This window comes from Elephas maximus, chromosome 7 (genome assembly GCF_024166365.1).
Source record: "Elephas maximus indicus isolate mEleMax1 chromosome 7, mEleMax1 primary haplotype, whole genome shotgun sequence".
Taxonomy (NCBI): Eukaryota; Metazoa; Chordata; class Mammalia; order Proboscidea; family Elephantidae; genus Elephas; species Elephas maximus.
The window spans coordinates 7,460,895-7,532,983 of NC_064825.1; the positions used below are offsets into that span (position 1 = coordinate 7,460,895).

Here is a 72,089-nt window from a genome sequence, read left to right on the forward strand (position 1 = left end):
ATTGTAAGGTTGGCTATGACATCACAAGTCCCGTGAATTTAATGTTCAATTTAGATGATATCTGAAAGTTGTTTGGCCTATTTTTAAACTCTTATAAGCATAAATATTTTCATTTTACAGGTGAAGTTTGACTAAAATCGAGAAGGCAAATGGAGAACCAGGGTTTTAAGTTTTTCCTTTATTGATGAACTATGGAACTTGAAGATACCTTATCGATCAAGCTGTACCTTCCCCTCCCCCCCATTTTAAAATGAAGAAATGCAATTCTAGAAACTGGTACTTTTACAAGGTAATTTTGGTCACTTTCATGTTTTTTTTTTTTTTACCATTTGATTCTCTGTTACAGGCTTCATAGGAAGGTAAAATATATCTTTGACACTTCTCCTTCGTTCTTTTCTTCATTCTCATTTCAAATGGTTGGAAGGCTACTTCTCCTGTTTTCTGTGATGCCTCACCCAGGTTTACTCCCCTCACCCAAGCCATCTATAGATAGAACACCATCCTTTTCTTCTACTGTTGGTAGCTCATTTACTTCTTCAAAATGAAATCCTGGAAAGACAATGCTGGAACAAGGGAATAAATGTCTATAATGGGAATTTTAGACATTATACACAAACAGTGGGTGAGCTGTTTTTTGTTTGTTTTTCAAATTTCCGAAGTCATTGTCTATTCTACTTAAATATGAGATTAGCATAGGCCAGCCTAGGCTGGGTCTTCTGCTAAATTCTAATGTCTTTTAAAAATATTTTATTGTGTTTTAGATGAAAATTTACAGCTCAAATTAGTTTCTCATTCAAAAATTTATATGCGAATTGTTTTGTGACATTGGTTGCAATCCCTGCAATGTGTCAGCACTCTCCCCCTTTCCCTTTCTACATGGGTTCCTTGCGTCCATTTGTCCGGTTTTCTTGTCCCTTCCTGCCTTCTAGCCTTTGCTTTTGGGTAGGTGTTGCCCATTTGGTCTTGTGTACTTGAACTAAGAAATACATGCTTCATGTGTGCTACTGTTTGCTTCATAGGCCTGCCTAATCTTTGGTTGAAAGGTGGTCTTCAAGAGTGGCTTCAGTTCTGAGTCAGCAGGATTCTAATGTCTTTTTAATGGATGTTACTACCTGAGTATTTTGTCCCTGGGTCAACAAGCAGTTAAGAGCTCAGCTACTAACTGAAAGTTTGGCAGTTTAAATCCACCCAGAGGCACCTCAGAAAAAAGGCCTGTTGAATTACTTCCGAAAGGTCATAGCCATTAAAAACCCTATGGAGCACAGTTGTACTCTGAAACACATGGGACTGCCATAAATTGGTCCACTGAATGGAAATTGGTCAGTTGGTTGGTTATTTAGTTGCCATAGAAATCTCAGTATACCTCCATCTAATTAATCATTGTTCTTTTTATACTGGCTCTTCTGCTGAACTCTTTAATTCTTCCAATGATAGCATTATTCTTTTGGTTACTAATACTTGAACCTTGGAGTAATATTTGAGTATCTCATTTCTCAGACTCTGCATCCAGTCACTTGCATACATATCTAATTTCCGTCTCTAGATTATAAATCTCTTGAAAGGAAAGTAGACTTTTTTTTTTTTTTATCACCTACAGCCTTTGTAGTGTTCAGTAAATAGTCACTGAATGAATGTTAGTTAGAACAGAAGACGTAGCTGTCATTAATGTATAGAAAATGATTTAAGTAAGGCGTTTAAATCATCATAAACAAGTAACCAAAGGAAGTCTTGCATGAAGTTTAGTTTCTATTTGATTGTTCTTTCCTGAAATCTAAGTACATTGTTATTCTACTGTTCTGTTCATAACTTGCAAGGCTTGCCTGGGCCTGTTGTAGGAAATACTGCTAGGAGAGGGTTCAAGCCTCCTCAGCTAATATGCTTCACCAACTCAGAGTGCAATAATATCAACAGTATGTCATCTGGGAAGATGAAGAATTGAAAGAATTATTAAACACCTAGCACCATGTTCATATGGGAAACAGAAACATTAATCCTTTTAAAAGGAAAAAGTGGTGGATGTGGTAATGCATGTGTTGCCTTTAGTTCAGAAGCAAATTTTACTTCAGCAGTATATAGGTCATTGTCCTGCTTTTCAGTTTTGTCACTTGTAACATATTAAAAAAAAGAAAAAGTTTTTGCAAAAGTCACTCCAGCAAGTGGCTAGAAAAGATAAGTCTAAATCATGCAAATTTGTCATAATAATCTTTGTGAGGCTCTAAGGCATTATTAAGAAATCAAAAGTGTAAAGTCAATTCAAAATCTCCTTGACATCCAGGAGATACCTATTGGAATGATATTGCCGCACATTAGAATCACTTGGAGAGCTTTAAAAAATCCTGATGCCCAGTTACACTCGATACCAAAAATTCAGAATGTCAAGGGGTAGGAGTCAGGTGCCAGTATTTTAAAAAATATTTCCAGGTACTTAAAAAATGCAGTAGTTTTGGGAATCCTTGGCATTGGGTAAGGGGAATAAGGATGATATTATGGACAACTGAAATAAATAAGATACTACAGAGGTGAGGATCATTAAGGCTCTATCCTCACCTTTATTTTTATATGTTTTGGGCATATAACCCATTAAACCCATTGCTGTTGAGTTGATTCCGACTCATAGCAACTGCATGTGTGTCAGAGTGGAACTGCTACGTAGGGTTTTCTTGGCTGTAATTTTCAAGGAAGCAGAATGCCAAGCCTTTCTTCAGCAATGCTCGTGGGTTGGTTTTGAACTGCCAACCTTTAGGTTAGCAGCTGAGCACAAACCATTTACACCACCCAGGAACCTTCTCTGGGCAGATAGTGGTCACTTAAATACTTACTGAATTGAATAGAACTAATCTTAATTAAATCATGTCACTTGTAGATATCAAGGTGCTCATCAAGATTTATCCATTTGCATAGTTCTTATACCATTTCTCATACCTCTCAAGCTCAAAGACATTACAGTAACCAGTGCATCCCCTAATAGCTATATTCCATCCCACTTCCTCACTGGTGAAAATTTTAGTAATCGCACCAGTACAGAATGTTAAGAGCTATCAGTGTCCATATTCTACTACCACTAGCGATGAGGTTTCTATGCCAGCCAGCTAGTGAAAAGCCAGCTCCAAAGTCCCATTTTGGAGTCTGCTTCCTTAGAATACTAGCATCAAGCATCTTAGGTTGGGTTCCTTGGAAACAGACTGTGAGATGGAGAGATGCATGCAAAAGATTTATTGGGGAGTGCTCTTGAGAGATATACCTAAAAAGAAGCGAGGAAAAGAGGATTGAGCAGAAGGAGAGACTGTGATGAGGCTGCAGCTGAGGCCTAAGCTTATTTTATGGGAGTCCTGGAAATGAGATGGCCTTTCAGAGTTGTTGCAGATTGAGGCAAGGCCACAAGGGGGCCAGATTTTTGTATCCCCACATTAACGAGTCAATGGCTTCAGGCCACCCCTTGGATGGGGCATATAACTATAGGTGAGGCAGGTTATGAGGTCAATTTCCAGTGAGAGATACAGCTATAAGCCATCAGTAGCTGATATTCCTAGTGGTTGGTGGATAAATTATATTGGCCCTGAAGAGGTAACTGGCTAGAGGGCCACAGCATCTACTACTATGTTCAGATTTACTTATCTTTGTCCAATGGGGAGCTCTTCATGTTTGCTCTAATGTCTTTTGACATGCCCCCCGCACCTTTTTTTTTTTTTTTAGCTTCCTTACTTTCTGGTACAATGTATTTCTAATACATTTCCTAAACTAGAATGGCAATCAGCCATTTTTATTAGAAAATTTCTTTTTAAGTGGGGAATGGAAAATGGTACTTAGTGACTACAAAATGAGTGCTAAGTTTGCTTATTGCTTTTTGATTGTAATTGATTCTAGGCCTTTTCAGTGGATAAAACTAAAATATATATTTTTGAAAAGAAAAAACTGCCATAAATTCATACTAATATTTCTAATTCAAATTTAGCACTGTGAGATTTTTGCTTAATTTTAAAAAATACTTTTATCCCTTTTTCTTTATATTAAAAATATTAGTTTATAACAATATTAAAGTAAAATTTTCATTACCTACTCTATTATCTATCTACTAACATCTATCTTATCTATCTGTTGTTTTAAAATAATACTAATAGTACTATAAACTTTGAAGCTACAGAGTGATTTTTAAAAATATGTATCCTTGTAGCTTTGTTTGTCTTTAGAATATATTCCAATATGTTCTAGAGTTACTTGAAATATTTCTTTGTGTGGTTATATCAATAGGTATAATTTTCATTTGGTTAGTAGAATATAAGTATGTAAAGATTAACTTATTTGATTTTTCTGTTTATTATGAATTTTTAAGTAAAAATTTTTTGAGAAAACATTGAAGTTGTGAAAGATTTCATTTTACTTGGATCCACAATCAACATCCATGGAAGCAGCAGTCAAGAAACCAAAACACATATTGCATTGGGCAAATCTGGTGCAAAAGACCTCTTTAAAGTGTTAAAAAGCAAAGATGTCACTTTGAGGCCTAATGTGCACCTGACCCAAGCCATGGTATTTTCGTTTGTCTCATATGCATGTGAAAGCTGGACAATGAATGAGGAAGACCAAAGAAGAATTGATGCCTTTGAATTACAGTGTTTGTGAAGAATATTGAGTATACCATGGGCTGGCAGAAGACCAAACAAATCTGTCTTGGAAGAAGTACAGCCAGAATGCTCCTTAGAAGCAGGGATGGTGAGGCTTCAGCTCGCTTACTTTGGGCATCAGGAGGGACCAGTCCCTAGAGAAGGAAGTCATGCTTGGTAAAGTACAGGGTCAGGGAAAAAGAGAAAGACCTTCAAGGAGATGAATTGACACAGTGGCTGCAACAACGGGCTCAAACATAGCAATGATTACGAGGATGGCGCAGGTTGGGGCAGTATTTTGTTTTATTGTATATAGGGCTGTTATGAGTCAGAACCCACTTGATGGAGCCTTGATTCCCTGTCATGATGGTCTAACTTTAACACAATAAATTGTATTATGTAGTTCTTTTATATACCATTTAACCCACAAACTGTTACAAATGACTTAACATAAAAAGATAAATATAAAATCCTTTACTTAGTTTTTTTTTTTTAGGACCCCTGGTGGCACAGTGGTTAAGAGCTATGACTGCTAACAAAAAGGTCAGCAGTTTGAATCTACCAGCTGCTCCTTGGAAACCCTATGGGACAGCTCTACTGTGTCCTGTAGGGTTGCTATGAGTCAGAATCAACTCAGTGGCAACGGGTTTGGTTTTTTTTGAACAAGAAAGGCCATCACTTTTTGAGCACTTACTATATGCCAGATACTCTGCTAAGTACCTTACATAATTTTACAATTTAATCTTGACAAGAACCCCTTCAGACAATAATAGTGGTGGTAGTCGTAGTGGTAGTAGCAGTAATAGTAGTGAAAATATCTAACATTTATAGAGCATTTATTGTAAAACAAACAAACAAACAAATCCTTTTGCTGTTGAGTTGATTCTGACTCCTAGCGACCCTATAGGACAGAGTAGAATTGCCTCGTAGGGTGTCCAAGGAGCACCTGGTGGATTTCAACTGTCGACCTTTTTGTTTAGCAGCCAGAGCTCTTAACTACTACGCCACTAGGATTTCCATATTTATTGTGTACCAGGTTCAAAAGCGGCTGCAACAGTACATCGACAGGGAACTGCCAGAAATTCAGGCCGGAATCTGAAGAGGATGTGGAACCAGGGATATCATTGCTAATGTAAGATGAATCCTGGCTGAAATCAGAGATACCAGAAAGATGTTTACCTGTGTTTTATTGACTATACAAAGGCATTTGACTGTATGGATTATGAATTATGGTTATCATTTTAAACAATGGGAATCCCAGAACACTTAATCGTGGTCACGAGGAACCTGTACGTAGACCAAGAGGCAGTCATTTGAACAGAACAAGGGTATACTGCATGGTTTGAAGTCAGGAAAGGTGTGTGTCAGAGTTGTATCCTTTCACCATACTTATTCAATCTGTATGCTGAGAAATAATCTTAGAAGCTGGACTGTATGAAGAAGAACGGACATCAGGATTGGAGGAAGACTCATTAACAACTTGCGATATGCAGATGACACAAACCTTGCTTGCTGAAAATGAAGAGGACTTGAAGCACTTAACTGATGAAGATCAAAGACCACAGTCTTCAGTGTGGATTAGCCTCAAATTAAAGAGAACAAAAATCCTCACAAGTGGACCAATAAGCAACATCATGATAAACAGAAAAGACTGAAGTTGCTAAGGATTTCATTTTACTTGGATTTACAACACCCATGGAAGCAGCTGTCAAACACTGGGGAAATCTGTTGCAAAGGACCTCTTTAAAGTGTTAAAAAGCAAAGATGTCACCTTGAAGACTGAGGTGCACCTGACCCAAGCCATAGTATTTTCAATCACCTCATATACATGTGAAAGCTGAACAATGAATAAGTAAGACCAAAGAAGAATTGATACCTTTGAATTACAGTGTTGGCCAAGAATATTGAATATACCATGGACTGCCAGAAGAATGAACAAATCTGTCTTGGCATGCCCCTTAGAAGCAAGAATGGAGAGACTTCATCTCACATACCTTGGAGATGTTATCAGAAGGGATCAGTTCCTGGAGAAGGACATCATGAGTGGTAAAGTAGAGGGTCAGTGAGAAAGAGGAAGACCCTTAATGATATCAGATTGACACTGTGGCTGCAACAATTAGCTCAAGCATAACAACGATTGTGAGGATGGCGCAGGACCGAGTGGTGTTTCATTCTATTGTACATAGGGCGACTATGAATCGGTACCAACTGGACAGCACCTAACAACAACCACCAGTTCTGTTCTAAGCATTTTACACTTAATTCTCATAACAATCCTGTGAAGTGGGCACTATTATCTTCTTTATATAGATGAGGAAATGGGGGTACATGGAAGTTAAATAACTTTCATAATGTCACACAGTAAATTGAACTAGTACATAAAGCCAGTGATCTGATTCCAAGGCCTACACTCTAACACCTTAGCATTATACTGCTTAGTAGATACACTTCTTACTCCCTTTTTACAGATGTAGATACCAAAGGTTAGAGAAGTCGAAACGAGTCCACAAATTTTCGTAAGCTAGAGGACTTGGGTTCAACTCTAGGATGCTTGATTTTATAGCTGGTTCTTTACCATCCTCCTGTACTTCCTCCTTGTGACAACTGCCAGAGTCTAGACTAGGTGATTTGATACATTATCTGCTGTAATCTTGATAACAACCTTATGAGGTCGCTATTGTGCCTTCCATTTCACACACCAAACCAAAAACCAAACCTGTTGCTGTCGAGTTGATTCTGACGCATAGCGACCCTAAAGGACAGAGTAGAACTGCCCCGTAGGGCTTCCAGGGAGCACCTGGTGGATTTGATTGCCAACCTTTTAGTTAGCAGCCATAGCTTTTAACCACTACGCTACAAGGGTTTCCATTTCACACACAGGAACCTGAAAGTTCAGGAGGTTAAGCAAGTTGCGTAAGGCTGCACAAAGTGTGAGTAGAAGAGTTGGAATTCAAACCCAGGTCTGCCTGACTCCAAAGCTCATATTCTTAAACATTATGCTGTGCAGGAGGGGAAAGACATAGCAGAACAATGGGATCAGTGAAAGACACTACTTGCAAATTCAGTAATGCCACCGTGAACAAGGTGAATGCCATCGGAGGCTGTGTTCTAGAAATATAGCATTCAGAGCAAGGGAGGGGGCAGTCCCACTCTGTTCTGTATTGGCAGAGCACACCTGGGGCATTGTGTGTGATTCTGGGCCCTGCACCTGAAACAAAGATTCCTGATACACCTAAAACACACCCAGAGGTGTGCTTTGGGCCTGGTCAAGTGGCTGAGTAACATGTTTGAAGAAGGATTGTTAAAAAGCTGAGACTATTTAGCCCCCCAAATGAGACTACTTAAGAGGGGGGAGGCTAAGTAGCTAGTGTTTGAAGTGTCACTGGTGCTGGAGGGTTAGATACTATCTGTAGGGCTCCAGAGGGAAGGTCCAGACTGCACACAGAGAAGAGAAGCGGTCACTTTGGCTCCACATAGGGAGGAAGGGCTGCCTAGGACTCAGAGCTTTTTAGAAAAATGGGTGGGCTTCCTTGCAAGAGAGTTAATTCTTTTTCACTGAAGAAGCAGCTGATTTACCACTTATCGTGGGCATTAAAGAAAAGATTTCTCTGTCAGGTGCAGTCGTTCTTAAATTTTGGTGGGTCTAAGAATCACCTGGGGGAACTTGTTAAAGATTTCCAGGCCTTACATTCAGAAGTATTGCTTCAGTGGGTACGGATAAGGTCCAAGAATCGGCATTTATAACTAACAACCCAGAGGGTCCAAATCAGGTAGTCAGTGACCCACACCTGGAGAACAAGTGAGCTCATTCTACAAATAAACATTTTAATAAAAAAAAAGTGTATAGTCAACATAAGGCCTTCAAAGTAAGTTGTCTTAAGTTTTGTAAAGGATCCAAGACAAAATAATAAGCTGATAGTTAGAATTAGAGATGAAATTTTTGGTATGTAGGATATTAGGATATGTAAGGAAAAGGCTTGATTCTCAATCTATGTCACAAAAGATAAGACTTTAATAGAAAAAATAAATCCAGCCTGAAAATTTAAAATAGAATAAACAACTCACTCTGTGTATGCCAAAGAATAAATGTTGAAGACCTGGAAAAAGCTATCGGGCTATCCTAACGGACAGCACCTGTTTCAGGTTAAATACCTATCAGCCTTTGGGGGCCAGGCTTATATAAACTTCAACCGAAAACTAACAGGACACGCATAGGTAAGAGTTGGAAGCAGTTGGTCTTCTAACTCTACCCCCTTTTTTGTTGTTGTTGAAGATCTTTTGCTGGTAAGTGTGATAATGTTTGATTAATTTTAACTCTTACTTAAAGTGTGCAACCTGAGAGCCACATTTTAGAACCACTGTATTCCGAAATGCTTTTGCTCTCTGTAAATACGTTTTTAATAAAGTGCTGCTTGGTGTAATTTATTACCCTCTCATTATCTCCTTGACTTAAGTTGAATAATGTTTCATAAACATGTTAAAGTTTTTAAAAGAAATATTTTTTTCCTTGAAAAACTTTAAAAACTGGCCAGTTGAGGAATTGGTGTTCTCGGGAAAATGTTTTGTTGACTGATAGTGTTTGCGATGTGATTAGTTCGTTCACTAAGGATTTCTTTCTAGCAAACGATTTTTGTTTTCAGTTTAAGATATCTAAGAATTCCAAGTCACAATTATATGTTGATAACAAGTTAAACCCTTGTTCCTCTTTCATTTCTTCTTGCTTTGAATAGTTGAAGACCTCCTCCTAGACTTCTCTTTTTCCTGAATCATGAGAGATGAAATTGCAACAACAGTTTTCTTTATCACAAGACTGGTGAAAAAACATGATAAATTGAGTAAACAGCAAATAGAAGACTTTGCAGAAAAACTGATGACAATCTTGTTGGAAACATACAGAAGTCACTGGCACTCTGATTGCCCTTCTAAAGGGCAAGCCTTCAGGTGAGAGCTAGTATGTGCTATGTGAAAGGAAAGTAAAAACCAGGCAACCATCTGCTAGGAAGATGCAATGATTCTGTTGTCTGTCTATAAATAACTAAACTTTTATGGTCCCAAACCTATTTGCTTGAAAGAAAGAGATGTGGTAGGTGACATTGTAATTGGAAACTGTAGAGCAAATTCCTTATATGAGGTGGATTAGATAATTTCGACTTGTGTTTGCTGTGAAAGACAGCAAGGAACATTTGTGAATTGTGTGACTTAGTGATACAACACACATTCTGAGTCTCTGTATAAAGGAGTTTTACTTTTAAAAGTGTGGGAGGGAGCGGGGAGGGCAGTGATGGGAGGTCGCGGTGAAGTGGGAGTTGTGCGTGTTGAAACAGTCTGTCTACAATGTGATCCTTCTGCTAAAAATAAAGCACCTGTCCTTGTCCTTGTTTCCCTCTCCCTGTTAAGGTGTATCAGGATAAACAATCATCAGAATAAAGATCCCATACTAGAAAGGGCTTGTGCTGAAAGTAATGTGGATTTTTCTCACCTGGGTCTTCCAAAGGAGATGACTATATGGGTAGATCCCTTTGAAGTGTGCTGTAGGTGAGTGATCTCATTGGAGTTTTAGTTCGAGTTTGGGTGTTCTGTGACCCCTAAAAAACCCAGTGCCATCGAGTCGATTCTGACTCATAGTGGCCCCATAGGACAGGGTAGAATTGCCCCATAGAGTTCCCAAGGAGCGCCTCGCAGATTCGAACTCCTGACCCTTTGGTTAGCAGCCGTAGCACTTAACAACTATGCCACCAGGGTTTCCATCTGTGACCCCTGGATACCTTAAATTATTAAGTTAACTGTGTAGATTTTTGTGAGAGTCCCTCGGTGGTGCAAACAATGAACATGCTCAGCTGCTAACCAAAAGGTTGAAAGTTTGAGTCCACCCAGAGGTGACTTGGAAGAAAGGCATAGCAATCTACTTCGAAAAAATCAGCCATTGAAAGCCCCATGGAGCACCTTTCTCCTCTGACACACAGGGGGTTGCCAAAAGTCAGAGTCAACTCGATGGTAACTTGTTTATAGACCTTTGTGAAAAATAATGCGCCAAAACCTTGGGTTAGCAGTGAAGATACTGGCTAGTTAAGAGTTCTAGATGCAAACTTAAACGATGCAGACTTCCATTAGGAGTGGGAAGCACAAACATTTTAAATAGTATTTGAAATTTGACTTTAACCACTAATACCCTCTTACAAACTGTAGATTATAATTTCTAAGTATTTTAGGCAGTACCAAGGGGAAACAGGAATTATCTACTGTTGGGCAGTTCTGCCCATTAGCTGAATCAAAAGAATAAACCAGTCTTTTTCTGAACAATTAGCCAAAATAGTTCTTACAGAATTCCCTCAGTAATTATGACAACGCAGTCACAATGCCCCTCAATTTGCTGTCAAGCCATTTCGACTCTATAGACCTATCCTTCCTTCCCCCTTCCCTCCTTTTTTTTGACCTATCCCTTTCGAATACCTCTTTTTATAAGTTGGTGAGTTGTCTTCGGGGAGAGAAAATGTGTGAAGTTGAATCCCTGAAGAATAATTTTCCTTTCCTACTTAGGTATGGTGAGAAAAACCACCCATTTACAATTGCTTCTTTTAAAAGCAGATGGGAGAGATGGGAACTATCTCAAGGAGTCAGGCTTGCTGTTAGTAGAGCCTCATTAGACTACTCCTCCGGCACTTCCTCCGATGAAGAAAGTTGTAGCAAAGAACCTCGGACGATTCCTAAGGTCAGCAACCCAAACAGTATTTATCAGGTAAAGCGTGTTCCAGTTCTCTATGTTTTTTTCTATTCTAATTCTAAAAAGAATATGCTTAATGTAAAGCAAAACAAAAAACCGACAAAATGTGGAAAGGAAAAAAAAACTACAAAGATTAAAAAAAAAAATACAATATTCTGGCAAATTTTTATTTTTTCTGTGTGTGTTCTCTACTTGGCTGAGTGCCTGGGATCTACAGTGTTTCGTAGTCCTGTTTCTTCACAGAGTAGTTAAGCTTACCCAGATTTCCTTTTTACTTGAATTCTTTCAGACTTAAAAAACTAGTTTTTTTTTTTTTTTGTCAAAAGAGAATAACATGTCACTTGTCGAACTCAAAATAATCAGAAAAGGCCAAAGTTCTGTAATCCCACTGCCAAAGAAGTTTTTTCTCAATTTTTTTTTTTTTACCTGGACCCATAATATATATATATTGAAATGGGTTTCATGAAAGAATACTTACTTGTACTATGTGCAATGCCCCCAACACTTCATTTTAAGTTATATTGATGATTTCAACAACTATTGGCTCACTTCATGAGCCAACAGTGGTTTGAAAAACCCTGATCTAGAGAAGGATCTCTCTTAACATGTCGTATGTGTGTACTTGTGTACATATTCTTAAAAAAAAAAAAAAATTCTTAAACACATGTTAAAATGTGAATGTAGCATTCTAACATTCATTCTCTTCTGTAAACTAGCTAATGTATTATTGAAAGCATCTAGATTGTTTCCACCTTCTTGTGATATAAAAAAGCTTATAACTTGTACAGAGATGTCTGAATTTTAAGTTACTTCTTGAGATTTGATTCTTAGACATAGAATTACTAGGTCGTTCGGTATGGACATTATACTAGTTAATGTATGACCAAAGTAACTCCTAGAAAGTATATTTATATGTAGTCTCATCAGTTCTATGTGAAAGTGTATGTTTTACCATTTCCCACCCCCTACCCCCGAATTGGGAATTTGATTTAAAAAATGGTATCTAATATTATGAACATCTATTATTAAAAAAAAAAAGTGTGTCCAAATGTTTTAGGCACTTACTAGCTTACGAATTTTCTCTTCACTTATCCATCATTCGAGGCCCTAATATATTATTATAGGTTCTTCATAGTTCAGGGTTGTTTTAACCCTTTGTTATGTTAGGGACAAATACTTTCCCCTAATTTGTCAGTTTTCTAAACTGATCTTTTACATGTACAGAAGTTTAAAATCACGTAATAGCTAAATACCCTTGATTCTATTTTTATGTTTAGAAAGGTCTTATTCCATCTACGGATTAGATCTATAGTCACCTATGTTCTTTTAGAGCAGTTGTTTTCAAAGTGTGGTCTATAAAACATAGTTATTGGTCATATGGAATGTTTAAAATGGATATCTATAGGCCTCAGATCATGATTAGGCAGTTTTAAGTTGGGGTGACAGGGGTGAAATAGGGTAGTGGAAAACCCAAGAACATACACGGAATATGGATAGATGTGTTTTAAAAAATTCTAACTGGATTAAAGTCTTTTGGTAAAAAATATGTTGGTAAAAGGTATGAAGTGACTTTAGGAGTCCCTGGGTAATACAAATAGTTAATGAACGTGGCTGCTAACTGAAAGGTTGGAAGCTTGAGCCCACCCAGAGGTACCTCTGAAGAAAGGCCTGGTGACCTACTGAAAAAATCAGCCATTGAAAACCCCGTGGAGTGCAGTTCTCCTCTGACACACCTGGGGTCGCCATGAGTCAGCCAGCTCAGCGGTAACTGGTTGGAGGAAGTGACTTAAAACTTTTCACCCCCCAGAATGCTAGCCACTTTTGCCAACATGATTTTTATTCATTTACACTTTTTGTTTTGTTTCTTAAAATTTTATTATTGCTGAGAATATACATAGCAAAACATACATCAGTTCTACAGTTTCTATATTTACCATTTAGTGGCAATGACTATATTTTTCAAGTTGTACAACCATTCTCGCCTTCCTTTTCTGAGCTATTCCTCCCCCATTAACATAAGTTCGCTGCCCCCTAAGGTTCCTATCTAGCCTTTCAAGTTGCTGTTATCAATTTGGTCCCATATAGATAGCTCTCAAAAGAGCGTAACGCTCAAGGAATACATTTTTCGCTAGTTTAGCTAAACTATTGTTTGGTTTTAAGATGACTTCAAAAGACTTAATTTCTGAGTTATGTGTTTGCGCTTAGTTTTTAATCATTAAAAAAAAAATCAAACCCATTGCCTTCAGTTAATTCTGACTCATGGAGCCTCCATGTATGTTAGAATAGAACTTTGGTCCGCAGGGTTTTCAATGGCTGATTTTTCAGAAAGATTGCTAAGTCTTTCTTCCAACATGCTCTGGGTGGACTCAAACCACCACCAACCTCTCAGTTAGCAACCGAGCATGTTAATTGCACTACCCAGGGATTCTGATTTAGTCATCACCAAAAACCCAAAAACCAAACCTGTTGCCGTGGAGTCGACTCCAACTCAGGGCAACCTTGTAGGGCAGAGCAGAACTGCCCATAGAGTTCCCAAGGAGCGTCTGGTGGATTCCAACTGCTGACTTTTTGGTTAGCAGTGGTAGCACTCAACCACTACGCCACCTAGCTCATTAGTTTAAATATATTTGTACTTTTTTTTTTTTTCCAGGTTGAAAACTCAAGACGGCCCTTTCAATCTTGGTTCCAAATCACCCGCAAAAAGAATATGACTGATGGCCATGTCAGCCTCCTAGGAAATGCTTACTATGCATCGCTTAAGAGTTATAGGACTGCTGCTATGTCAGCAGGACACCGGGTGGACAGGTACCATTGGGTCAACAAACAGAGATAAAGCTGTGACTGGGTCCGAGGTGGGACAGAGCTCAGAGGAGTGACTCTAATTTTATTTAAAACTAAACTGAGTCTAGGCGGAGAGGTCCCTGAAACAAAAAATAGCCATATTAGGGATTATAGTACATGATGGTAAAATCTCTAACAGACTCTTCTTAGCTGTACATATAGTTCTTATATCTAATTTTATATATGAAGTTTTATATAACGTTTCATGTAACACTAATGAATGAACCCAACAAGGTAATAGAATGAAGATATTGACCTGTGATAAGATTAATTATGAAAAGTAACAATTTAAATAAAAGTACTGTGTTTTTAGTCCTTTTCTACTTGTTTATTGCAAGAAAATTTTTAAAAGTATGTACTTACTCGTTCGCCAAAAAAGAAGACCTTCACTTAGGGAAGATGGATACTGATAATGTAATATTCTGACTTCTACTCTGTTACTTTCCACCATTGTTCTATGTGACAAATCAGTAAGAGGTTGTTTGAAAATCATTTTATCTGTATTTTCTTCTTCCTTCTCAGCTTCATTTTGAAGCTTACTTTTCTCTGTCCTGTTGCTTTCTTTTTCTACAACCAGGATCTCTTGTTATAGTTCTTTTTAAGAAACCCAACAAAGAATTTTATGCCTTCTTAAACTGCTTGATTCGTTTTAAAGCCTCTTAATAGGCTTTATAATTATGACTTATTTTGTAACAGTGATGCATACTCATTATAAAGAATTCAAGCTAAGCGGGAAAATATACCAAGAAAATAAAAATTCCTACTACCCAAAAAATACCTTTATTAACGTTAAATGGTAAACATCTTTTTAGTTATCCTATGTAGATATATGGATGTAAGGACCAATAAACAAGTAACTTGATAAGACCATACTAAGGAAGCTACTCATAAAATAATTTGGATTTAATTTACTTGATCTTAGCACAATGAAAAAACCTGAAGTGAAACTGAACTGTTTACAAGTATTTTCTTTCCTGAAGGACCTCTCTAGTATTAAAAACGGAAAACATCAAGAGGTTGGGACAGTCTTTAAAAGTTGTATTCAATCTTTTGCAGTATTCATTATGTTACGAAAGCTGCAGAATCTAGCAGTCTTAATTTTCCTCCCTGCCCCTCATTTCTCATGTCATTTCTTTTGGTAGGAAATACATATATAACATTTGTCATTTCAGTTTCTTCTGTGTATACAGTTTAGTGATGTTAATTGTGTTCATGGTGTTGCGCAACTATCACCATTATCCATTTCCAAAATTTTCCGTTACCCTATCAGAAAGAAGCTTGGGGTCTCCTAAACAATGAGTTTCCCCCTTTCCCCCTCCCTCGTACCTGTCCCTGGTAATCGCCAATAACCTTAAGTCTATATACACTTAGACAAGATATTTCGTATAAGTGGACTCATTTCATATAAGTGGACTCATACAATACTTGTCCTTTTGGGACTGACTCCCAAGCCATTTTTAATATCAAGATTTAACAATTTATGCTCAGTCCTGAAACAATTATCCTTAAAGTTGTTTTCTCTTAGTTCTATATTTAAACCGATTCAGTATTCACCAGTAATCTTTTCACATGACTGCTGTATATGTAAACCCTATTTTCATTTATCTTTGGTTAGCTGAATTTTATTGTTAAGTGGGTTTTTCACAAATGGCTTATACCAAAACCAAGCCTGTTGCCATCAAGTTGATTCTGCCTCGTAGCAACTGTATAGGACAGAGCAGAATTGCCCCATAGGGTTCCCAAAGAGCAGATGGTGGATTCGAACTGCTGACCTTTTGGTTAGCAGTGGAGCTCTTAACATACTGTGCCTCCGGGGCTCCAAATGGCTTACCCAGTGCTGTCGAGTCAATTCCGATTCATAGCGACCCTATAGGACAGAGTAGAACTGCCCCATAGAGTTTCCAAGAAGTGCCTGGCAGATTCGAACTGCCGACCCTTTGGTTAGCAGCTGTAGCACTTAACCACTATGCCACCAGGGTTTCCCCAAATGGCCTACAGATGCTATATTCTGTGAGTTCATTTGTGCTCGAGACTATCTGTGTCCTTTTATACTTGAAGGACAGCTTCGTTGGGTATTAAAATTCTACGCCTTGGCTTTTTTTCTCCCTTATAACTTTATAGACCTCAAAATAATATTTGCTAGAATTTTACATTGCTGTGGAGAAATCTGAGACCAGCTTGGTTTTCTGAATCCCCACGCTCACACACATGTACACATTTACATTTTTTGGGTGAGTTCTTTTGCCTGCCAGTCTGAAAAACTTTCCTTGTACTTCAAGTGTATGTCTCAGTCCATCATTCTGACTCAGTTTCTCTCAACACTGTGTGCCTTTCTGATCTGCAGATTTTTTTTTTTTTGTTAGGAATGATTCTTACTTAACTTTATTTTGAGTGTCCTTCTGAAGCTTAACTAGCAAATGTACTCTCATCTTTAATGAAGATCACATGGACTTCTATCCATGGCACACTTCCCATAAAATTCCTTCCACCATTATTTCCTATTTAATTAACGTGTGTAGAACAACCGTCTCAGCCACTTCTTGTTAAGAGAAATTCAGCCTATCACTAAGGTTTCTTCTACCTTATAACATGATTTTTTTTTTTAACTTTTATTGTGCTTTAAGTGAAAGTTTACAAATCAAGTCAGTCTGTCATACAAAAATTTATATATACCTTGCTATATATTCCTAGTTGCCCCCCTCCCATGAGACAGCACATTCCTTCTGTCCACCCTGTATTCCCATGTCCATTCAGCCAGCTTCTGTCCCCCTTTGCTTACTTATCTCCCCTCCAGACAGGAGCTGCCCACATAGTCTCATCTGTCTACTTGATCCAAGAAGCTTATTCCTCACCAGTATCATTTTCTATCCTATAGTCCAGTCCAGTCTCTGTCTGAAGAGTTGACTTTGGGAATGGTTCCAGTCTTGGGCTAACAGAAGGTCTGGGGACCTTGACCTCTGGGGTCCTTCTAGTCTCAGACCATTAAGTCTGGTCTTATTATAAGAACTTGAGGTCTGTATCCCACTGCTCTCCTGCTTTATCAGGGATTCTCTGTTGTGTTCCCTGTCAGGGCAGTCATCAGATGTAGTCAGGAAACCCTAGTGGGGAGACAGATTCTGTAATCCATCTTCACTTTATCTTTATTTGCCAAAAATTCCCCTATTCTGAATCTTCCAACTTTTTAGGCTTCTAATTGTTTCTAGAAAATTCCTAAAACCCTTTTGTTTGTATCCATTTCTATCCATGCCTTTTGTTCTCAGTTTGGTCCTCATTGTTATTCAGCAACTTCTGTTAATCTCCAGTTAAGCTGTATTGTGTGTTTCTTCTAATTTTTTTTCTATTTTCCTTCATCCTCCTGTACTCTTAGCAGGAGACTCAAGTTCTTTTTGTTTCTTCCTTCTTCAAATCATTTTATCTGTATTTTCTTCTTCCTTCTCAGCTTCATTTTGAAGCTTACTTTTCTCTGTCCTGTTGCTTTCTTTTTCTACAACCAGGATCTCTTGCCTGGTTTTTGCTGTTAGGTGGTCCTGGATCCATGAGGTGGGTGACACTGGAGCAGTTCCAACTCAAGTTCTCTCTTGGAAAGACTTGTGCTTTAGGGTAGTTGCTCTGTGAATACAAAAAGCTGTGACTTTGAGAGTCCCGACTTGGTTGGGACTCTATGCCAAGAATTATGCTAGAATTGGCAAGAGGGAGCTTGTATCTAATCTCATTACTTTGGGCACAGATCTTGGTAAATTTTTTTCCAGTAGCGATGGTTTTTTAGGGGAGCCCTAGTGGTGCAATGATTATAAGCTTGGCTATTAACCAAAAGTTTGGCAGTTCAATTCCACCAGTGACTCCTTGGAAACTCTATGGGGGCAGTTCTATTCTGTCCTGTAGGGTTGCTATGAGTCAGAACTGACTCGATGGTAACAGGTCTGGTTTAAGGGTTTGGCTGTATCTTGCAGGAGAGCCCAGCAATTTTGGCATAGAGAAAGCTTGACCTAACATGACATTGTGATAAGTGAGCTTATCTACTTTTAAAAGGGTCTCTGCATGTCCTGGCAGTTGATAATTTTTCCAGATTTTCCTGAAGGCATCAGCTTACTTGTCCCTAGCAAACCGTTTCCTATGGGTAGTTGTGGTGTTCTCCAGCCTGCATGTATGTGCACCCAAGTTCTAGTCTCAAGAAAGTAAGCCAGACACAAGTAACACTACTGACAATGGGGTTTAAGTATTAAGCTTTAGAATGCTGGTATGTCTGTGAATGTACTTATTTTCACCCTTAACCATGAAGCTAGAAACTCTGGTAACATTTCGTTTTTGGTGCCTCCCTATCTTCTATCCTGTGCAAACAATTGCCAATAATTCCCTGACTACTGGGGGGAATACTAACAAGTATAGCCTACTAACAAGTATCTTTACTTTTAGTCTTACTCCCCACCCCAACGCAATTGTTTGTCACCCTGTAGTTTAAAGCTTTCAGTGGTTCCTCAAGAAAATGCTTAAATTCTGTGACTGTCCCTTCTAACTATGGGTATTTTTTTTTTTTTTTTTCCTTCTCACCTGTCTCTTCCCTCTCTCCGTATTCTTCATTCTTTGGGTGTCACCTGAGATGTCACCTCTCCCAGAGAGCTTTTTTGATTCCCAAGTCCAGTTGACAAAGGACAAACCTAAAACCAAAACCAAACCCATTGATGTCAAATTGATTCTGACTTACAGTGACCCAATAGGGCAGAGTAGAACTGCCCCATACAGTTTCCAAGGAGCGCCTGGTGAATTCGAACTGCCTACTTTTTGATTAGCAGCCATAGCTCTTAACTGCTACACCACCAGGGTTTCCTGACAAAGGGCAGGCTCTTCATACTCCCGTATAACCCTGGCATATACCAAATCAAACCCAAACCCAGTGCCGTTGAGTCGATTCCGACTCATAGCGACCCTACAGGACAGAGTAGAACTGCCCCATAGAGTTTCCGAGGAGCACCTGGCGGATTCAAACTGCCGATGCTTTGGTTAGCAGCTGTAGCACTTAACCACTATGCCACCAGGGTTTCTCCCTGGCATATATAAAAAAAAAAAAAAATTTGGCATATAGTGGTATTTAAATTTGTTGACTGAATGATCTTATTGGTGAATGGTTGTTTAATAAGTGAACTGATACATAGTATTAAGGTAATGCCTATTGGCCGATTATTTTTTCTCAGTGAGGTATGAAGTTATATTGTTCTAAACTGGGTCATACTCTTAGAGAACTAATTGCTGTTAACATCTCAAGCGGTTCTTCATATGTATAATTTGTTGGACTAAAAAATGAAAGATTAACTATAAAACGGTTACTATCAATTTTTTCACATATTTTGAAGCTCCGTTGTTTAATGCTTGCACATTTAGGACTGCTATGTGTATTGGTGGATAAGTCCTTTTTATCCTTATGTGATGTCCCTCTTTCTCCAGTAATTTACTTTGATGTCTACTTTATCCGACATCAAAATATATCTCCTGCTTTCTTTTGATCGATGTTTACATGGCATCTTTTTTTTTTTCTTCCATTTTTTTCCTTTCAACTTGCCTATATCATTACATTTGAAGGGAGTTCCTTGTAGATAGCATATAGTTGGGTCATGATTTTTAGTCTACTCTGAAAATTCTTGTCTTTCAGTTGGTGCATTTAGACCATTCGTATTTAATGTAATTACAGATACAGTAGTGCTTAAGTCTGCCATTTATTTTCTGTTTTTTGTTTGTTTTTTTTCTTGCTGCCACGTGGATTACTTGAACATTTTTTAGAATTCCATTTTCACATATCAATAGCGTTTTTGAATGTATCATTTTTTTTAGTGGTTGCTCTACGTATTAGTGGTTGCTCTACGTATTTTGTTATATACACGTCAACTGGTGTCATTATTTTATCAGTTTGAGTGAAATATAGAAACTTTATTTCCTTTTATATTCCATTACCCTCCTCCATTTAGACTATAATTTATTAAGTATTTCCTGTGCGTATGTTTAGAACCACATCAGTGTTATAATTTTTCCTTCAACCATCAGACATAATTTAGAAAACTCAAGAAGTCTATTATATATACTATATTTTTGCTTACCACATTCTTCCTTTCATCCTAATGTTCCAAGCTTTTCTTCTATTGTTCCTTTCTGTTTAGAAAAATTCGTTTTCTTCATCTGAGAATGTATTGATTTTTTTCTTCATTCCTGAAGGGTATTTTCGCTGGTTATAGGCTTCTGGGAAACCCTGGTGGTGTAGTGGTTAAGTGCTATCCAAAAGGTTGGCAGTTTGAATCTACCAGGTGCTCCTTGGAAACCCTATGGGGCAGTTCTACTCTGTCCTATAGGATTGCTGTGTGTTGAAATCGACTTTGATGGCAATGGGTATAGGGTTCTGGGCTGATATTTCTTTTTCTTTCAGTACTTAAAAAATGTGCCACGTTTTTCTGACCTCTATGGCTTCTGATGAGAAGTCTACTGACACTTTATTTTTTCTCTGTAGGAAAGTTGTCCCTTTTCTCTGGCTGCTTTCAAGATGTTTTATTTGTCTTTAGTTTTTCAGAAGTTTATGATGTGTCTTTGGCATGGATTTCTTTGGGTTTATATTGTTTGGGGTTCACTCAGCTTCTTGAATCTGTAGACTTAATGTCTCTTGCCAAATTTGGGAGGGTTTCAGCCATTATTCCTTTGAGTACTTTTTGGCCCTGCCCTTCCTTCTGGGACTTTGATGACATGAATGTTAGATCTTTTATTATAATCCCACAGGTCCCTGAGGCACTATTCATTTTTTTTTTTCCCCTCTATTGTTGAGATGGAAACCCTAGTGGCCTGTGGTTAAGTGCTCTGGCTGCTAACCAAAGGGTTGGCAGTTCGAATCTGCCAGGCGCTCCTTGGAAACTCTATGGGGGCAGTTCTACTCTGTCCTATAGGGTCGCTATGAGTCGGAATTGACTCGATGGCACTGGGTTTGGTTTTTGGTATTGTTCAGATTGGGTAACAGCTATTGTTCTATCTTCCAGTTAACTCATATTTTCCTCTGTTCCTCACGTTTTGCTGTTGAGAATATTGACTGAACTTTTTTTTTAATTAACTTTTATTGAGCTTCAAATGAACGTTTACAAATCAAGTCAGTCTGTCACATATAAGTTAATATACATCTTACTCCTTACTCCCACTTGCTCTCCCCCTAATGAGTCAGCCCTTCCAGTCTCTCCTTTCGTGAAAACTTTGGCAGCCTCCAACTCTCTCTATCCTCCCATCCCCCCTCCAGACAGGAGATGCCAACACAGTCTCAAGTGTCCACCTGATATAATTAGCTCACTCTTCATCAGCATCTCTCTCCCACCCACTGTCCAGTCCCTTTCATGTCTGATGAATTGTCTTCGGGGATGGTTCCTGTCCTGTGCCAACAGAAGGTTTGGGGACCATGACCGCCGGGATTCCTCTAGTCACAGTCAGACCATTAAGTATGGTCTTTTTATGAGAATTTGGGGTCTGCATCCCACTGATCTCCTGCTCCCTCAGGGGTTCTCTATTGTGCTCCCTGTGAGGGCAGACATCGATTGTGGCTGGGCACCAACTAGTTCTTCTGGTTTCAGGATGATGTAGGTCTCTGGTTCATGTGGCCCTCTCTGTCTCTTGGGCTCTTAGTTGTCGTGTGACCTTGGTGTTCTTCATTCTCCTCTGCTCCAGGTGGGTTGAGACCAATTGATGCATCTTAGATGGCCGCTTGTTAGCTTTTAAGACCCCGGACGCCACATTTCAAAGTGGGATGCAGAATGTTTTCATAATAGAATTATTTTGCCAATTGACTTAGAAGTCCCCTTAAACCATGGTTCCCAAACCCCCGCCCTTGCTCCGCTGACCTTTGAAGTATTCAGTTTATCCCGGAAACTTCTTTGCTTTTGGTCCAGTCCAGTCCAGATGAGCTGACCTTCCATGTATTGAGTGTTGTCCTTCCCTTCACCTAAAGCAGTTCTTTTCAGCTAATTAATCAGTCAAAAACCCTCTCCCTCCCTCCCTCCCTCCCTCCCCTCCTCGTAACCACAAAAGTATGTGTTCTTCTCAGTTTATACTATTTCTCAAGATCTTATAATAGTGGTCTTTTACAATATTTGTCCTTTTGCCTCTGACTGATTTTGCTCAGCATAATGCCTTCCAGATTCCTACATGTTATGAAATGTTTGACAGATTCGTCACTGTTCTTTATCGATGCGTAGTATTCCATTGTGTGAATATACCACAATTTATTTACCCATTCATCCGTGGATGGACACCTTGGTTGCTTCCAGCTCTTTGCTATTGTAAACAGTGCTGCAATAAACATGGGTGTGCATATATCTGTTTGTGTGAAGGCTCTTATTTCTATAGGGTATATTCCGAGGAGTGGGATTTCTGGGTTGTATGGTAGTTCTATTTCTAACTGTTTAAGATAACGCCAGATGGATTTCCAAAGTGGTTGTACCATTTTACATTCCCACCAGCAGTGTATAAGAGTTCCAATCTCTCCGCAGCCTCTCCAACATTTATTATTTTGTGTTTTTTGAATTAATGGCAGTCTTGTTGGAGTGAGATGGAATCTCATCGTAGTTTTAATTTGCATTTCTCTAATGGCTAATGATCGAGAGCATTTTCTCATGTATCTGTTAGCTGCCTGAATATCTTCTTCAGTCAAGTGTCTGTTCATACCCTTTGCCCACTTCTTGATTGGGTTGTTTGTCTTTTTGTGGTTGAGTTTTGACAGAATCATGTAGATTTTAGAGATCAGGCACTGGTCGGAGATGTCATAGCTGAAAATTCTTTCCCAGTCTGTAGGTGGTCTTTTTACTCTTTTGGTGAAGTCTTTAGATGAGTATAGGTGTTTGATTTTTAGGAGTTCCAGTTATCGGGTTTCTCTTCGTCATTTTCGGTAATGTTTTGTATTCTGTTTATGCCTTCTATTAGGGCTCCTAGGGTTGTCCCTATTTTTTCTTCCATGATCTTTATCGTTTTAGTCTTTATGTTTAGGTCTTTGATCCACTTGGAGTTAGTTTTTGTGCATGGTGTGAGGTATGGGTCCTGTTTCATTTTTTTGCAAATGGATATCCAGTTATGCCAGCACCATTTGTTAAAAAGACTATCTTTTCCCCAATTAACTGACACTGGTCCTTTGTCAAATATCAGCTGCTCATACATGGATGGATTTATATCTGGGTTCTCAATTCTGTTCCATTGGTCTATGTGCCTGTTGTTGTACCAGTACCAGGCTGTTTTGACTACTGTGGCTGTATAATAGCTTCTGAAATCAGGTAGAGTGAGGCCTCCCACTTTCTTCTTCTTTTTCAGTAATGCTTTACTTATCCGAGGCTTCTTTCCCTTCCATATGAAATTGGTGATTTGTTTCTCTATCACCTTAAAAAATGACATTGGAATTTGGATCGGAAGTGCATTGTATGTATAGATGGCTTTTGGTAGAGTAGACATTTTTACTATGTTAAGTCTTCCTATCCATGAGCAAGGTATGTTTTTCCACTTAAGTATGTCCTTTTGAATTTCTTGTAGTAGAGCTTTGTAGTTTTCTTTGTATAGGTCTTTTACCTCCTTGGTAAGATTTATTCCTAGGTATTTTATCTTCTTGGGGGCTACTGTGAATGGTATTGATTTGGTGATTTCCTCTTCGATGTTCTTTTTGTTGATGTAGAGGAATCCAAGTGATTTTTGTATGTTTACTTTATAACCTGAGACTCTGCCAAACTCTTCTATTACTTTCAGTAGTTTTCTGGAGGATTCCTTAGGGTTTTCTGTGTATAAGATCATGTCATCTGCAAATAGAGATAATTTTACTTCCTCCTTGCCAATCCGGATGCCTTTTATTTCTTTGTCTAGCCTAATTGCCCTGGCTAGGACTTCTAGCACAATGTTGAATAAGAGCGGTGATAAAGGGCATCCTTGCTGGTTCCCGTTCTCAAGGGAAATGCTTTCAGGTTCTCTCCATTTAGAGTGATGTTGGCTGTTGGCTTTGCATAGATGCCCTTTATTATGTTGAGGAATTTTCCTTCAATTCCTATTTTGGTGAGAGTTTTTATCATAAATGGGTGTTGGACTTTGTCAAATGCCTTTTCTGCATCAATTGATAAGACCATGTGGTTTTTGTCTTTTGTTTTATTTATGTGGTGGATTACATTAATGGTTTTTCTGATATTAAACCAGCCTTGCATACCTGGTATAAATCCCACTTGATCAGGGTGAATTATTTTTTTGATATGTTGTTGAATTCTATTGGCTAGAATTTTGTTGAGGATTTTTGCATCTATGTTCATGAGGGATATAGGTCTGTAATTTTCTTTTTTTGTAATGTCTTTACCTGGTTTTGGTATCAGGGAGATGGTGGCTTCATAGAATGAGTTGGGTAGTATTCCGTCATTTTCTATGCCTTGAAATACCTTTAGTAGTAGTGGTGTTAACTCTTCTTTGAAAGTTTGGTAGAACTCTGCAGTGAAGCCGTCTGGGCCAGGGCTTTTTTTTGTTGGGAGTTTTTTGATTACCGTTTCAATCTCTTTTTTTGTTATGGGTCTATTTAGTTGTTCTACTTCTGAATGTGTTAGTTTAGGTAGGTAGTGTTTTTCCAGGAATTCATCCATTTCTTCTAGGTTTGCAAATTTGTTAGAGTACAATTTTTCGTAATAATCTGATATGATTCTTTTAATTTCAGTTGGGTCTGTTGTGATGTGGTCCTTCTCGTTTCTTATTCGGGTTATTTGTTTCCTTTCCTGTATTTCTTTAGTCAGTCTAGCCAATGGTTTATCAATTTTGTTAATTTTTTCAAAGAACCAGCTTTTGGCTTTGTTAGTTCTTTCAATTGTTTTTCTGTTCTCTAATTCATTTAGTTCAGCTCTAATTTTTATTATTTGTTTTCTTCTGGTGCCTGATGGATTCTTTTGTTGCTCACTTTCTATTTGTTCAAGTTGTAGGGACAGTTCTCTGATTTTGGCTCTTCTTTTTGTCTGTGTGCATTTATTGATATAAATTGGCCTCTGAGCACTGCTTTTGCTGTGTCCCAGAGGTTTTGATAGGAAGTATTTTCATTCTTGTTGCATTCTATGAATTTCCTTATTCCCTCCTTGATGTCTTCTATAACCCAGTCTTTTTTCAGGAGGGTATTGTTCATTTTTCAAGTATTTGATTTCTTTTCCCTAGTTTTTCTGTTATTGATTTCTAATTTTATTGCCTTGTGGTCTGAGAAGATGCTTTGTAATATTTCGATATTTTGGACTCTGCAAAGGTTTGTTTTATGACCTAATATGTGGTCTATTCTAGAGAATGTTCCATGTGCACTAGAAAAAAAAGTATATTTTGCAGCAGTTGGGTGGAGAGTTCTGTATAAGTCAATGAGGTCAAGTTGGTTGATTGTTGTAATTAGGTCTTCCGTGTCTCTATTGAGCTTCTTACTGGATGTCCTCTCCTTCTCCGAAAGTGGTGTGTTGAAGTCTCCTACTATAATTGTGGAGGTGTCTGTCTCACTTTTCAGTTCTGTTAAAATTTGATTTATGTATCTTGCAGCCCTGTCGTTGGGTGCATAAATATTTAATATGGTTATGTCTTCCTGATCAATTGTCCCTTTTATCATTATGTAGTGTCCTTCTTTATCCTTTGTGGTGGATTTAAGTCTAAAGTCTATTTTGTCAGAAATTAATATTGCTACTCCTCTTCTTTTTTGCTTATTGTTTGCTTGATATATTTTTTTCCATCCTTTGAGTTTTAGTTTGTTTGTGTCTCTAAGTCTAAGGTGTGTCTCTTGTAGGCAGCATATAGATGGATCATGTTTCTTTATCCAGTCCGAGACTCTCTGTCTCTTAATTGGTGCATTTAGTCCATTTACATTCAGCGTAATTATAGGTAAATAAGTGTTTAGTGTTGTCATTTTGATGGCTTTTTATGTGTGTTGTTGACAATTTCATTTTTCCACATACTTTTTTGTGCTGAGACATTTTTCTTAGTAAATTGTGAGATCCTCATTTTCGTAGTGTTTGACTTTATGTTTTTTGAGTCGTTATGTTTTTCTTGGCTTTTATCTTGAGTTATGGAGTTGTTATACCTCTTTGTGGTTACCTTATTATTTACCCCTATTTTTCTAAGTAAAAACCTAACTTGTATTGTTCTATATCGCCTTGTATCACTCTCCATATGGCAGTTCTATGCCTCCTGTATTTAGTCCCTCTTTTTGACTATTGTGATCTTTTACATATTGACTTCAGTGATTCCCTGTTATGAGCATTTTTTTTTTTAATTAATCTTAATTTGTTTTTGTGATTTCCCTATTTGAGTTGATATCAGGATGTTCTGTTTTGTGACCTTGTGTTGTGCTGGTATCTGATGTTATTGGTTTTCTTACCAAACAATATCCTTTAGTATTTCTTGTAGCTTTGGTTTGGTTTTTGCAAATTCTCTAAACTTGTGTTTATCTGTAAATATCTTAATTTTGCCTTCATATTTCAGAGAGAGTTTTGCTGGATATATGATCCTTGGCTGACAGTTTTTCTCCTTCAGTGTTCTGTATATGTCGTCCCATTCCCTTCTTGCCTGCATGGTTTCTGCTGAGTAGTCTGAACTTATTCTTATTGATTCTCCGTTGTAGGAAACTTTTCTTTTCTCCCTGGCTGCTTTTAAAATTTTCTGTTTATCTTTGGTTTTGGCAAGTTTGATGATAATATGTCTTGGTGTTTTTCTTTTTGGATCAATCTTAAATGGGGTTCGATGAGCATCTTGGATAGATATCCTTCGTCTTTCATGATGTCAAGGAAGTTTTGTGTCAGGAGTTCTTCAACTATTTTCTCTGTGTTTTCTGTCCCCCCTCCCTGTTCTGGGACTCCAATCACACGCAAGTTATCCTTCTTGATAGAGTCCCACATGATTCTTAGGGTTTCTTCATTTTTTTTAATTCTTTTATCTGATTTTTTTCAGCTATGTTGGTGTTAATTCCCTGGTCCTCCAGATGTCCCAGTCTGCATTCTAATTGCTCGAGTCTGCTCCTCTGACTTCCTATTGCGTTTTCTAATTCTGTAATTTTATTGTTAATCTTTTGGATTTCTCCATGCTGTCTCTCTGTGGATTCTTGCAACTTATTAATTTTTCCACTATGTTCTTGAATAATCTTTTTGAGTTCTTCAACTGTTTTATCAGTGTGTTCCTTGGTTTTTTCTGCAGTTTGCCTTATTTCGTTTCTGATGTCTTGAAGCATTCTGTAAATTAGTTTTTTATATTCTGTATCTGATAATTCCAGGATTGTATCTTCATTTGGGAAAGATTTTGATTCTTTTGTTTGGGGGGTTGTAGAAGCTGTCATGGTCTGCTTCTTTATGTGGTTTGATATGGACTGCTGTCTCCAAGCCATCACTGGGAAACTAGTTTTTCCAGAAAATCCGCTAAAAAAAAATGCAGTCAGATCCCGACCAGAACTGCCTTTGTATTATAACTGCCACCTTGTTCCCTGTAAGGATGAAAGTCTGAGATTTGGATCATATATGTTTGGCTGTAGCTGGTTCTGTGTTTTTAGTCCAATTGGGGGTGGATTTTTGGTCCCGGGTTTTTTGTTTTTCCTTCTCTCAGGCCGGAAGCGTGGGTTAGGAAAAGACCAAAAGAAAAAAAAAAGGCGGTGGGGGGAAAGCAAAGCCCTGTGGAGCCGGAGCCGTTCTCCCTCTGGCTCAGGAAATTCCAATGTTAATGAAGCTGCCTGGGGAGGGTGGGGGAGGGATCAGAGAGATGGGAGAGTAACACCTCAGAATATAGCCAGAGTTGCTTGTCTTGCTTGGAATGACTATTTTATCTGAGATTCCCGAGGGGCGTGTCGCCTATGTGTGCTGGCTGTGTGGAGATTGCCCCCGGGGATCTGGCCCACTGAAGCCATGGTCAGTTCCTCCGCTGCCAGTCCCATGCCCAGCGTCAAGGTTTCCCTGCTGGGACGGTGCACTCCCGATTCCAAAATCAGTTGCTACCTCCCGGGGGCTTCTCGTCCCACCAGCGGCGTTGCCGCGCCGCCTCCAAGAACCGGTTGGGCCCCCTCCTGGGGTTAGTTCAGGGGAGTGGAGCAGCTCCCCGTGCTTGTGCCATGACAGCGCCCAGTCAAAAGCCCGGCGGCAAGATTCCCTGGCTGGGACGCTGCACTCCCAGCTCCAAGACCAGTCACTGCCTCCCAGGGACTTCTCCCACCGGCTGCGTCGCCATGCCGCCCGCGTGAACCGGCCGGGCCCCTTCCCGGAGTGAGTTCAGGGGGGTAGGGTTGTGCCCCTTGTTTGCGCCGTCAGCTCCCCTGGGCCCTGCCCTAAATCGGGTGCCAAGGTTACCTGACTGGGACGCTGGCTCCAGGCTCTGAAAACAATTGCTGCTTCTCCGTATTTGTTCGTTTTCCATCTCTAAATCTGTGTGTGTTGTTCAGGGTTTGTAGATTGTTATGTATGTGATCGATTCACTTGTTTTTCCGAGTCTTTGTTGCAAGAGGGATCCGAGGTAGTGTCTACCTAGTCTGCCATCTCGGCCCCGCCCCCTCTGATGTGCGCCGATGCCTTTCACCAACGAGGAAACCTCCCTGTCCAGAGGTTTTTGGCTTCCTTGACTGAACTTTTTATTGAAATTATTTTACTTTTTCAGTTCTGAAATTTCCATTTGGTTCTCTTTATGTTCATTTCTTTGCTGAGGCTTTGTTTTTTCATTTGTTTCAAACATGCTCATAACTGCTCATTGAAACACTTTTATGAGGGCTGCTTTAAAATCTTTGTTACATAATTATAACAGCTCTGATATCTTAGTTTTGGAATTTATTGATTTTCTTTTCATTCAGTTTGAGATCTCCCTGGTTCTTGGTATGACAGGTGTTTTTGACTGAAACCTGGACATTTTTGGGTATTACGAGACTCAAGATCTTATATAAATCTTCTATTTTATCGGCTTCCTTTGAGTCACTCCAGTGGTGGTGGTGCAGGTTGCTGCCTTGTTACTACTTGGTGGGGGTAAAAGCCCAGACCTCCACTGATAACTCTCATGGATTGAAATTGTGTCCCCCCAAAGTATCTGTCAACTTGGCTAGGTTATGATTCCCTTGTATGATTGTCTAACATTTTATCATCTGATCGGATCTACAACACATAGGGAAATCACATCACTATGATGTAATAAGATGGATTAGTGTCAGTTATATTGATGAGGTCAGCAAGGTTAGATAGTATCTTAAGTCAATCTCTTTGAGATATAAGAAAGAGAAGCAAGCAGAGAGACATCGGAAACCTCATACCAACAAGAAAGCAGCACCAGGAGCAAAGCGTGTCCTTTGGACCTGAGGTTCCTGTGCTGAGATGCTCCCAGACCAAGAGAAGACTGATGACAAGAACCTTCCTCCAGAGCTGACAGAGAGAAAGCCTTCCCCTGGAGCTGGCACCCTGAATTCAGACATCTAGCCCACTGGACTGTGAGAGAATAAACTTCCCTTTGTTAAAGGCATCCACTTGTGGTATTTCTGTTATAGCAGCACTAGATGACTAAGACAATAACCGAATGGGGGAATTTCTCATTATTGCTGGGCAGGGATGAGTTCCAGCTCCCCACATGTCTCACTGACACCAAGGTGGGAGAGGCCTCATTATCACTGGGCAGTGGTGAAAGTCCTGACTCTCTACTTGGTCTTCTCTGAAGCAACTTAAGCACAGGAGGTGGGGGTGGCTTGTTAATGCCAGGGTTGGTGAAAGTTCAGGCTCCCCGCATGGTCTCCATTGATACCATGCAGTGTGATTGGAACTTGTTACCACCCCACTGGGATAAAAGTCTCAGCTCTCTGCTTGGCCTTCTGACACCAACCTGGTGGGAAGTTGGGGAACCTAATTACAGCCTGACAAGTGTGGAGGTCTCTATTCCCCTCTCAACCTTTGGTGGTGTGGGTATGGGTTGGGTCACAGGTTTTTCATGTGGTGTTTGGCTGGAGTAGAGCAGTTATTGTCTAAAAGTTTTCTGTCTTGCTAAGCTGACCCGTTGCTTGTACTTTGGCTAGAGACAGCAGGCTTTTGTTAGGGCGTTTTTGGTCTGTACACACTGGTGTTTATGGGTTGCTGGCTTCTTCAATTTCAAGTCTGGAATATATATGGCAAAAAGAAAACCCAGAGAACTCACCACAAAATCCTTCTTCTCTACATCTTTCAGAATTGTCTTATGTTGATTTATATATAATGTCCAGGGATTTTAGTTGTAGCTAAAGGATGAATAGGGAAAAGTATGCCTATTCCATCTTCCCAAAAGCATAAGTCTGTGTACTGCTTTAAATTAAAAAAAAAATTTATATTCAGGTAATTACTACATTTTTGGGAAAAGGTTCTCTTTAATAATTGGTAAAATCTGTCTTCTACATTTATTGAGATTTTCTTATCCTTCTTCTGGCCATTGGGATGTGCGTGTGTGTCTGTGTGCACACACAAGCTAATGTCTTAAAGATAACAAGAATCTCAAAACTTGAAAAGAAGCTTGCTATTGATTTGATTCTGTAATAAATACACATAATGCAGTGGAAAGGAGAACATAATCCCTGCCTTGTAAACCCTGGCGTTTCCGTTAAGAAGCATGTGCTTGCTAAAAGTCTGCAGCTGTTCGTGCATTAATGGAAGTAAGACGGAGGGCCCAAAAAGCCAGCCAGGAAATTAATAGGATTCTGTTCTGGTAGGTGTCTTGTCCAGCCAAGAATAGGGAATATAGAAGAAAGATCTTTAATTTCTTGTTCTTTGCCAGCTCTCTCTGAGGCCCTGGACTTTTGGTCTAACTATCCTTAAATAGTCTTATGTATTTGGCTTAATTAATGTTTGCTTTCTGGGAAGTATATTTTATAATTTAGGTGGATAATGAAATAAAGTTCTTGAGAAGACATAACCAATATTTATCAAATCAAACTAAGATTTATCTCCATCTCAAAGCACTGGAGAAGTCTTTAGTCTTGTGGAATTACTGTGCATTGGTTTGGGTGGTAGACTTTAAGAATTTTCATTCATAGAGAAGACAAAAGAACTGCTGCCTCCTAGCCCACCTTTATAGGCAACTACCATTTTATTGGTATCTGTGCCATGAATGGAGCCCTGGTGGCACCGTGGTTAAGACTGTGGCTGCTAATGAAATGGTCGGCTGTTTGAATCCACCAGCCACTCCTTGGAAACCCTGTGGAGCAGTTCTACGCTGTCCTGTAGGGTTGCTATGAGTTGATTTGAGTCGACTTGATGGCAGTGGGTTTGGTTTTTTTTTGATTCGGAGCCATGAATGCAGTAGGTGGTTTTAACTGAAATAGTCACTAATGTTGTTATTGTTGTTTGCTACAGAGTTGGCCCTGACTCATGGCACCTTCTGTATAAGAGAACAAAGTGTCTTCGTGATTGTTGGTGTGTTTGAGTTCAATGTTGTGGCTGTTGTGTCAGTCCATCTCATTGAGAGTTTCCCTTGTTTCTCTTGACCCTCAACCATGATCTCCATCTGTGGTGATTGGTCTTTCCTGGTGACCTGTCCAAAGTAAGCAAGGCCAAGTTTTGCCAAGCTCACTTCTAAGGAGCATTCTGGTTTTATTTCTTCTAAGGCTGATTTGTCTGGCAGAACATAGTATATTCAATATTCTTTGTCAAACCACAATTCAAATGTATCAGCTCTTCTGTCTTCCTTTTTCATTGTCCAGCTTTTGTATGCATATAAGGCAACTGAAAACTTTAGTAACTAATAGGGCAGGTTTCAGGCTGACAACTTTGGTATTTCCTTTGCCTGACTGCTAATTGAACTGTTTAAGCTGAATTAAGATGATCAAGTAATCAGCCTCAGACAGCAAAGAAATGAGAACTTAATGCCAGTGTAAGGTGGGAGACGTGGAGGCGTTAGAGGCAGTGAGTTGATTCTGAGCATATTTTCCTTATTACTTGATTTAAAACTCACTAGACTTCAATTGTAAATCTTCTCGTCATGGCGTCCCACGGTGTTATTTTAATCTATTTTCTCTGGAGCAACTAATCAATATTTTGATTGGCTGGGTTTACAGCTAAATCCTCAGCCATGTATGGGCAGCTCTTGATTGTGACAAAAGACCTGTAGGGCTAAAATGTTGAATGTGCGACAGACATTGAATTCACTAATTAGTTATCATTCATTATCTACCCAAATAGTGTTTGTTTGTAATAAAGTTTTAATTCTTTACTAGCCTGCCTTCCTTACAATGCTTAGGAGACAAAACAATAATTTTTATATATAAAAAAATTCTGCTATGCGTCCTGGAGCACAATGCAAAGAATTACTCACCTGAGAAGCAGCTTCACTTGCAGGCATTGGATTTGTAATCTGAGGTTCTGTGGCTTTAGATTTGGAGCTTTATTTGGAAAAAATATTTTTTTTGTTTTTGCTTACATTGAATTCATGTAATGGTATGTATCTCCAGATCAGCACTCAAATCCACCTCGAAACTACAGCATTCAGCCGCCTTGAGAGATGACTGCTTATCTTTCTGAGATGCTGCAACCACGGACCTCCAAAGTGAGTTTTGTGTATGCTGCATGGCCTATATCTTAAGTACTCTCACTCCAGGTCACTCTCCAAATGTTATGAAAATATATCCATCTATGTTGTGTGATTCGATAACAAGCAATTTTATGTTAGTTAGCCTGATAAATCACAACACACACCAACTTTACCTTTTATATTTCTAGAAAGAGATTCAGTCAATATTTTAAAATAATGAATATTTTAATAAGACAGTAAGACAATGATCTTTTAGTCACAGTGAAAATGCCAGCATATTTTTTTTTAGATTGTTTTAAAATTATTGTACTCTAGATGGTTTATAGAACTAGCTTCTCATTAAATAATTAGTACATGTATTGTTTTGTGACATTGGTTACCAACCCCATGACATGTCAACGCTCTCCCCTTCTCGACCTTTGGTTTCCTATTACCAGCTTTCCTCTTCCCTCCTGCTTTCTAGTACTCGCTCACGGGTTGGTGTGCCCCTTTAGTCTTGTTTTATTTTATGGATCTTTCTGATCTTTGGCTGAAGGGGTGAACATCAGGAGTGATTTTATTACAGAGCTAAAAGGATGTCTGGGGGCCATATTCTTGGGGTGTCCCAGATTCTGTCAGACCAGTAAATCTGCTTTTTTTGTGTGTGAGTTTTGTTCTACATTTTTCTCCAGCTCTGTCTGGAGCCCTCTATTGTGACCCCTGTCAGAGCAGTTGGTGGTGGAGCCGGGCACCATCTTGTGCTGGACTCAGCCTGGTGGAGGCTGTAGTACTTGTGGTCCATCAGGCCACCATGTTCTTTATCTTCTGTGCCTGACACTAGTCCTGTCATGTTATATATACCTCAAATTATATTACACATTTATGTGATTTATTCATGAATATTCATAGAAATTTTCAAATAATTCTTAGTCTCAACTTCATCAGATCTTGTATTGACTTAACTCCTTTTTATTCAGACTAACGTGAGGTCACCATTTTCTTTCTAGAGCTAAAAGTAAAACAAAAAGATAAATATTAATATTTAGGTTTAAAAAAAGACACCGTTAGAGAGTAAAAAGACAATCCAGAGGACGAGGAAAAGTAGTTGTAGATTAAAAAATTCCTACAAATCTGTAAGAAAAAATAGACACTCCAATGGAAAATGGGCAAAAGACTTGAATAGGCACTTCACAAGAGAGGATATTCTAATGCTATATAAATATACGAAAGATGCTCGGTTTCACTGGTCATCATTGTTGCTGTTTTTGTGTGCTGTTGAGTCAATTCCGACTCAGTGTGACCCAATATGACTGAGTAGAATTGCCCCTAGGGTTTCCTAGGCTGTAATCTGTATAGGAGGAGATTGCCAAGTCTTTTCTCCTGGGAGTCACTGGTGGGTTTGAACTGTCAACCTTTCGATTAGCAGTCAAGCACTTAACAATTGCACCACCAGGGCTCCTTTGCTGGTCATCAGGGAAATGCAAAATAAAAGTATGATGAGGTATTACACACCTGGAAGAATGACTAAAAGATGGAAAATGTTAAGTGCTGATGAAGATGGGGAGCAACCAGAACTCTTATCCACTATGGAAAGCAGTATATATTTATATAGTCATTTTGGAAATCTGATTGGCAGTATCTACTAGGGTTGAACATATCCATACCTTAAGATGCAGGGTTTCCCAACAGAAATGTATAGTCACCGAAAAGATGCATGAGAATATTCATAGCAAGACTATTTGTAATAACCTGAAACTGGAAAACAGCCATATACCTACCAACAGTAGAATGAATAAATTGTGACATATTCACACAATGGATTACTTCACAACAAAGAGAATCAACAAACTACAACTACATGCAACAATATGGATGAATCTCACAAAGTTGAACAAAAAAAGACAAAGTAATTCATATTTTATGGTCCTATTTATATAAAGTTCACAAATAAGCAAAATCAGCTTATGTCTGAAGTCAGGATACTGGTTACTCTTGGAAATTGAGGACTGGAAGGAGGCATGGGGGAGAATATAGGAAGCTGGTAATATTCTATTCTTGATCCAAATGCTGGTTATATGGAAGCATTTACTTTAGGCAATTCATTGAGCTGTGCATTATGATTTTTTCAATTTTAAAAGCTGTGTTTTACTTTTTATTTTTTGTAAGAAAGCTATTTTATTTTAATAAGGTTTCAAAGAGTACTTGTATCACCTCAGACATTGCTGATAACTTTCAGTAAAATGGATTGTGTGTGTCATGGATTGAGTTGTGTCCCCCCAATATATGTGTCAACTTGGTTAGGCCATGATTCCCAGTGTTGTGTGGTTGTCCTCCATTTTGTGATTTTCCTATGTGTTATAAATCATTATCTCTGCCTGTGGTTAAAGAAGATTAGGGTGGGATGTAACACCCTTGCTCAGTTCACATCCCTGATCCAATGTGAAGGGAGTTTCCCCGGGGTGTGGCCTGCTCCACCCTTTATCTTAAAATAGATAAAAGGAAAGGGAAGCAAGCAGAGGGTGGAGGACTTCATACCACCAAGAAAGCAGTGCTAGGAGCAGAGCACATCTTTTGGACCTGAGGTTCATATGCTGAGATGCTCCCAGACCAAAGGCAGACTGATGCATCACAAGGACCTTCCTCCAGAACCAACAGAGAGAGAAAGCCTTCCCTTGGAGCCGGCGCCCTGAATTTGGACTTCTAGCCTACTGGACTGTGAGAGAAAAACTTCTGTTTGTTAAACCCATCCACTTGTTATATTTCTGTTATAGCAGTACTAGGTGACCAAGACATTGGGCCAAAGGTGGAATCAGTGTTCAGTAATTCCTTTAGGTTGCTAGTTGCTAATCTAGATCTCAACATGTTTGGTCACCACTCTACATGAGAATAATGTAGTGTTTGGGTACTCTCTCTTTGCTAAAATTACTCATTGATCTTATGAAATACTAATGTTTGTAATCCTTTCTTGTGAGGCGCCTATTCAAGTCTTTTGCCCATTTTCTATTGGATTGTCTTTTTTTAAAAATAGATTTTTAGGAATTCTTTATTCTACAACTATTATTTTAATCAACCAACATACTGTTGGTTGATTTTTAAAGCTATGACAACATTTTAACTGCTTATGATTTAAGATAAAAAAACCAAACCAAACAAAAAGCCCTTTAGAAAACATCAGAAGGCAACATTGTGGTATAGTGGAAGAAACCATGAGCGGAAAGCAGTGGATCCAAATTCTAGTTACTTTCTATCCTCTTCCAACTGGGTGAACTGGGGCAAGTCTGAGCCTCAGTTCCTATTCTCTAGAATTAATACTTTATCTACCTAACGGCAGAGGGATAAGACTATATGATCTCTTGGGTCCTTTTTAACTCTGAGATCTAAGATCTCAGATTTACTGGGAAAACTCTTTAAAATAAAGTGACTGGTGATATAATTTATTCATACTACTATTAATTTCTAATCTTTTGTTCTGCTGACATGATCAATTATAAATATGGCTAGAAGCATACATTGATAAGTTTCAAGGTGTATAGCAAAGTATAATCTTAATATTGTAGATCATAAGGGTATCTTACCTTGTCTTCATTCCCACATTGATCTGGTTTTCTTAGGATTTGTTTCTCTGCAGTCAGTATGCTTTTCAGGAAATGTTCCATATTGGTGAAGAGGAGATCTTTGTTTCTCTTAGCATGTTATAGAGAATGTGGAGGACAGAGTCAATAACCTTGCTCCCAAATCTTTTAAGTATTTTTGAACTTCTTAGCTAAAACATGGACCTGAAAATACTGTGTACGATTCTTCTTTAAAAATAAAGTGAAACCTCATCATAAATGGTGGTTGGCAAAGGACTAATATCCCAGCCCCATAAATATCTCTGTGTCTTGGGCATGTTGTTTTTATTAGCACTTCTAAGTCTCTCAGTCTCTTCATCTGTAAAATACAAATAAAAGTAGCATCTACCTAATAAGGGCATGGGAAAAATTAAGGACATGAATGCATGTAAAATTGTTAGCATGACATCTGGCATGTGGTGAAAGCCTAATAATGTTTGCTATTGTCTGCCTTGTAAGTTAGGTCTGGTAGATTGGGATATTTTAGTATATAGCATCGGATGCATATAAAACAATTTACCCATTAAAACATTCTAAATATCCATTACTTAGAAGTCAGGAGATCCAGATTCCAGTCTTAGATCTACCATTACTAATGGCTTCATGACTTTGGGAAAATTGCTTAATCTAGCCTTAATTATAAAATGTAGCTAAAAAAAAAATGTATGTTACCTACTTCACTGGATTTCTGGATGGATAAATAAACTGAGGATCTACTATGAGCCTGGCACCTGGGATACATCAGGAAACAAAACAAAAAAAATCCCTGCTCTATGGAGCTTACATTCTAGCAGGGGAAGAAAGGTAATGAACAATAAACCCATTGCCATCAAGTCCGCTCTGACTCATAGCAACCCTATAGGACAGAGCAGAACTGCCCCACAGGGTTTCCAAGGAGGGGCTGGTAGATTCGAACTGCCGACCTTTTGGTTAGCAGCCAAGCTCTTAACCACTGTACCACCAGGGCTCCAACAAGCAATAAGCATAAGTAGTATGTTGGAGTCCCCAGGTGGTGCAAACTCAACATGCTTGGCAGGGTTTCTAAGTGGATCAAATGAGGCAATATGTGTATAAGAGCTTTAAAAATGGTAGTGTTTTATAAAAATAGTGAAAAAAGGTATGCTTTTGTTTGTAACTCAAGAAGAGATTGAATTTTTATGGAGAATGGTTTAGACTTTAAATTTATGGCCTTTTATTTTTAATAGTTAAAAGGCTGAGTGATAATATTCTTATAAAAGTACTTTAAATGACATGATTAGAATGGATACTATTGTCAAGCTTACAGAGAACAGCACACAGTAAGTTGGAGTAAAGACACCATCACTTGGGGATTAGAATATAGTCTGTGAGCCACAGTGAGTTTTACAGAGAGAATTCTGCTTCCTTATTGAAAATGTCAGTGGGACATGAAGTCAAGAAACTGTGGAGCCACATTTGCAATCTAAAATGAGCTAAAAAAGTCACGTAGCCATTGTATGCCCCATAGAAGATAGGATTTCAAAAACATTGTCACATGTGGTTTGAGAACCAGGTTGAGGGTCAGGCAGTATGCCAGTATTCCTAGGCCAGAAATATCTGAATAGATCTTCTGCTGAGATACTCCCTGTGATGAATTTAAATCTAATCAAGACCTATGTAATACACAAGGTAATGTTAGTTACCTCTTCAGAAGACTCTGGCCCCAAGCGAGACTCATACTTCCTTTCAATGTGTTTAGAGAGAAGATTTCTGTTTTTCAGAGTAGGCTGCTCTTCCAGCAGGATAACACTTATGCTTTGGTCAAACTTACTGTCCCAGGAAACTGTTGACTTTTGCAGTGTGATGGAGAAGGCCTCCTTGAAATAGACCTTCAGCCACTGGTCAAGGAGGAGAAGAAGGTAAGGGGGGCAGATCAGTAGGGTTTCTAGGCAATTGCTGTGAAGGCTTTAAAATAACAGTTGAGAATGGGGTTTGTGATTGACCAGCCCTACTTGCTCTCCCCATGAGTTGTTACTGTCCTTAGCAATTCTGTGAGGTTTGTTTATTGACAGTTACATATCCACAGAAAGCTGTCGTGCCCCTCTCAAGGGAAGATCAAGTCTCCCTAGAACCCTTACAGAGTGGTACATGTACTTTGTCATATGTAGCCGCAAGAAATTTAATCAGGAAAACCCTCTTCCCGATTAGATAGTAGGAACCAAATGGGGCTTATGTAGATTTGAAATGGTACAAAGGTGAAAACATTTATTACCCTGGGTCTGAGTTGCAAAGAAAGAGAAGCAAAAGGCCCCGTGCATGTTAGAAATACCTGGTAAGATAACCTCAGAGAGACGGGGTTGGAGTCCTGGTAGATGTGGGCCAGGCAGTGGATCACCAGCAGGATGGAGTTTCCCACAGATGCCAAACACTCTCTCCCAACAAACAGTGTGTTTTCAGCATTCTGAGTGGAGAAAATACCCCAGATCATAGATATCAACCTCAGGGAGCATTTCCACTGCCGCCTTCTTTTTCTAGTTGTATATGGTCTAAAATAATTTTTGAAATTATAAAGTCAGAGGCTCCTGGGCTTAATGGAAATTTACTGAAGGAAAGATGAAGATGACAAAGGAAAAATTATTGTTCTAGTTCAATTCTTTGAATAAATGATTTCCCCCACTGTCTCCCAATTTTTCCTGCTACTTCCATCTTATAGAAAACAAATGATTAAAAACTCAAAGTTATTCATGTATCTCTGTCCTCATAAATTACCTCTAATCACTGTTGCCTTAAGTAATGATGTAAAAATTCTAGTGTGAATAAGAATCACAAGGGAGTGACTCTATTCTTGGGACCCATCCCAGAATCTGATTCTTTAGGCCTTGGATGGGGCCTAGGTATTTCCATTTTATTCTGCTCCCCAGGTAGTTGATGCATTAGGTCCAACAACCACAGTTTGAGAATCACTGCCCAGAGAGCTCTCAGGCTTGCTTTGTCTTTCACGCCTTTATTGTAATAAAGTTGTCAAATCTCCCATCTTGCCTAATTGATTTGAAATAACACCTTTGTTCACCCTTTTAAGAGGCAGTAGACTGGGTACTGGGTTTAGGTTGGCATGAAAAGCCTTAGATGGTTTACAGCCAGACAAAGACTAAATTCCTCCTCTGTCCCTTGAATCAGCCGTGGATGGCAGCCTAGGCTAGTGACTGAGAGAATGGGCTTGGTGTCAAAAACACCTGGACTTGAGTCTCAACTCTTGCTAACTGCATGGTCTTGGGCAAGTTACTTATCCTGTCTGGGTCTCAATTTCCTCATTGATAAAGTGAGAATAACAAGAATATCTACCCCATACAGTTGGGTTGCTGTAAGTTGTAAATGAAATAATGCATGTAAGGCACATGGCCCAGTGCCTGGCACACGCCACTCAGTGAATCCTGAGTTTGTTTCTCCATCAGTAAAATGGTGATAAATTCTTGTCTACCTCAGAGTTGCTTTGAGGATCAAGAGAAACAATGCCCAGAGAGTACCATATGACTTACAAACCATTATACAATGCAAGAAAGCTTGGGGTTTATTAAGTCCCCTAAAACCTACTTTAAAAAAGTTGCCCTTGAGTCAATTCCGGCTCATGGCAACCCCATGTGTGTCAGAGTAGAACTGTGTTCATAAGGTTTTCAATGGCTGATTTTTTTAGGAAGTAGATCACCAGGCCTTTCTTCTGAGGTGTCTCTGGGTAGATTCATACTACTGCTAACCTTTCAGTTAGCAGTGATCCTGTTAACCATTTGTACAACCCAGGGGCCCCCAAATCCTAATCAGTATAAGCCATTTCCTAGTCCTTTAACACTGATTAGCTGTTCCTCTCATAATCATTGTTTACCAACAGACTGTCCTCAGTGTTTAGGGTCTATGTAAGGTTTAAGCTCTGGTGGTACAATGGTTACAGTGCTACACTGCTAACCAGAAGGTCAGTGGTTCGAAACCACTAGCAGCTGTTCGGGAGAAAGATGTGGCAGTCTGCTTCCCTAGAGATTTATAGGCTTGGAAACCCTATGGGGTCACTATGAGTTGGAATAGACTTGGTGGCAGTAGGTTTGGTTTTTGGTATATACTGATTTAGAGTTACCAGCAAAGTACTTCAAATCTACATACTTGAGGAGCTACCAGGACAGGAACACCTTAGATCCCTTTTTGTAGAAAGATGCTAACAGTGCAGGATTTCCTGAAACTGGAACCATGGCTTTTACGGACAATGCCAGTCTGGAACCACTGGCTCTGGTAATGACAGAGATTCATTAATAGACAAAAAGGCATTATGCTTCTCTGGGCACAAGCCAGGACGTATTCATTTCACTGATTAGAGAAAGCTCTAATGGTGACATCTATTATTCCTGGGGAATAAAATGTGTCAGGACTTGAGAGGGAAAAATGTTTTATAACTTTTTTTTTTTTTTTTTTGTCATGCATCTGTTTATCCTGGCTAGATCCTAGAATTCTATAACTGCCATCAGGGAATGAAATTGCAGCACCTGAAAGAAGAAGGATCCTTGGAAGGCATTGCCTGAAGCTTGGGTGGTAGGAAGATCAGAAGCAATCTGCAAGGTGATTTCTGAAGACTAAAAAAAGTGAGAAATAAAACCGAAACCAAAACCCATCCTTTCGCTAAGAAATTCTGGTGCAGCTCAGCTATACGGCATCAACCAAATTAATGGGAAATAAATGCATTGGAACATTGATTTAAATCATAATAGGGTAAATAGATTCCATATACATTACAGGGCAATGGAAAGAGTATAAGACTTTCAGCCGACAATGACAATCAATCTGCTACTTTTCTAAGTAGGGGTGGACTGGGATAGTGGTCAGGCATGAGGGCTCTTGAGCTATAATGCCTGGATCCAACCCTAGCTCTACTGTTTTGGCTGTGTAATCTTGGGTAAGTTTACTCAACTACTCTGTCTTTTCTCCCTTAATTTTAAAATAGAAAAAAAAAAAAATCTATGTCATAGGGTTTTGGTGAAGATTAAATAAGAATTCATGTAAATTCTTAGAAAATTTTCTGGTTTGTAGAAAGTGCTTAAATCATTCTACTTATTATTTAATATGATTCAAAAGATTAGGCTTTACATTGGTAAAATGACTCCTGTCAGTCCCCGTAAAGGTTAGAAAGTTCCCTGTTCCAGATGCTCAGTCCTAAGGAATATCTATGGCCTCAAAGCCTCCTTCCCGGCCTCCTTCCCAGCCTCCTTGACCTCCTCAGCTGCCACAAGTCACTGCTCCACGGAGAGCCCAGAAGCCAGACTTATGTGAACCTGGGGGATGAGGAAGTGCAGGATGGAGAGGCCATGCTGGTGATAAACCACAAACTCTCTGGCAGAAAGGTCTGCGGATTGCACAGTTACCAGCTCTTCCTTCCACATTGTCTGAGGTTTTGGGAGATCCTGCACAGAGCTTTTTGGGTCTACAGAAATCAACAGAAACCAGTCATGTTTTCACTGATTTTTCTCTGAGTTTGTGAACAACAATGATGATAAAACCCACCTTGGCAAAAAGGTTTATTTTTATCCACCCCTCCACCCACCCACCCATCCATCCACTCATTCACTCACCCATCCATCCATCTATCCATCCACCCACGCACCCATCCTCCTGGGCTAAACGCTATGCCTCAGGCTCTCTTGTCCATCTTCGTGGAAAAGCGAACAAGTCTTAGTTAGTAGGAACAGGGGAGCCAGAAGGACAGAATAAGGGTCCAGAGAAGACAGCAGCTGATTTTTTTTCCTACTATCTCATAGGGTTGTTTTGAACATTAAATGAGTTACAAAATTTAATGCATTTAGAACATTGGCACACAGTAAGCTCACAATGTATGTTTGTGATATTAAAAAATCTTACTTCCCCACAAAATTGTCTTTAACGAGCCCTGGATTTTTAAAACACTTTCTGCTGTCTATTCTTCTTTTTACATTATTTTTTGTTGTTGAGACTATACATAAGAAAACATACACCAGTTCAACAGTTTCTACATGTACAATTCAGTGACATTGATTACATTTTTTGAATTGTGTAACCATTCTCACCCTCCTTTGCTAAGTTGCTCCTCCCCCATTAACATAAACTCACTGCCCCCTAAATATCCCATCTAATCTTTTGAGTTGCTGTTGTCAGTTTGATTCCATATAGATAAATATTGAAAGAGCACAATGCTCAATGCAGACTTTCTTTACTAGTTAAGCTAAACAGTTGTTTGGTTTTAAGAAGACTCCAGGAAATATTTTTGGTTTAAGGTTTAAAGATTATCTCAGGACAATAATTTCAGGGGTTCATCCAGCCTCCATGGATTCCATGAAATTTTAAAATTCTGTTCTACATTTTCCCCCTTTTGATAAGGATTTTCTATACAATCATGGATCAAAATATTCAGTAATGGTAGCCAGGCACCATCCAGTTCCGGTATCATGGCAAAGGAGGTAGTTGTTCATGGAGGCGATTAGCCACACACCCACTTCCTCCTCCTCTTCCTCACCCTCCTTTTTCCTCTGTTGCTCCAGGTGAATAGAGACCAGTTGTTGTACCTTGGATGGCCATTTGCAAGCTTTTAAGACCTCATGCACTATGAGCCAAACTAGGAGGTAGAACAGAAGCACTAAACTCATTATTAGGCCAATTAACTGGGATGTCCAATGAAACCATGGCCCTAAAGCTCCAAACCAAGGAACCAAATCCCAAGAGATGTTTGGTTATACATAATCAGCCTTAGCAGCTGCTCTTCCCCTCTCTTTTTGTTGTTGTTATAAATATATCTATCACACAACTTTTGTTAATCCACCTTTTTACAGGTGTACAACTATGCTAAGAGCACAGGGTCTGGGGGAAGACTCCCTGAGATTGAATTCCAGCTGAACAGCTCATTATCTCTCTGATGTTTGACTATTTCTTTACCTATCCGCATGCTTCATGTTCCTTAGCTATAAAATGAGTAATAGTACCTACTATAAGGAGCTCTGGTGGTGCAGTGTTTAAGAGCTCAGGTTGCTAACCAAAAGGTCAGCAGTTCGAATCCACCAGCTGCTCCTTAGAAACCCTATAGGACGGTTCTACTCTGTTCTGTAGGGTCACTATGAGTAGGAATTGACTTGACGGCACACAACAACAACATACTGTAACTCTGGTTGTGAAGATTAAATGAGCTAATATGTGAAAAGATTTAGAACAATACATGATACTCAATATAAATGTTATTCTGCTTTTCATATTTTTTTTCAGCCATTTAAAAACATAAAACTATGCTTAGCTTATAGGTCATACAAAATATGCAGCAGATGAGATCAGAAGAACTGGGTGATGCCCGGCTACCATTACCAAACATTTTGATCAAAGATTCCTTAGAAGAATCCTGATCAAAAGAGGGAAAATGCAGATGAGAATTTCTAATTCTCATGGGCTCCAGACTTCCTAGAGCTATGAAGGTTGGAGGAACCCCTGAAACTATTACCTTGAGATAATCTTTAAGCCTTAAACTAAAAATATCCCCTGAAGTCTTCTTAAAACCATAGTTAAGCTTAACTAGTAAAAAATATCTGTCTTGAGCATTTTATTCTTTTAAGAACTATCTATATGGGATCAAATTGACAACAGCAGCTTGAAAAATTAGATAGAAACCTTAGGAGGTAGTGTTGTTGTTGTTGTTGTATGTCATCTAGTTGATTCCGACTCATAGTGACCCTATAGGACAGAGAAGAACTGCCCCATAGGGTTTACAAGGAACAGCTGGTAGATTCAAACCGCTGACCTTTTAGTTAGCAGCCTGAGCCTTAACCACGTCACCAGCAGGGCATTTATGTTAGTGAGGGAGGAACAACTCAGAAAAGGAGAATGAAAATGGTTACACAATTCGAAGAATATAATCAGTGTCACTAAATGGTACATGTAGAAACTGTTGCATCAGTTTATGTTTTGCTGTGTATATTCTCAACAACAACAAAATAAATACAATTATTTAAAAAAAAAAAAGTGGCAGGCTAGAATTGGCCCACAGCCAGAGTTTGCTGACCCTTGGTCAAGTTCAAGGATGTTCATGGAGCTATGCTTACTAGTGGCCTGTGCCATGGTCTTCTCTTCCAGTTCGGAGGGTGGGTGAATTGAAACAGACTTGGCTTTTCAGGGTGGGCCAGCCACATTCTCTCCTTGGCTTTCGGTTCCATGTGCTAGGGTTGATAAGTGAGCTAGGGTCTTTTTTGGGGGCAGGCCCTCTCCTTCTCTGTCTCCTCTGTCTTTCTGTGTCTCACATTCTTCCATTAACTCCTTGTAATTTGTGGTTGGCCAAAGCTAGTATGGGATAAAATCCCAAGATTTAGATTCAGCGTTTGGTGGGGTGGTAAAGGGTCTTTAGGCTGAAGCCACACTTCTCCAGAGTTTTACCAGAGTTCAGCTTTCGGGATTATTGGAAATTGTCCAAGTTATCATTAAGGTGGTACTTTGGTTCCTATTTGCTGTTTCCTGTATCTAAAAATACCTTGGACACTTTAGGATGGGGGTGGGGGGAGGAAGGAAAGGGTGATTGGCAAGCAGGATTCTGACGTTTCTCATTCTTTCAAATACATACACCATCAAATATTTCAGTGCCTCATGGTAATTACGAACAAGCTGCCAGAGAAAAAGAGGTTAACTGGTTTGTGATGCACTTGTTGCAGTTCAGTTCCCTTCTTGTGGGCTTGGGACCAGATGTCTACTTTCTTCAGGGCAGAGAAGAGTGGTAAGATCCAGACGTCATCAGTTTTATCTGCATCTGAGCAGAGGGGAAGAAAATAGATGCTGTGGTGTGAGGGAGCAGGACTATGACCAAAGTCAATGAGTGTGACAGGTGTTCTCTAAGGTGGTCCCAATGCCCACCATCCCCGCCCGCCCAAGTATCTTCATGCTCGTAGGTAATCCCTTCCCTTTGAGTGTGGGATGAACCCAGTGGCTCACTACTAATGAAAAGAACATGGCAGAAGTGACGGGATGCCACTTGTGAGATTAGGATATGAAAAGACTATGTTCACCCTCTTGTTGCCCCAAGGGAAGGTAGCTGCCATATTGTGAGCTGCCCTAAAGACAGGTGCATGTGGCCAGGAACTGAGGTCTCTGGCCAATAGCCAGCGAGGACTTGAGGCCTGCCAACAGCCACAAGAGCTTGGAAGCAGATCCTCCCCCAGTCAGGCCTTGAGATGACTCTAGCCTTGGCCAACACCTTGACTGCAGTCTTGTGTGAGACCCTGAGCCAGAGGCAACCAACTAAGCTGCACCCACATTCTTGACTCACAGAAACTGTGAGGCAATAAGTGTGTGCTGTTTTAAGCTGCACAATTTTGGGATAATTTGTTATGCAGCAATAGGTAACTAATACACTGGGTTTCTTTATGTTCTTCCTTAAGAACTTGCTCAAGACCACATGCTCCCATGGTGTTCTGAAGCCCTAATTGTAGAATGAGTCACTCGGATTTATCAAAAGATGACCAGGATGGGCAATAGAAGGGAACGTTGGACCAATGACCAGTCTTTTTACCTTTTCCTGGCCTCTGAGCCTCTGGCCCTAGGCCATGGCCTTGAGCTCCCACTAACACTGAAGTGAGGCTCCTCAGGAATGGGACCAACAGGGGGCAGGTGGCAGCCCTGTCCCTGAGAGAAGTGGCGACTGTTCCATAGAATCTGTCCTCAGGGTAATTCTCCAAACATACAGGTGTTCCTGAGGCAGCCACCTAGGATGAAACAGAACTTAGCTCCGTGTTTGGTTCCCACATGGTCCATGTGGATGCTTTGGGAAAAACAGATCTCCCTGGCCAAGTCCAGAGGTCAATACCTGGGTGTGCAAGAGCTGGAAGAGGCTCAGCTCCCGGTGGTACTGTAGCTGAGAGAGGGCCCTATCCAGGAAGCTCTGTCTCTCCCTCACCATCTCTTGAAACTCATCAGAAAGACGTTGAACCACCTAAAACACAGGAAACATAATGCCCACATTACAGTGGAGCTGCTTTCTCTCTCCTCCCACTCCCAGCCCACCTGTCCCTGACTTATGTTGCCCTGAAGAGCCACACCTTATGACATGGGAGGGTGTGCTTATCTCACCTGGGCCCCCTTGTCAGCCTCTGAGCAGCCTCCAAGCCTCACCCTCATGGGATGGTTCCAGACCTGTGGGCTCTGATTCTTGCTCTGCTGCAGCCACGTCGCCTCCGCCTGGCCCTGTAGCCACCTCACTGCTTGCCTGAGCTTTTCTGCTGCCTGTTTTAAATTCTGTAGGACCTTGAGCATGCCCAGGGCCACCTGTGCCTCCTGTTCCTGCTCTTCTGTGCTACAGAGGAGGGGAGAAGGAAGGACACGATAGTTTTTGGAGCCAGGAGAACTGGCCATGTAAGAGCCAGAGCCTGGCTGGGAGCTGGGGAAGGATGAGCACTTCAGAAGGCAGGAGGGACACCATGGTGGGCTGCTGTGGGTGGTGGCACCACTCCCAGGATAATTCTGCCCTGGGGATCTGGGCCCAGGGGTTGCTATTCTACCTTGAGATAGCAGGGCTAGCTCTGGGCCACTCTGCATGCTAAGGGCCCTGGCTCTCCTCTGGTTCTCCTGAAGGCAGCAGGACTCCAGGACTGTGCAGGCCTCCTCAACGGCCCTCAGCTACACAGGACAGGAAGCACAAAGGAATGGGCCACGGAGGGAAAGGCGGGGGCTCCTTGCTTGACCACCTCATGTTGGCCTCTCCTCCTTCCCCTCCATCCTGAGTCCATGCTGAGACACTCAGGGTAACCAAAATCTAGGGCCTGGTACTGGGGTATCTTGGGACTGTATTTACCCTGAAATGGACTCCATTCCTCATGTTAGGGTGAAGACAAGGGCTCCAAGAGAAACACATGCAGTCATGGCACACAGGTGGGTAGGGACTGGGAGGAGCCTCTGAGTCTCACCTGCTGCTCACCGTCTTTGCCTGGAGTGCAGAGGAGCTCCTGGCTCAGCTCCCCCAGATGTTCCACCGGTATTCCTCTTCCTGTTCCTGGCACTGCCAGTAATTCCCCCAGGCTTTTATCTCCCACTCTAGGATGTCTAGCTACAACATCCAGGTTGTTTAGAAATCACAGGGTTTTTCCATTCATAGCCCCATATGGTCTGGCTATAGAATCCCCAGTGCTTCTCAAGATCTAGCCCTCCCCCATCTGTGGGCATACACTAAGCTTGATGAAGTACTTTAAGTTCCCTTCCTTCTCCTAACACTTGAATTTTCCAGAGTCACTTGTGCCACCTTGCCTCTTGGGGAGGCCAGGGGAGATGGGCATGTGGCAGTGGGAAATTGTTCCACCCCTTCATATTGCACCTTTGTATCAATCTCTGAAACCGTGGAGCTGGGGCTAGAATTTCAATTTCTTGGCTCCTAACAAGAATCTTTTATGACACATCCATCTTTGTTTTGGAAACTAGACTGGGAATGTATGGGAGGACCCTAAATCATTTTCATCTTGGTGGAGGTCTGCCAAGGGCTGAGTTATTGCAATAACCTCCTAACAGGGCTTCCTGCTCTGGCCTGGCTCTGCTCCCATCCATCTTCTGCACTGCTGCCAGAGGAAACTTTCTAGAACGCTGATTTTTATATATGTATGTATCTGGAAGGAGACGTGCCAAACTACTAACGGCGGCTGCATTTGATGGAGAGACTGGAAAAGAGTTAGTGATTTCTGGAGGAAGGAGAATGGGGTAAGGGGAGCTATTGCTTCTTCATTCACTTACTTTAATAAAAATACAGTAGGGTCATGCATAATTTACTATCTGTATTGTTCCATATTTTTCAAATTTAAGTCTAAAAAAAAAATTCATATATGACCATATCTCACGTCTTCTTACAACCGTTAAATGGTTTTCATGATAAAGGTCACACTTTTTGACCTTAGTCAAGCATTCAAAGCTATTCCTGATTTGTTTCCTGCTTTCCTCATTGGCCCGACCTACTGCCTTTGCCCCACGCCCTCCTCATTCTCCTGGAACATAGGGGGTCTCACACCTGCATGCCTTTGCTCTTGCTGTCCCTGAGGATGGAGTAACTTTCTCTGACTCTGTCAAGTTTCAACTCAAGTAGTACCTCTTGGGAAGCCTTCCTTGAACTTGCTTCTCCTCTGATTTAGAAGCCTCTCCTCTTAGCTCCCTTAATGCTCTTGTAAGCCACAATCAAGTTTGGAACCTCTGGCCTGTCAGTTCCCTGAGGACAGGAGCCCTGTCTAGTTGTTTTTGCATCTTAATACCTAACAGTGCCTGGAACATACCAGTTGGTGTCGAGCCAGCTGTGACTCCTGGAGACCCCATATGTGTCAGAGTAAAACTGAACTCCATAGGGTTTTCAGAAGTAGACCACAAGGCCTTTCTTCTGAGGAGCCGCTGATGGACTCGAACCTTCAATTTTTCAGTTAGCAGTTGGGTGCTTAACCATTTATACCACCCAGGAATGCCATGTTCTTATTATGTAGTTGATGAATAAGTGAATAAATAAACTCTTCCTACATACCAGGGCAGGGTCTCTGACTCCCCGAGGTAAGGACTCCAGCACCTGGACAACAGGCACCACCACTCTGACAGAGGGATCCATTTGGCACCAATAATGGGACCGGGTTCCCCAGTCAAGGGGTCTATAGCTTGAGCCCCAAATGATTTTGGGACAAGACCTGTGGGTGCCAACCTCACCACCAGTTTTAATAACCAGAGATAGGGGAGAGAAGGAAGGGGTAGGCATGGTAAGAAGCAATTGTAAGGGGGAAGGAGGCAAAGGAGCCCCCAGACTCCTTTTTATCCTTCAAGGGTCTCTAAGCTGGATTAGAGGGTTTCCTGGCGGCCACAGGTCCTGGGAGGAGGGTGAGTTTCTGAATCCTTGGTCCTTAATATCAAAAGGACCCAACTGGAATGACCCCATCTTTTGGCTAATAAGAGCATGGACTGAGGGTACACATCATGAGCTTTACAGGAGTTTTTCTCCCAGGGCTAAGTCACCTTCCAGATCCCCAGTGAGCTGTCAGAGGTCCAGAGTTCCCTCCTACCTTTGCCATCAGCATCTTCCATTGAGCCTGCCAGGGTTATGGCATTGCCATGATTCCCAACACGCTCCATGCCCAGGATGGGCACCATGAGACCTGAGTCCTCAGGGTCTGGGATTTCCACCTGATACAGGGCTGGGACCCACAGCTCTGTCCCGGGATAGCGCATCATTCCTAACATAGGAGGAGGGAGAGAGAGACTGGTGCAGAGAGGAGTTGCTGAGGGTCTCTCCATGCTCAACAATGCTGCATCCTTGACCAAACAGGTGTCTCTGAGAAGATTGCATTTGTTTTTTGGGGGGCCCAACTTAGCATTTTGAATTCAGAAGGGAAGAAAGATGACTCCTTGATGGACTACTTCGGAAGGGGCAAGTGCCCTTTTGGGTAGCTGAGAACAAAATCCAGGCCACGCTGAAAAGGAGTGAAAGGAACTTATATTCTTGAACACCCACCAAGTGCTAGAGACTGAGCTAAGATCTCCATGTAAATTATTGTATTTGGCCCTACAATGAAGAGTTAATAAATGTTGGGATGGGTTTTCAAATCCAAGTCAATTCTAACCCAAAGCCCTGGTTCTTTTTTGTCACACCATGGCCAGAAGGAAGCTCCTAGAAAGATGTGAGTGAGATAAGTTCCAGAAAAATGCCACCCCACTTCCTTTTCCTGCTTTTCCTTTTATTAGTGCTGAGGGGGGAGGTGGAGAAGTTGGGTGGGCTTCTTTCCTGATTAGTGGGAATTTGAAGCTATTGCTGGAATAAAAGTGAGAAGTAAGTTGGGGACTTAGGAGATTCAGACTTTAGTCCTGGTTTTGGAGCTAACTTGTTGTGGGATCCACATTGGGCAAGTCACTGAACTTCCTGAACTTTAGGTTTCTCGCTGTAAAATGGATATCATAACACCTGTTATGGTGTTTGGGGATCCTATGAAAGAATAAGCGAATGTATACTTTACAAAGCATAAAGTGTCATCCTTTGAGGAGTCATCCTTAAAGTGACATCCATAAGGAGTCATCCTTTCTTCCCTTCTGAATTCAAAGCATAAAGTGGAAGACACGATGGGCTTGACAAGAGATTAAAAGACAGAGAGATGCAGCCAAGCATTCATGGGGTTGGGACATGAAATCATCAGTTCCTTATCTCTTCTCTTGGTCACGTGTGTGCATGACCATTTGGGCTGCAGTCCTGTCCCTAGGCCTGGGATTTCTCAGGACCTGCTAGCCTGTGGCCCAGATCAGCACCTACCTATCCTGCCACCCCTGGCCTGATGTCATCTGCTGCCTCCAGCTGTCTCTCCAGCCCCCGAGCCTGCTGCAGGACGTGGTGCAGACTCAAGGCCAGTGCCTATCTCATGTCCTTGATGGTGGCCTCCAGAGGCCCCTGTACCCTTGACCCTGGACTTTCCTGGCACCACTGGAGCTCTGCAATCACTTGTGTCTGGGCCACCAACACATTGGCATCCAGCAGGGCCTGCAGCCCTCCTGTTTTGGGCAATGTCCGGCCCTCCTTTTGGTAAGCCCCCTGGAGCTGGACTGTCTTCCCACTCGGTGGCGCCACAAAGCTGTCACCAGGCAGCATGAGGTTCCCCGAGGTATCTCGAAGCCCTCCCAGTGCAAGCACCTGGCCTGGAAGCAAGAAGCCAAGAGGGTGGGCTGGGAAGGAGAACAGAGATGTAGGCAGGTGACAACTAGGACATGAGAGCAGAAATGAGCCATGGGGTGGGGGTGGGATGGGGGATTGGAAATTGGGGAGGGAAGAGAAAGCAGAGGGATAATACATGGTGGTAGGAGGAGGATTGTTCCTTTTTGATTAGAAAGCATGAGTTTACTTTTACTGGGGAATCATCTCAGTTCTCTTTTCCCTTCCCACTGTAGTGGACATGGGGAAGCAGGGTGGGAATCTGGGATGGTTGAGGAGTGTTATGGATTGAACTGTGTCTCCTTAAAATATGTGTTGAAATTCTAACCCCTATACCTGTGGACGTAATCTAATGTAATGTAATGTAATCGTCTTCTATATTGTAATCAATCAGTTGAGGTCATATCAGTGTATGGTGGATTCTAAACCTAATCACTTCTGACTTATAAAAAGAGCAACATAGACACAGAGACAATCACATACTGGGGAAGACAGATGCCACGTGAGGATCTCCAAGAACAAAGGAACTCCCAGGCTACCCACAAGGAAAGAATGGACACGGCTGAGACCCTAATTTAGACTTTTAGCTTTCAGAACTGTGAGAAAATAAATTTCTGTTCTTTAAAGCCACCTACTGCGGTATTTATGTTACAGCTGCACTAGGTGACGGGGGTACAAAGCAGAGTGAGGAGGAAGGGTGGAAAGATGGGGGCGGAGGGTAGAGTTTGCAGCCTGGGCTAGAACCTGCAGGGTCAGAGCCTGAGCGGAGGGGATTGGGGAGCCAGGTCAGGGCCTGCAGGGAAGAGAGGGTGGAAAGACTGGACAGCGGGCTACCAGGAGACCTGTGTTCTCATCCAAGCTGACTCCCAGGATTGGTGTGATGCTTCCTGTGTCTGGATCCTCCATGGGGCCCCCCAGCTCTAGGGGGGCCATGGTCTGAGTGAGAGGATTGCAGTATGTCCCCCCAAGAGTGAGCCACTGCCTTGTTTGGAGGTGCAGAGTCACAGCCAGCACAGGCACCTCAATCCCAGTGTTGGGGTCTGACATGAGAGCGCCCAGCTGTGACATCCTTCTGGGCTGCAGGGCAGGCAGGCACGTGGCTGTGGGGGAACCTGTGGTAGGACAGGTCGGGTAGGGCACATAGGGGAGGATGGCAGCTTCTGATGTTTGGGTATCACCTGGACAAGGAGACAGGGAGAAGTTAATGCCCCTTAATATGCAGTCTCTCCCTGAACACTACAGAGCAGTGCAGAGAAGGGGACGGACACCTGCTTTCTTTCAGGGACCAGCTGTCTGCATCCAGGAAGAGCGTTAAATAAGGAGGGAGAGAAGGAGTTGCCGGCTATGCTGGTTGCCAAGCCCTACTGTCTGAGGAAGAAGAGTGCTTCCTGGCCTGTGGGGGTCACTTCAGAGGGCCCCAGTGAGCCCAGTCCCCACCTCTGAAGCTCAAAGCTAGGGTGGTTGAGTTAGTGGGTGAAGGACTTACCTGCACTGGAGTCAGTTGTGGGCACCAGGGTAACCCTCAGCAGATCGTATCCCAGGTTTCCAGCCTTGGGCAGCACCCGCTCACTATGGGGGTGGATGAAGTAGCCGGGGGGCATGGGGCCTGTGTGGCAGCTGGCTGGAAGCATCGCACAGTTGGGGCCAGGGACTATGAGCTTGGTGATGGGGTTTTCACTGATGATATCAGCAGCCCCGGCAGAGCCTGCCAAGGCTGCAGGGAAGAAAATGTTGGCTGCTCTACTGGACTGTTTAGGGGCTCCCCTGGCTGATGATTGAGCCCTGGTAGTATAGTGGTTAAGAGCTATGGCTGCAAACCGAAACGCTGGCAGTTCAAATCCACTAGCTAATCCTTGGAAACCCTATGGGGCAGTTCTACTCTGTCCTATAGGGTCCCTATAAGACAGAATAGACTGGATGGCAATGGGTTTAGTTTTCGGAGTTTTGGCTGATGAGGGAGTTGATGGGAACTCCACCCCAACCCCGGGCAGGTGTGGGACAGCCAGGGGGCAGGGATGTCATCTTTTGCTGGGTCCAGGACTCCACATTTGGGCATGGCAGTGTGATATCATCATATTGCAGGCTGACAGAGACTGGAAGGACCTTGGGAGATGGGGTGACAAGATCGGGCTGGTTACCCCAGAACTCAGCATGAGGTCCTTCTCCCACTCTCTAGGCAAGTCACCACATTTCCGAAACCTGGACGTTTTCATTCATCTGTCCAGCTTTTACTTCCAGGAAGTGCTGCCTTACATGCAAACCAATAACTTGCGATGGTTTTGTTTCCTCCTCAATTCCTATTTCCATGGCTCCCTCTTCTGCAGCCCAGACAGTTGTCCAGGGCACTGCAAGGGAGAGACCCTTCCAACTCTGGGGGCTTCGCCTTTGCTTTGCCCTCCTCCTGCTCCCCTGCATGGTGTCCCGGGGCTGGAGCTTAAGTTTTTGCAGGGCTTGTGGGCTTCCTGGGGGCCTGCTGAGGCCAAGTGGTGCTCACCAGGCTGCAGTAGCTCTGCCCTGTGCCAGTGCCCGGGACGCCCCAGGTCTTCAAGCGTTGGTTCTCCTGCAGCACAGCCTGGGACAAGGCGGTCCAGCAGGGTGTCCAGCTGGGAGACTGCCCTGCGGGGGCATCAGAGAAGGTCCTTCAGGGGTGGGAAAAGGCCACTTTGGCATACCAGTCCCCGGACCCCAGGAAGACACGCTTTCCTTCCCTAGTCAATATCTCACAGAGTGTGACCCATGTCCACCAGGTACACACCCTTCCGGGTTCTACCCAGGCTGGGAGGACTTCCCCTGCTGAAAGCCCGTCTGTGCCTTCGGCAGCTGCCGAGCAGCCATCAGCACTTAGCAGAAAGAGGCCCATTGCTCCTGCCTGGCCTGGAGGTCTTGGCAAAGCAGCTTCAGTTGGTGACTAAGGCTTTCTGTATACTCACCTGCCAGGCACCCCTCTTCCTGGCCTCCCTCTCTGCGGCCCTGGCAGCAGCCTCAGTAGCCTGAGGTCAGAGACAACCCTGTCTGCTTATCTGCGGGGGCTGCAGCCACCAGGGGCAGCAGCCTTGGGGATTGGATGTGGGGCTTTCGGGCATCTAGCACCCCCTGGGAACTTGGATTATTCAGGCATAAAAGCAATGTCAGAGGGGGTGAAAAATTCCCAGGGATGGTGGGAGGAGGTGTAGCTAAAAAAACCTGGGGTGAAGGAGATGGAAGAGGTGGGAGTGGTACTAAGGGAGAGGGCCAGGGACTCAGTGTGGGGAGAGAGCAGGTGGGGAGGGGTGAACAAAGCCCGACTGTTGCTGCCCCCACTCGGTACTCCCCAGGAGCTGTTCAGTGGAGGCTGGGACGCAATGCTTAGGCTCCACAGCTGCCAGAGAGAACGGACTTCACTCACAAGTTTGAGGTAGAGCAGCTCGAGCTGTGAAGAGGGCGGATTTAGCCTGTGATCTGTTCCTGGACCCCTCCAGCCTCTTTCACTGCTGTTATGCCAGCACCCCCTGCTGCTCATAGCTGGAGACTCCAGGGAACAAAATTCCCTGACACTAGAAGGGAATTGCTGAAGGCCAGCAAATGCAAGTCCCAGCTGGCACATTCTGCCCTGGGAACCCCTGGCCCATTTTTTGATACGTGGACTTGCAGTATGTTTTGTTTGCTTCTAATGCTGTCACCTTCTCATATGAATTTCCTACCCATTTGGGCTACTGAGAATCAGGATTTGAGACTCTAGAAGTGGACTCAGTAGATATTCTACCAGTGATGTGAGGCCCTAAATTTCATAAGGTCTGTCCTAAATTTAATCTGAAATCTTTTATTTCCTCTTTTTCTGAGTCCTTATCAATATATGGAAGATTTCTTTAGGCTCTATGTCCCATAACCAATTCTCCCAGAGAAGAATCCATTTCCAGCCCCATTGTTTCTCCAGCCTTGGCTGGAAGCGTCGCCTGGAGCTACCAGTTACCTCCTCCTTGGCCTGGCTGAGTTTGGTTGTCACTGACAGAGGCTGCCTGAGCAGGATCCCAAAGAAGGCTTCTGTGTCAAAGCATTCCAGATTTACTTGCTCCTCTGTTTCCCAGTTCCCACCTGTGGAAGGATGGGAAGCAGAATTCTCCTCCTAAAATGCAAATATGAGCTTCCTATGGCCTCAACAAGCTCCTAAAAGTGTGGTCTTTCGACCAGCAACACGGGTATCATGGAGGAACTTGTTCGAAATGCAGAATCTCAGGCTCCATCACAGACCTGTTGAACCAGAATCTGCATTTTAGCAAGAACCCCAGATGATTCATACACAGGTTACAGTTTGAGAAGCACAAACTGATTCTAGTGCTGCTCTCTGGGGATCATACTTTGAGTAGCAAGGGTAAAAGATGAAACACTTTAGAAGGTGATAAACACTGCCTTCTGCAATTGTTCTTCTAGGTGTCGTATGCACTGGAGTTGGTTCGCAGACATAGCGACCCTATATGACAGAGTAGAACTGCCCCAAGGGTTTCCCAGGGTGAAATGTTTACTGGAGCAGATCACCAGGTCTTTTCTCCTGCAGTGTGGCTGATGAGTTTGAACTGCTGATCTTCCTGTTAGCAGTGGTCGCTTAACCATTATGCCACCAGGGCTCCTTCTTCTAGGTAGTATTGGTCATTTCTTAACTTGGATACTTTGTACATGGTTATACTACTACCTTTCTTTTGGAATTTTGTATTTTGATGTTTCTATCAACTCTATGGGGCAGTTCTACTCTGTCCTATAGGGTCACTGTGAGTTGGAATTAACTTGACAGCAATGGGTTTTTTTTTCTTTTTAGTATCCCCCTTGACACAGTGTACTCCTAGCACCTGGCAGTGTCTGGCATAGAGTAGCCACTCAATAAACATTTATTGAGTGATTGAATGAATGAGTTAATGGAGAGGAATTGAACAATGAGTAATCTAGGGAGATGAATAAAGGAAGCAGGAGCTGGCCAGTTAGGTAGAGGCGCATCCCTGGGATACTTCTGTCACTCACTGTGACCTCCCTCAACCATGGGGGTGTCAGAGTATTGGTGTGATTGGCCTCTCTTCACTGATGTCATCCCAGTTCTTGGGGAATTGTAAGCACCAAGGTTGTATGTATCCTTGCTGATGTCTCCTGAAGGTGGGGTAGGTCGTGGCCCTTTGGGCCCAGCTCAGGTTATGACACTGAATCTACATGGTACATAGTGGGTTGGTGGGAAGCAGGGAATGGAGGGAGAGGCATCCTTTCTGAAGACTGGAAGAGGCCGATCCCAGTCAGCTGTGGTTGGGGAGCACTCTCATTCTCTCTTGCTTGGACCATTCTACCAAATTATCTTTCTGTAGCTTTGTCGCCCTCCAATCCACCTTGTCCTCCACCCAATTGCTAGAGTCATTTGTAAAAATAAAAGTCTTACCAGGTTTTCCCCCCTTGCTCAAAATTCTTAATGGATCCCCACTGCCTATATGATAAACTCCAAATTTTTTTTTAAATAATTTTTATTGTGCTTTAAGTGTAAGTTTACAAATCAAGTCAGTCTCTCACACAAAAACCCATATACACCTTGCTACACACTCCCAATTACTCTCCCCCTAATGGGACAGCCTGCTCTCTCCCTCCACTCTCTCTTTTCGTGTCCTTTTCGCCAGCTTCTAACCCCCTCCACTCCCTCATCCCCCCTCCAGGCAGGAGATGCCAGCATAGTCTCAAGTGTCCACCTGATCCAAGAATCTCACTCTTCACCAGCGTCCCTCTCCAAACCATTGTCCAGTCCAATCCATGTCTGAAGAGTTGGCTTCGGGAATGGTTCCTGTCCTGGGCCAACAGAAGGTCTGGGGGCCATGACCACCAGGGTCCTTCCAGTCTCAGTCAGACCATTAAGCCTGGTCTTATGAGAATTGGGGGTCTGCATCCCACTGCTCTCCTGCTCCCTCAGGGGTTCTCTGTTGTGTTCCCTGTCAGGGCAGTCATTGGTTGTAGCTGGGCACCGTCTAGTTCTTCTGGTCTCAGCATGATGTAGTCGATGGTTCATGTGGCCCTTTCTGTCTCTTGGGCTCATAATTGCCTTGTGTCCTTGGTGTTCATTCTCCTTTGATCCAGGTGGGTTGAGACCAATTGATGCATCTTAGATGGCTGCTTGCTAGTGTTTAAGACCCCTGACGCCACTCTTCAAAGTGGGATGCAGAATGTTTTCTTAATAGATTTTATTATGCCAATTGACTTAGATGTCCCCTGAAACCATGGTCCCCAGACCCCTGCCCCTGCTATACTGGCGTTTGAAGCATTCAGTTTATTCAGGAAACTTCTCTGTACTGTGTGCTGTCTTTCCCTTCACCTAAAGTAGTTCTTATCTACTATCTAATTAGTGAATACCCCTCTCCCACCCTCCCTCCCTCCCCTCTCTCATAACCGCAAAAGAATGTTTTCTTCTCAGTTTAAACTATTTCTCAAGTTCTTATAATAGTGGTCTTATACAATATTTGTCCTTTTGCAACTGACTAATTTCACTCAGCATAATGCCTTCCAGGTTCCTCCATGTTATGAAATGTTTCACAGATTCCTCACTGTTCTTTATCAATGGGTAGTATTTCATTGCGTGAATATACCATAATTTATTTATCCATTCATCCATTGATGGGCACCTTGGTTGCTTCCATGTTTTTGCTATTGTAAACAGAGCTGCAATAAACATGGGTGTGCATATATCTGTTCTTGTAAAGGCTCTTATTTCTCTAGGATATATTCCAAGGAATGGGATTGCTGAGTCATATAGTAGTTCTATTTCTAGCTTTTGAAACCCCCCCCCAAAAAAGGTTTTTTTTCCTAGCTTTTGAAGGAAGTGCCAAATCGATTTCCAAAGTGGTTGTACCATTTGGCATTCCCACCAGCAGTGTATAAGTGTTACAATCTCTCCATAGCCTCTCCAACATTTATTATTTTGTGTTTTTTGGATTAATGCCAGCCTTTTTTTGTTGGAGTGAGGTGAAATCTTATTGTAGTTTTGATCTGCATTTCTCTGATAGCTAATGATCGTGAACATTTCCTCATATATCTGTTAGCTACCTGAATGTCTTCTTTAGTGAAGTGTCTATTCCTATCTTTTGCCCATTTTTTAACTGGGTTATTTGTCTTTTTGTAGTTGAGTTTTTGCGGTATCATGTAGATTTTAGAAATCAGGTGCTGATCAGAAATGTCATAGCTAAAAACTTTTTCCCAGTCTGTAGGTAGTCTTTTTACTCTTTTGGTGAAGTCTTTGGATGAGCGTAAGTGTTTGGTTTTTAGGAGCTCCCAGGTATCTAGTTTTTCTTCTACATTCTTTATAATGTTTTCTATACTGTTTATGCCATGTATTAGGGCTCCTAACGTTGTCCATATTTTTTCTTCCATGATCTTTATCATTTTAGATTTTATATTTAGGTCTTTGATCCATTTTGAGTTAGTTTTTGTGCATGGAGTGAGGTATGGGTCTTGTTTCATTTTTTTTTGCAGACGGATATCCAGTTATGCCAGCACCATTTCTTAAAAAGACTGTCTTTTCCCCATTGAACTGTTTTGGGACCTTTGTCAAATATCAACTGCTCATATGTGGATGGATTTATGTCTGGATTCTCAATTCTGTTCCGTTGGTCCATGTATCTGTTGTACCAGTATGAGGCTGTTCTGACTACTGTGGCAGTATAATAGATTCTAAAATCAGGTAAAGTAAGGCCTCCCACTTTGTTCTTCTTTTTCAGTAATGCCTTTTTTATCTGGGGCCTCTTTCCCTTCCATATGAAATTCGTGATTTGTTTCTCCATCTCATTAGAGAATGTCGTTGGGATTTAGATAGGAATTGCATTAAATGTATAGATCGCTTTTGGTAGAATAGACATTTTTATAATGTTAAGTCTTCCTATCCACGAGCAAGGTATGTTCTTCCACTTACGTAAGTCTCTTTTGGTTTCTTGCAGAAGTATACTGTAGTTTTCTTTGTATAAGTCTTTTACATCTCTGGTAAGATTTCTTCCTAAGTATTTTATCTTCTCGGGGGCTACTGTAAACGGCATTGATTTGGTGATTTCTTCTTTGATGTTCTTTTTGTTGGTGTAGAGGAATCCAACTGATTTTTGTATGTTTATCTTGTATCCCGATATTCTGCTGAACTCTTCTGTTAGTTTCAGTAGTTTTCTGGAGGATTCCTTAGGGTTTTCCGTGTATAAGATCATGTCATCTGCAAATAGAGATATTTTTACTTCTTCCTTGCCAATCTGGGTGCCCTTATTTCTTTATCTAGCCTAATTGCTCTGGCTAGGACTTCCAGCACAATGTTGAATAAGAGTGGTAATAAAGGGTATCCTTGTCTGGTTCCTGATCTCAGTGGGATTGATTTCAGGCTCTCTCCATTTAGAGTGATGCTGGCTGTTGGCTTTGTATAAATGCCCTTTGTTATGTTGAGAAATTTTCCTTCTATTCCTATTTTGCTGAGTTTTTTTAATCAAGAATGAGTGTTGAACTTTGTCAAATGCCTTTTCTGTAACAATTGATAAAATCATGTGATTCTTGCCTTTTGTTATATTTATGTGGTAGATTACATTGTTTTTCTAATGTTGAACCATCCCTGCATACCTGGTATGAATCCCACTTGGTCATGGTGAATTACTTTTTTGATATGTTGTTGAATTCTATTGGCTAGAATTTTGTTGAGGATTTTTGCATCTACATTCGTGAGGGATATAGGTCCGTAATTTCCTTTTCTTGTGGTGTCTTTACCTGGTTTTGGTATCAGGGATACGGAGGCTTCATAGAATGAATTTGGTAGTATTCCATCCTTTTCTATGCTCTGAAATACCTTTAGTAGTAGTGGTGTTAACTCTTCTCTGAAAGTTTGGTAGAACTCTGCAGTGAAGCCATCTGGACCAGGGCTTTTTTTTCTTTTGTTGGGAGTTTTTTGATTACCTTTTCAATCTCTTCTTTTGTTATGGGTCTGTTTAGTTGTTCTCCCTCTGTTTGTGTTAGTTTAGGTAGGTAGTGTGTTTCTAGGAATTCATCCATTTCTTCTAGGTTTTCCAATTTGAGTATAGTTTTTCATAGTAATTTGACATGATTCTTTTAATTTCAGTTGGGTCTGTTCTAATATCGCCCATCTCATTTCTTATTTGGGTTATTTGCTTCCTCTCCCTTTTTTCTTTTGTCAGTTTGGCCAATGGTTTATCAATTTTGTTGAGTTTTTAAAAAAACCAGCTTTTGGTCTTGTTAATACTTTTCATTGTTTTTCTGTTTTCTATTTCATTTAGTTCAGCTTTAATTTTTATTATTTGTTTTCTTCTGGTGCCTGTGGATTTCTTTTGTTGCTCTCTTTCTATTTGTTCAATTTGTAGGGATAGTTCTTTGATTTTGGCCCTTTCTTCTTTTTGGATGTGTGCATTTATTGATGTAAATTGGCCTCTGAGCACCGCTTTTGCTGTGTCCCAAAGGTTCTGATAGGAAGTGTTTTCCTTCTCTTTGGATTTTCTGAATTTCTTTATTCCATTCTTAAAGTCTTCTATAATCCAGTCTTTTTTGAGCAGGGTATTGTTCAGTGTCCAAGTGTTTGATTTCTTTCCCTGCTTTTCCTGTTATTGATTTCCACTTTTATGGCCTTATGGTCAGAGAAGATGCTTTGTAATATTTCAATGTTTTGGATTCTGCTAAGGCTTGCTTATGACCTAATATGTGGTCTATTCTAGAGAATGTTCCTTGTGTACTAGAAAAGAAAGTAGAGTTGGTTGCTGTTGGGTGGAGTGTTCTGTATATGTCTATGAGGTCAAGTTGGTTGATTGTGGCATTTAGATCTTCCATGTCTTTATTGAGCTTCTTTCTGGATGCCCTGTCCTTCACCGAAAGTGGTGTGTTGAAATCTCCTACTATTATTGTGGAGCTGTCTATCTCACTTTTCAGTGCTGACAGAGTTTGTTTTATGTATCTTGTCACCCTGTCATTGGGTGCATAAATATTTAATATGGTTATGTCTTCTTGGTGTATTGTCCCTTTAATCATTATATAGTGTCCTTCCTTATCCTTTCTGAGGGATTTAACTTTAAAGTCTATTTTGTCAGAAATTAATATTGCCACTCCTGCTCTTTTTTGCTTATTGTTTGCTTGATATATTTTTTTCCATCCTTTGAGTTTTAGTTTGTGTCTCTAAGTCTAAGGTGTGTCTCTTGTAGGTAGCATACAGATGGATGGTGTTTTTTAATCCATTCTACCACTCTCTGTCTCTTTACTGGTGCATTTAGTCCATTTACACTCAGTGTAATTATGGATAGGTATGAATTTAGTGCTATCATTTTGATGTCTTTTGTTGTGTGTTGACAGCTTCTTTTTCCCACTTGATTTTATGTGCTGAGTAGATTTTCTTTATATATTGTACTTTCCTCATATTTGTTGTTGATTTTGTTTCTGCTGAGCTTGTATTTTTCCCTTGTATTTTATTTTGATGTGTAGGATAGTTTGTCTCCTTTGTGGTTACCTTATTATTTACCCTTATTTTTCTAAATTTATAACTTTTATTTCTTTGTATGGCCGTATCTTCCTCTCTATATGGAGGGTGTATGATTACATTTCTTAGTCGCTCTTTATTATTTTAATGCTGTCTTCTTTTATATAATAGCAGTGCCATTATCCTGTGTTGGGCTTTTTTTTTTTTTTGGGTTTCCCTGTCTGGGTTGAATTCTGGTTGCTCTGCCCAGTGTTCTAGTCTTGGGTTGATACCTGGTATTATTGATTTTCTAACCAAAGAACTCCCTTTAGAATTTCTTGTAGTTTTGTTTTGGTTTTTACGAATTCCCTCAACTTGTGTTTATCTGGAAATGACTTAATTTCACCTTCATATTTAAGAGACAGTTTTGATGGATATATGATTATTGGCAGGCAATTTTTTTCCTTCAATTTTTTAGATATGCCATCCCGTTGCCTTCTTGCCTGCATGGTTTCTGCCGAGTAGTCTGAGCTTATTCTTATTGTCTCTCCTTTGTAGGTGACTTTTTATTTATCCCTTGCTGCTCTTATAATTGTCTCTTTATCTTTGGTTTTGGCAAGCTTGGATATAATGTCTTGGTGACTTTCTTTTAAGATCTACTGTATGTGGAGTTCGATGAGCATCTTGGATAGATATCTTCTCATCTTTCACAATATCAGGGAAGTTTTCTGCCAACAAATCCTCAACAATTTTCTCTGTATTTTCTGTTATTCCTCCCTGTTCTGGTACTCCAATCACTCATAGGTTACTTCTCTTGATAGAGTCCCACATGATTCTTAAGGTTTTTTCATTTTTTAAAATTCTTTTATCTGCTTTTTCTTCAAATATATTAGTGCCAAGTGATTTATCTTCGAGTTCAGAAATTCTAGCTTCTACTTGCTCAATTCTGCTCCTCTGACTTTCTATTGAGTTATCTAATTCTGTAATTTTATTGTTAATCTTCTGAATTTCTGATTGCTGTGTACAGATTTTTCCAGCTTATTAAACTTTTCATTATGTTCCTGAATAATCTTCCTAATTTCTTCAGTTGCTTTGTCTCTGTGTTCCTTGGCTTGTCCTGCGTATTGCCTCATTTCCTTCCTGATGTCTTGAAGGGTTCTGTATATTAAACTTTTGTATTCTCATCTGGTAATTCCAGGAATGCACTTTCATCTAGAAGATCCCTGGATTCTTTGTTTTGAGAGGCTGTTGAGGTGATCATGGCCTGTTTCTTTATGTGACTTGATACCGACTGTTGTCTCCGAGCCATCTATAAGTTATTGTATTAGTTTATGCTTGCTTTCTGTGTGGTAGGTGCTTGCTTTGTTTTGTTTTGGTATACCCCTATGGTTTGCTTGAGTGAGCTAACTTGATTATTTTCGCCTTTGCACCTCTGGTGTCCTGTTCCCAGCTGGCCAGAGCTGTTATCAGGTATATCAGTCTAGGAGTTCATTCAGTTTTCTTGTATGAATTCAGCTCAGGTTTCCAGGTAGCTGATATCAAGTGTGTGGTACCGGGGTGATTGGCATATATACCCATATCTGATTGCAGCACGGGGTCACGCTCTGAACAAGGCATGGGGCTGAGAACTGACCCCCAAGTGTCTCTGAGGAAAACGCGTCTCTGTTCCCTAGAGCGTGCTGGTGGGTGGGCTCTGCAGAGGGACCATGGGTACCCAAAGATTTTGTTGTAAGGACTGGGAGGTACCAGTTATCCCTGGGCCCCTGTCACGGGTGGCTGGGCGACCCAAGTGGAGCCACCAGTCCTTAGGTCCCTGTGGTGGGTAGGTGAGGACCTTGTTTAATAGACAAAGCAATGTTAAACGTCAAACACCCACCTCTCCACTGTACCACTGAAATGGTTGGAGTTTGCCAACAAGGGCCTATTCTCCTGAAATAGGCCCACACAGGTCCATGCAGAAGGGAAAGGTGCTCGAGGTCCATGGACGGTTTATGTCTGGACAGGAGCTGCTTCTGTCCTGAGCTCCCCCAGTTCATGGAGCTAGCAAATTATCTTTTTCCCCCAGTTGCAAATTTTTTCCTTCCCCAAGGCTGGGAGGACGGCTCCAGGTGCTCACCAGGGTGTATCTCAGGCCTAGGGATTCAGCTGCTGAAGCTGGATTGGGGGTGGGAGAGGTGGCGTGGTAAAATATACGCAAGTCCTTAGCTTTTGCCCAGAGCGCCCTTCTCCTCAGGTTCCAGAGGTGTGAGTGGGCCGTGTGGCTGCTGCTTCTCCCTGAGGAAACTGCGGCCGAACGCTAGGAGCCCCCCGCCGCCGCCGCCGCTGCTCAGGGAATGATGCCTGAGGGCTCCCCGCGATTCAGGTCTGGTAACTCCTCTCCGCTTCTGAACCTCTTCCTTCCCCTGCCCCTCAGTTCGTTGTCTAAGCCTGCCTTTGATGCTCAGAGCTCCCAGCTTGTCACAAATATACTCACTTCACTTGTTTTTTCGGGTCTTTGTTGTAAAGAGGGCTCGACAGAAGCGTCTGTCTATTCCGCCATCTTGGCTCGCCTCTCCAAACATCTTACGAGTTGCTGTTGAGTCGGCTCTGACTCATGGCGACCCCATGTGTTGCAGAGCAGAACTGTACTACGTAGGGTTTTCAAGGCTATGATCTTTTGGAAGTAGAGTGCCAGGCCCATCTCCCGAGGTGCCTCCCAATAGGTTCGAACTGCCACCGTTTCTGTTAGCAGTTGAGCACTTAACTGTGCCACCCAGGGAAGCAGAGCCCATAAGACCATCCATGGGCTTCTTTGTCTCCTTTCCAGCCTCATGCCTCACTGGGCCCTGTCCTCACACCATAAGCTCCAGTGACAGTGAACCTGAATGTTGTCTCATCCCTCCTTCCTCCCTTCAAATACATACTGCCCACCCCTATCAGCCCCCACTTTAGAACAGGGGCCACATCCTTATAGGTCTCATATTTACAGCCTGATTCAGATGTCACCTCTTCCTGAAAGCCTTTCCTGACCACCCAGGAAGAACAGGTAACTCCCTCCTTTGTGCCGCCCGGGCACCCTGGACACGCTGTCACCAGATCTCCATGATGCTCAGTGACATATGTTTGTTTCCTTGTCTGAATTCTCCCTATGAAACCTTGAACGCCTGAGACCTGAGGCTGCCCCTTGGTCCCCTTGGCATCTTGGCAATTCTTATAATGATACTGCAAATGGGTTTGGAGGAGACCCATTGACGTGGGGCTGGAAGATAGTCTTCCATAGCGGTTAAGATGTCACTTCCCAGCTGTATTCGCCAGCAGAAGCAGGCAGAGCCCCAGAAGCAGGATGATCTCCCCCAGGATTGCAGGCCAGTCAGACCTCTTCCGGGCCCTGGGGATCTTTGCGATGCCAGTTTGTATGAGATACCTGGGTGTTGTGGAGGCAAAGGGCCCTTCTCCAAAGCACTGGCCCCCTGGTGGAAGGGTGCAGATGTACTGGTGGAAAGAAGTCTGGTTAGCCTTTGTCCCATTGTCTGCCATAGACTGGCCAGGGGACAAAGGCCTGTCAATACTCATGGAATAGTCCAGATCTCTATGCAAACCTGGGAGAGTACAGAATCTGGATTTTCCCTGGGAAACCCATTCACATCAGAACAATTGTCCATGTGGGGAGATGTCTGCGTGTTCTGGATCTAGGTCAGCACAACCTCTTTGACCCTGTGCTAACAGGCTGAGGTATAAAATCTTGTGTGTGATGTAGTGCACCTGGAGTGTTGTATAATGTGCGGGCCACACAGGTAACATCCCATGCAGTGGGCTTGGGATCTGTGTCTTCAGGGGGAAATAAAGTGGAGGGTTGTGGAAGATCACTTCTGATGTCCTTAGACACACACTTGTGTATTTATCCTCGGTCTTCCCCTAAGGAGCTCTGGTGGCGCAATGGTTAAACACTCAGCTGCTAACCAGAAGGTCAGTAGTTCACCCAGTGGCTCCATGAGAGAAAGACTGCTCCAGTAAAGATTGCAGCCTAGATAGCCCGATGGGGGCCTTTCTACTCCATTACATGTGGTCATAATGAGTTGAAAATCAACTTGATGGCACATTACAACAACAATCTTCCTCTCCATACACATCTCATGCTGGGTGCTTGGAGTGAACCCTTGGGATGCTCAGAATTAACTGTGGGATTGTGAGACTCTGAGACTTTGATGGACACACCCAGGGAATCTCCTTCTCTGGAGGGCTTTCTGGGATGGTTATGAGGCAGCATTTTTGTAAGCAAGGGTGAATGGCGGGAATAATGTCTCAAATGAGGCAAACCATCATAGACAAGCCATCTTCTGATGCCAGTTGCTGCTCAGACAAAAGACATAGACCCCAGGCTGCTGGAACTGCTGGAAGAAGAGTTGGGGGCTTTGATGGTGGAGCTGGGACTCCTCAGCCAGAGTCCAGAAGAGCCCCCAGTCAAAGTCCCCGAGGGAGTTATAGAAGTGGCCCCTGGGAATAGAGAAGGAAGGGAGTGTGTTGTCTTTTGGGAGTGGAGGCAGGCACAACAGCATTTCCACCATAGGACCTAGATGGTGGCAGGCTATGTCCCCTGGACACTCACAGGTTGTACTCAGGGTAATGCTCAGGAGTCATCAGGAAGGCCAGTGTGTCAAGTCACTGGTTTGGAGGCAGACCGTGGGGTTTCGGATGCCTGGCTCTGGGGGCGGCAGATCCGCATGGTGTGTGGAGTTGGGGCTCGATGACCATGGAGAAGTCAGATGTCCTTCCCTGGACTTTCCTGGGGAAGACTGAGGATATGAGGAAGAGTAACCACTCTGCAGACTGATTTGGGACTGGGACCTGGGAAGGGTGGAGGAGGGATAGGAGAGGCAATAGGTACAGCATCTCACTCCCTTGCTATCTGGATGCTCACCTGGATCCTGGCCTGGGGGCCTGGGACTGCTGAGTGGCAGGCTGAGTGAGTGCAGCAGTTCACCACCTGGTCTGGTCAGGCCCAGGAAGCTGAGCTCTGGAACAAATTAGGGATCTCACTGAACCTGCGGGCCCTGGAAGAGAGTTTCTCCTGTACATGGATATAGTCAGAGGCCGTCCAGGCCAATTTGCACAAGGCAAGGATTCAACTTTCTAAAAACTGGAGGTGCTAGAAGTCAATGCACTTCTTGGGGAGCACTCCCTGGGGAGTATTGCCCATCACCCCCATTTCTGCTAAAAGGGCAAAGCTCACACCATGACAAGGACAAGGCTCACACATGTGACCCAGGTCTCTCCGTGGCCTCCCATGTCCAGCTCTCTCACCATCCATCCTGACCATGTACAGAGGGATAGCCTTCTGCGTTTGGTGCGCGTTGCAGGGATGGCCCACAGAGTGTGGTGAAGAAGGCCTGTCCGGAAGGTAAAAACCCTGGAAACAGGGAAGCCCAGTGTCAGATCTTCCAAGGCAGCGAAGAGCATACTAACCCAGAGGGAGGTGGGGAGCACCCAGGGCCTTCTTGAGCCCTGAGTGTCCTGCTAAGAACCCCATGGGGTAGGAGGAAACCTGGGGTTGTGACCTTTGGTACTGTCCTTTGCTCATGTGGGAAGATCTCTAAGGCAGATTCCTTCTTCTTTACTGAACACAATGACCTCCACTTCTTCCAGAAGTTAATAGGATGAAATTAAATGGACAAAGGGGCCTTTTCTCTGGCTGTGGGACCTTCGATGTACCAGAGGGTTGGCAATGATGCAAGTCAGTTAGTGGTGACCCTGGACCCCACACACTTGTATGTCATACATGTATCTGCTTTGGAGGCAGAGGTCACATAAGCATGTCATATGTGTCTATGCTTTGGAGGCCTGAAGTCACAGGTGCTGGGTCTGTGGTCTCTGAAGTGGGCCCATGCTTAGTGTGGTGTTGGACCTGGGGACACTATACCTGGCTCCCGATGGTTTCGGTGATGGAAATCTGTGGGATGCCCTTATGGCAGCTGAGCTGCAGGATATGTCTCTGTCCCTCTGAGCGCAGGGGGCCACATATGCCACTTGAGTGTTGTTCCCAGGCCCGGGTCATATCCTGGTGTGAAGCACACCTGTACAAAGACTTGAACTTCTTGGGGAGACCTCTCTGAGGAAGGTTCCCCCAAATTTCCCCAGATTCTTCTAGGAACTGCCCCAGAGTGCAGAGCTCATGCTTCTATATTTCCAGGGAGGGGCTAGTGTAAGGAGCCCAGTGGCTAGGAGGATGGGCGTGTGAACTGAAAGGCGGGGGGCAGGAGGGCAAGGGGCACAATAAATGGTAAGCTCCTGCCTCCTGGGCACAGTGGTCACCCCATTGACTTTTGGTCAAACATAGCCCCTCCTGGTTCCTGGCAGTCCCATCCTCGCAGGTCTGATATTCCTGCTGGACACAGTCCCTTCGCTCACCACCATCTTGGTAGCCTGGGAGGCAGGAGCACTGGCCATCACTGGGCTGTGGTGGAAGGGGATGCATTTCTAGGTCAGCTGGTTAATGCTTGGTTGTGGCGAACTATGCATTCCTCCCCCACTTGGCTGTGACCCTGCCTAAGATGAGTCCCAACTGAGAAAGTCAAAGGATGATGTGGAGGGATAAGGGCTGGGAAGGGGACGTGAGGGATGAACAGGACTGGAGAGGAGGCAGGCCACAGGGGAAGGTTCTGGGTACGTGCTGGTGAGAGTCCAAAAGAACATGCGAATTTTAGGAAAGCAAGAATTTCACATGCACGTTTGTTGGCTGATAGGGAAAGTTTGAATTGGAAAGGTTTGGGTCAGGGTGTGTTTTGGTAGTGGCACAAATGATTAAGCCCTTGGCTACTAACTGAAAGGTTTGTGGTTCAGATCTACCCAGAGGCGCTTTGAAAGAAAGGCCTGGCAATCTACTTCTGAAAGATCACAGCCTTGAAAACCCCATGGAGCAGTTCTACTCTGCACACATGAAGTCTCCATGAGTTGGAACGGACTGGTTTGGTTTTGATTTGAGTACAGTGGAGAACACAAAGTCTTCTCTTTCCTTCAAGTGGGGCTGCCAAGTAGCCAATGAAAATACAAGTCTCTGACTCGTCGGTAACGAGTTTGGTTTGGTTTGGGTTTTGTTAAATTTGAATTTCAGATAAACAGAATAATTTTTTTTGTGTGTGTGTGTAAATTTGTCCCGTGCAATATTTGGGACATACTTATGTTAAAAATATTATTTATATGAAAATCTAATTTAACTGTGCATCCTGTGTTTTATTTGGGAACCCTATCCCTGAGTCACTTGGAAACCTTAGTTAACAGGAGTTAGGTTATACTGGAGCTGAACTCGAAGTGACACAAAAGCAGTCCTGGAAATGCAGCTTGTCCTTGGGACCCACCTCCAGAGGTCATACTTGGAACACTCGCCCAGGTCCCTGGCAAACACAGGTATCTTGCTTGGCTCTCCTCTGGCTGGGTGGCCTCTGAGCCACAGGGGAAACAGGCCTCCTGGCCAGGCTAGCGGTTGAAGAAGCCCGGAGTGCAGAGGTGGCAGAAGGGGGAGTTGTGGGGACCAACTCCAGAGAGGAAAGTTCTAGGGGGGCAGGGAGTGGGTGGTGAGCCAGGGCAGGGCCCACCTGTGGGGTGGCAGCCGAGAAGCAATTAGGGTTTAGATTAGTTCCCAAGAACCAGGGTCCCCTGGTGATTCCCCCAGGGCCCGAGGTTAGCCTCTGACCACTTCCTTCCCCCACTAGGAGATGTCTGATGCCTAGCCTAGCCAGGTGTCTCATAAAGATGGCATTTCCTCTCACTCCTCAACTTGATCCTAACCCCTTTGGAACAAGTTCAGCCCCAGTGCCTACTCTCTGGGCATCCTGGTGCGTCCAGCTCTTCTCCTTTTGCACAGGGTGTCTCCTCCCCACATCCCTGAGGATGCTCCTGGCTCAGGCAGCCGGTGCTCTGGTGGGCAAAGCAGAAGACAGCAACGAAGGCCCATGCCCCTGGGATGTCCCCAGAGGGGAGCACCCTCACCTTCCAGGCAAGAGCAGCAGGGAGAGAGGTAGACATGGAGGAAGGGGAGAGCAGACACCTAATGAGAAGGATCTCTGGGGATGCAGAAGGAGAGAAAGAGGAGCAAAAGGCAAGTTACAGAGACAGAGCAACATGAGGAGGGGACAAGGTTAGGGTGGCTTAATGGGAGAGGCACAGAGAGATCTGGGCTAAGGGGTGTGTCTGTAAGAGAGGGGCACAGGAAGGACAGCCTCTGCCACGCATGGCAGCTCCAAGAAACACTTACTGAATATTTCTTGAGGATGAAATTGGAGCTATAGATCCTCTGGGCAGCTTTGGCCGGGGCATCTTAAGTGTTCCCACCTTCTGTTTCCTCTCTCTATACTTCCTTTAAGGAGCCCTGGTGGCACAATGGTTAAATGCTTGGCTGCTAACCAAAAGGTTGGTGGTTTGAACCCACCCAGCAATTCTGTGGGAGAGAGACCTGGTGATCTGCTTCTGTAAAGATTGTTGCTGTTGTTAGGTGCCGTTGAGTCCGTTTTACCTCATAGTGACCTCATGTGACAGAACTGCCCCAGAGGGTTTTCTAGGCTGTAATCTTTATGGGAAAACCCTGGTGGTGTAGTGGTTAAGTGCTACAGCTGCTAACCAAGAGGCTGGCAGTTCAGATCCACCACGCACTCCTTGGAAATGCTATGCGGCAGTTCTACTCTGTCCTATAGGGTCACTCTGAGTCGGAATCGACTCGACGGCAGTGGGTTTTTTTTTTCTTATAGTCTTTATGGAAGCAGGTCACCAGGTCTTTTCTTCTGTGGAGCGGCTGCATGGGTTCCAACCACCAACCTTTTGGATGGCAGCCCAATGCTTAACTGTTGCGCCACCAGGGCTCCTTTCCATAAAGATTACAGCCAAGAAAACCCTGTGGGGCAGCTCTACTCTGTCACATGTGTTCGCTATGAATTGGAATCGACTCAACAGCACCCAACAACAATATATTACCTACAGCAGCTGGTGACATGTGTGCCTGTGTGTGTGTGTGTGTATGGGTGTAGCACTGGACTGAGTGAGGGCAGAGGACATCCTGGCTCCCTCCTATTGCAAGATATCATGGATCGAAATGTGTCCCCCGCAAAATGTCTGTCAACTTAGCTGGGCCATGAGCCCCAGTATTGTGTGATTGTGCACCATTTTATGTCATTTACCTATGTGTTGTAAATCCTATCACTATGATGAAATAAGTTGGATTAGCAGCAGTTATATTGATGAGGTCTATGAGATTAGACAGTGTCTTAAGCCAATATCTTTTGAGATACAAAAGAGAGAAGCAAGCAGAGAGACAGGGTGACCTCATACCACCAAGAAAGCAGTGCTGGGAGCACAGTGTGTCTTTTGGACCTGAGATTCCTGTGCTGAGATGCTCTGAGACCAAGGGAAGGCTGATGACAAGGACCTTCCTCTGGAGCCTACAGAGAGAGAAAGCCTTCCCCTGGAGCTGGGGCCCTAAATTTGGGCTTCTAGCCTACTGGACTGTGAGAGAATAAACTTTTCTTTGTTAAAGTCATCCACCTGTGGTATTTCTGTTACAGCAGCACTAGATGACTAAGACACAAGGCAAAGCCAGCTAACCTCATATAAGTATTCTCCATGTGCGAACATCTGCAGGAGGGATGCAAAGAGAATAAACCAGAGCTGCTTCTGCCTTTGAGGCACATCCAGCCTAGTTTCAGAGATCTGTTTGATTTTAGAGCTAGACAGGGCCTTAGAGATTGTTTAGTTCTAGCCTTCAAATTTACAGATGAAGAGACTGAGGTCCAGAGAGGTTGAAAATTTCAGCAAATTCACACAAGCAGCCAGATGCTCTTCTTATATGAAATAATCGGAAACCGTTGGTAAAACAGCCCGTGCTCTCCTTGAGCAGCACCTGATACAATGGATAAAGCACTCCGCAGCTGGTGAAGAGATGGGGCTCTAGTCTTGGCACTGCCATTAATTACTTTTTGAAATTGGGCAATTAACACTTGTACCAAAGTGATAATAGTATCACCCAGCTGTCTTCATAAGGCTGTTGTGAAAATCAATCAAGATACCAGGTGAGGAAGTACTGGGAAAGCCATGAAGCACCAACAGAAGTTAAAGCTCATGGATAAGGTGTGGCTGATTTGCCAAGGCCACCCAGCTTGTAAGCAGCACCTTCCAACTTGTAGGTGGAACTTCTAACTCCAGGTTGGAATAGTACTGACTTAAAAAAAAACCCGAAACTTTTGCCGTTGAGTCAGTTTCAACTCCTAGTGACCCTATAGGACAGAGTAGAACTGCCTCATAGGGTTTCCAAGGAGCAGCTGGTGGATTTGAACTGCTGACTTTTTTGTTAGCAGCTATAGCTCTTAACTACTGTGCAACCAGGGCTCCAGTATTGAGTTAAATCCATTGCCATCGAGTCGATTCTGACTCATAGTGACCCTGTAGGATAGAGTAGTACTGACTTAGGAGCCCCTTAAGAACACTTGTTGCGTTACTTTCTAATTTTTTAAAATCATACACGGTGTATCTGATTTGATTTCTCCCACACAATTTGCCTAATTTTATTCTGAATGGCGTATGACTTGGTTGCTTCTAAAAAGAGATCCACCCACACAGGACAAGATGTCCCCCTACTAAAGGCACGTCATTCACTCATTCGCTCCACAGATATTTATTGCACACTTATTATGTGCCAGCCCCTCTTCTGGGCCTGGGATACCTAGAGGGATGTGCTACAAGCTCTGATGGGTCGTTGGATGCTGTTGGTGGAACTGGGCCTTGAGGGAGAGTTTCTGGGGTGCAGAAGTATGGGTTCTGTGTGGAGGCGTATTTGAGAGAGGAGACAGCAAGA

The 72,089-nt window shown here is 42.3% G+C and overlaps 1 protein-coding gene across 1 annotated transcript; it reads left to right on the top strand.

Moving 5' to 3' along the window:
- The first annotated feature begins 203 nt into the window (after nt 1-203).
- On the top strand, nt 204-14,155 carry BTG4 (BTG anti-proliferation factor 4). The gene is made up of 5 exons (XM_049889326.1): nt 204-289; nt 9,332-9,542; nt 9,999-10,136; nt 11,139-11,337; nt 13,973-14,155. Exons 2-5 carry the CDS (start codon nt 9,370-9,372, stop codon nt 14,153-14,155), a joined length of 693 nt encoding a protein of 230 aa, XP_049745283.1. The 5' UTR covers nt 204-289; nt 9,332-9,369.
- The last annotated feature ends 57,934 nt before the right edge of the window (nt 14,156-72,089 follow it).

Bases quoted from the DNA above. Each gene is read 5' to 3' on its own strand.
- BTG4 (XM_049889326.1), top strand. From the start codon at position 9,370: ATGAGAGATGAAATTGCAACAACAGTTTTCTTTATCACAAGACTGGTG. The intron at 9,543-9,998 runs GTGAGAGCTAGT...CTCCCTGTTAAG, and splicing joins TCTAAAGGGCAAGCCTTCAG to GTGTATCAGGATAAACAATC. The intron at 10,137-11,138 runs GTGAGTGATCTC...TTTCCTACTTAG, and splicing joins CCCTTTGAAGTGTGCTGTAG to GTATGGTGAGAAAAACCACC.